This window comes from Protopterus annectens, chromosome 4.part0 (assembly GCF_019279795.1).
Source record: "Protopterus annectens isolate FY-2018-M chromosome 4.part0, PAN1.0, whole genome shotgun sequence".
NCBI lineage: Eukaryota > Metazoa > Chordata > Ceratodontiformes > Protopteridae > Protopterus > Protopterus annectens.
The window spans coordinates 1443667730-1443739818 of NC_056733.1; positions in this window are offsets into that span (position 1 = coordinate 1443667730).

A 72089-nucleotide genomic window follows, 5' to 3' on the forward strand; every position below is an offset into this window, starting at 1 on the left:
ACACTATATTCACACCACACCCCTATTTGAGCCACACCCACATACGGGCCACTCCCACAAACTCCACTTCAGTTCTTTCAAATTGGATTCTATCTCCTACAGGCTACTAAATGGTGATCTTTGTCTTGCTTACAGGGTAGTCAATGACCCGACCCTGATGGAAATTTTACACATTCACAAATCAAGCCACATGAGAGTGACTTGCTCCGGGAATATTAACTGAGGCACGGATATGAACAAATCATGCTGGAGAGAGATACCTCCCCCCTGAAACTACCCATTCTCTGGAACAAGCTTTCCATTCATGTGTGACAAAGCCCCTCACTGACCCTCTTCAAGCACAACTTACATCAATGGATGGGTAATCGCAAGTTCACTCCTGGGGTCATGTCCATTTTCTCATGGACATAGGCAGGCATTAGGCTCATACCTCCATGAACTTCACTCACTTATGTATTGCTAAATGGGTTAACTTGGGATTAACATGCCTACGCTTGTAAAGGTTCTTGGGTCATTAGCCTAGTAACCACCTATGAAACTATGACACAAAGATAGCATGGTTAATGGCTTACCATAAATGAGAAGGCTCTTCCCATATCATAAATTACAGCAGTATACCAGCATTAATTTAGGACAGAAGAAAAGCAAACATTAGTTCAAGCTGGGTAGCATGACACAATGGGAAAATAAATTGCTTTCGAATATGGTCTCTAAATCCTGAAATATGACTGGTTAAAACTAAAAAGTATCAACCTGATAATACAGCTCGAAGCCTAATTATAAGAGCAGACAAACCAGATGACCTACAATTAGAAAAATAATTCACAATTGTCAGTAGCCATCAAGTCTCAGGACAACTATGTAATGAAAACATCTCTCTTTTTTTTTTTTTTTACATTTTATTCAGCATCTTTCCTTATTTGTGTGACAGTCTTATTTCTGCTGCAGGCAACAGTGCTGCATGTGGGGCAGTTAGGTCCAGGATAATACCACCAGAGTCCCCCCTCCCCAGCCCAAGCTAATGAGAAAAAAAAAATACGTTCCAAGGCTGAGGACAAAAAAGATGATGAGTTGACAATACAAGAGCTGCCCCCCCCCCTCCATGCACACACACTTACACACACTTACTTCAGTCTTTGAAATAATTTAAACAGCTGCAGTATTACAATGAGGCTGCTTAAATAACTACAACCAGTAATCCCACTTCTGAATTGTAGGGAACAGTCAAGTACTTCTTCAACAGTGACCGATCATAACCCTCACCAGTTAGTACCCTGGGCAGCCAGTAATCCCCTCTGCTCTACTCTACCCTACCCAGATTCTGGAATTCCTCCTCTTTCTACTGAAACATTCATTTTCAAGATATTATAATCCCCCTCAGTTTACAGAAATTTCTTACAAATTTTATTGCAGAAAATAACTATCCTGGAGACCGTGTGCGTCAGGTCACAGCCATTAATCCGGATTTGGAAACTTTCGGAAATCCGGGGTCTGCTTATTTATGGCTGTGCAATCTATTAATAGTAGGATGGTGGCACATCACCACATACCTCTCAACCTCTTTCTAGACAAAGCCTAAAATAAAGGGAGGAGCAAAGGATGCTAGGTAACAGGAATGCATTAGCATGCATTTTTCTGAAGGTTATGAAGTCTGAAAATCGTGTCTATCATAATTTAGTGGTTTTATTCCTCAGTAATTTGCCAGAAAACCATAAATATTCTGAATAACAGACAGAATTTAGATATTCGATTCGGTGTATAGATATGCCGGTCCCAAGCCCGGATAAATGGAGAGGGTTGCATCTAGGGTTACCACCTGTCCCACTTTGCGAGGGACCGTCCCTCTTTGGGCAGTTGTGTCCTGCAAAAAAATTGTAAAAATGGCAAATGTCCTGAGATTTTAGGACAAAATTATTTCCTATATTTTATGTAATAGTTGCAGGGAGGAGCTGTTTGTCTGTGTGTGGCAGAGAGCCTGGGAACTAGGGGCTTGTGTCCTGGACTGGGGCAGCATTCACATGCACTCACAGAGCTGTGTTTGTGAGAAACTCGCTGGGATACCCTTGGGATTGCACTTGGAACATACTGACCTGGACTGCGGACAGCTGCGCCTGCACTTTCTTCTAGCATAATGTGCTTCTTTGCCCAGATGGATAAACCGAAAGGTACGATTTCATTTCTGAGAATAAGCGAACGCATATTAACATTTAAAATTGTACAGAAATTGTTAACAAATGCAGTGTTGCTGACTCTTGTGACAAGAGTCTTGTCTGTTGTTTACAGTTGTGATGTTGGTTAAAAACGAGGTTTTTGTTTATTAAAGGAAAACTTAGCTCTGTGATGACTTTGTGTTTTGGTGATGCTAATGTCTACGGTTCTTGGCTTCATGTAAACGGACCGGTATGGAGAGGGATTTAATTTGTTTTAGCATGAATGTAAAGGATACCACAGTACCTGCACATGTGTTAGTGAGGGTTTTTGTATCAGCAGACCTTCTGCAGGGTTTTGAACTGTGGTTAATTAAACCTTCTTAAGACATGTCTCTGATTTTGATTGCTGGTTTGATGGCATTAAGCGTATTTCCTGTTTAAAACAAACAAAACAAAAAAACTTGATTTCAGCAGACAAGTGCATAAGAGAACAAGGACACGCATGTTAATGTACATCTAGGAGCCCCGAACCAGCGTGTAACTAGATGGTGGTCCCGTCAGCATAACCCATCCAGCAGTGCATTTTTTACTGTTTTCCACTATTGCAATTGTATGTGGTTAACACACTTATCTATACAAACTATCATATTCCTTAAAATGACAGAAAGTTACTGTCGATTGGCAGTAGCCAGGGACATCACTAAAACGAAAGCATCACTGACTGGATGCTTTTAAGTAATGCTGGACAACAGCAGCCACTCTCATACATCACGCGGGGGGGGGGGGGGTGGAAGAACAATGTAGGGAGGGAGGCGTTCTATTGCTGTGTGCTCATGTTGTCAGTCGTGGGGGGAGGGCGCAATGCTACTGTGTAGAAACGGGCATCAGGCACAATGTTAAAAAGTGAAGAAAGTTTCACTTTTTAACTTTGTTTTTTTTTTGTGATTTTTGCGCCACTTATGAGGCCAGCCTGTACGGCGCCCTAGGCGGTTGCCTAGTTCGCCTATGCCTAAGGCCAGCCTTGCAAACAGCTTAAAACAGAGGCAAAAGGTCAGGTAAAAAAGCAACGCCAATTGGGAGTTCCTCAGGCACACAGGTGGCTTGAGGAAGCAAACCGCAGGGACCAAAAGATTAAAAATTCAAAAGCAATGTTTTTAGACAAGGAAGACAATAACCTAGTAATAGCATCGACCCCTCTGCCCCCTCCACTTCCCTTGCCAGAATATGAAGCGAGTGGACAAGCTGATCCACCACCGCTATATCTAACTGTCCCTGCGAAATCAAAACCATTTGTCAGAGATCCTGTTGAGACTAGGTCTCGTACGCACAACTTAAGAGGGGATATTGAATTGTATGAAATAAATAAAAATTCACAAGCTATGAGTGAAGAAGTCCACTCAAAGAAGTACCAAATCCACAGGCAGGACAGGACCCAACTCTTCTAGTATATAGACTGTGGACACCGGGAGACATCTGGAAAGCCACAGAGGGAATTCCCCATCCAAAAGTTAATTTTAGAAAATTCTTAGAAGACTTACAGGGCATGAGGTTAAGTTACCATTTAAATGGAGAGGAAGTAGAAAAAGTAGTCAGAAAAATCGTAGGTCCAGATTGGCACATGATCAGTGGCAACTGGAATCCCCGTGATGCAGAACATAGGCCACTCCCACATAGTAAAGCAGAACTGGATAACAGAGTAAAAGGTCTGACAGACCAAATCTCTGAGAAATGGAAGCCTACGGCTGAGTGGACTTGCATTAATCAATGCATCCAACATGAAGGTGAAACTGTTGATAGATATTATGCCAGATTATTAGAGTGTTTTAATAACCATTGTGGAATGCAGGTACCTGAAGACCAAACACACGATTCCCCATATGAGCAGCAACTAAAGAATGCATTTTTGAAAGGTAGTATTGCACCCATAAGTAGTTTTATTACAAAGCACATGGTAGATCATCGTACGAGTAGATTACAGTCATTACTTGAATATGCAAGACATGCTGAAAGGCATTTTAATAGCAAAAAGAAAAATAAAACTCAAGTATTTGCAGTAGAAGACGGAGCAGAAGTCTTCTTAGTACAGTCCGGGAAGAAGGGAAAGAAAAATGCCCAGGGAAACAAACAATCTGATAAGCGATCAGAGGAGTTTGAAGAGAGAAAGAAAAGGGGTGAAAGTTTTAAATGTGGGAAAAAGGGACATTTGGCAAGGGATTGCAGGCAAAATAAGAAGGTAACCACAGAAGACAAGGAGGGTGAGGACTGACTATATGATAGTCAAGAATCACTAGAAGGGAATAACCAAGAAAAGACAAATGCAAATGTGATAGAAGGAGTAGAGAATGTGACAGAAGAAATAGAGGAAGTACAAAAAATCACCGATGGTGAAGAAAATGAAATTTTAGACTTGGCATTATTGAGCCTAGAGCTCTACTTAGCAGACACAAAACCGGAAGTTACACTTCTGGTAGAGGGGAGGGAAGTTAAATTCCTGTGTGACTCAGGGGCTTCATGGACCCTGATACATCCTTCCAAACTACCAGAAAATTCAGAATCACTTGATTACATATTAGTGAAAGCAGCTAATGGACAGCTGTATCGGGAGCCACTCCCCAACAACATAGCGATAACTGAACCTGTTTCAGGGATGACCCAGAAAAGCAAAATCGTTGTTTCTGCAAAATGCCCAGTAAATCTTTTGGGCAGAGACCTTATGCAGATATTTGGCATAGCAGTAGTTGCAACCATGCAGGGTATGGAAGCACAGCGACAAATGGATACTTTTGTGGTGCGACCGGAGGGTGAAACATTTTATTGGTACAGCCAGGACTTGGTTACGACTGGTCCAGGGGCAGTAACCGAAGAACTGATGAATGTAGCCATCAGTAAATCCCCCTCCCTTGACACTGATAAACAACATTTGTTGCATTGTACTGTATATTACTGTAGCAAACCAGGACCTGATAAAGAATATGAGCAAGAACTGTTTAGAAACCATGCTAACAGATTAGTATTACGTAATCTGTACTGGGACACAGAAGGAAACAGTGTAGTTAGCTGTTCATTGCCCCAGGAATTTGTAGCACTTTACAAATCTAATCGATTACCACATGTCAGTTTGACTAAAGATAAGAATGTGAAATGGGCAGACCTAGGAGAAAAAGTCACAAGGTGGGAAAAACAGACAGAATTAGAACTTTCAGAACTGGGAGTACAAAAGCAGAAGTTGAATTGGATAACACAGACACACCCAGCTGTGCACTTGCAGGCAAGTGAGGATAGCTGAGTAGCACTCTTACTAGAGGAAGAGGAAAAAGCCTTCTGAGGCATACCAGAGACTCTCTGGTCAACAGGGAAATCAGATGTAGGACTTATTCGTACAGCAGGACCAGTCACTATCATGCCAAAGTCAGCATTTAGACCTCAGAAGAGACAGTATCCCTTAAGAAAGGATGCAGAAGTAGGAATTAAACCTATAATAGCAGCCTTACTTAAGGAAGGAGTATTGATAGAATCTCCCGATTCACCATGTAATACACCCTTATTTCCTGTTAGGAAAGCAAATGGAGAATAGCGTATGGTCCAAGATTTACAAGCTGTAAATGACGCAGTTATAACTAGAGCACCTACGGTGCCAGATCCACACACCTTATTAAAGGAGGTATGAGCCTAATGCCTGCCTATGTCCATGAGAATCATATTAAATGATTTGAAACCTCAGCAGAAGTATTTTTCTGTGGTAGATATTAGCAATGCATTTTTCTCAAAACTGATACACCCTGACAGCCAACATTGGTTTGCATTTACATTTCAGGGGAAAAGGTATATATACCCGTGACTACCACAGGGATATAGTGAGAGTCCAACAATATTCGCACAGGAAATGGCAAGTAACCTGGTGGGATTTATCCCACCGAAAGGCAGCCAGATTTTATTTTATGTAGACGGCATTCTGCTGGCAGCCCCCACACAGCAAGAATGCAGAGAAGATACCATAGCATTACTACAATTTCTAGCCACTCAAGTCACAAAGTCAACAAAAACAAACTGCAACTTTGGAAAAAAACAGGTTAAATACCTGGGATATGTAATATCCAAAAAAGGCAGAATATTAGATGAAGACAGAAAAACAGCAATATTTTAAGCACCCAAACTGACTATCAAGAAGGAAATTATGTCCTTCCTAGGTACGACTAATTTTTGTCGGAGTTGGATTCCAAACTATGCCTTTGAATCTGCTCCACTGACCAACTTAATATTCAAGAAGCCTATAAGGATGATGGGTACACCGAATGATGTTTGGCTCAACACTTCCCTTTATGGGGGGTAGTTGGTTGAAAATTTGGGGTAGAAGGGAGGGGGAACAACCTGGTCAGGTTGGTTGGTCTTCTGTTCCCTCTCTGGTGTTTGGGTTCATTTCTAGGATTTGGGGAAAGGAAAATGAGTAGCTGGAGGAAGTTTACTGAATAGATAAGCAAACTGAGGTAAGGATGCTGCTTATTTGGTGGAAGGTAATTCAATGAATGGTGTATGAAGTGAGATGGGACACTGCTTTATAAGTAAAGTAAGCGAGTGCAAGTATGGACACTGCTTACTGGATAAATGGGATATGAAGTGAGTCTTGGATGCTGCTTCATAAGTAAAGTAAGCAAGCATAGGTATGGACGTTGCTTACTGGGACAGGGTGAGCAGGTACGCTGCCCTGATTAACATTACAAGGATGTTCATGCTGTGTTTAGAACCAACTATATTGTTTTTAATTGTAATTAATAATTTTGGTGATCAAAGCTATGTTATGGATGTTTTAATAAGGTCGTCAAATGTCATTCGGTGTGATGTGTTTATTGAAGGGGACAGGGACAACTCAATGATTTATATGTGTTCTTTTTATCCAACAACTTATAACAATTTGTTTTATTTATTTTCAATGTATTCACCAATTCAATGCCAATAAAAATAAAATGAGCTGTTTTATGTTATAAAATATGTTTATACAAGGCACTGCAAACTCAGTGACATCTGGTGTCACTTATATGTAGTGAGATGGACTTCTTCTGAGTATGCTGAGCTTGCTCAGCATAAAGAGCCACATTTGTGTACCACAACTCAAATGGCAATAGAGAGGCAAAAGTAATAAACTCTAAAGCCATAAACCCAATTAGTACTGACTGAAAAAAGTGTTTAGTAAAACAGACATGATCATAAAAGGAACAGTGACTACAGGGGAAGCAACCAGGATTCACAGTAGTTTGAGCAAGGGATACATATTCAGGGTGACATTTCTTTAAAGAGAGATAACAACTCTCCTATATGTCTATCTGTATTTATAGGTAAAAGTTTCACCTACCACATTTGATACAACTTATCTGTAGTGATCATTTGGCAAAGTTATTTCAATAAGTCATTAAAAACCTAGGAACAGTGCCCAGCAAAGAATGATCTCCACTATTACCATACATCATCAAGTCAGTTCTTGTCATAACACTAGCCAAATTAGCCACACAAGTTAATGAATCCTTATCAAAACTTCACTAGATAAAAGTCTATCAAATTCTGTTTTTCTTGTAAAAAGTCATGTTCATAGGTTCATAGGTGTGTACTAGGCTAATGGCCTTGGAGCCTTTACAAGCCTAGCCCAGAGGATTACCCTGGCATCATGCCACCCGACCTTAGTTCCCAGTGCCTCTGTTGGGTAGAGCCACTGGAGTGATCCCTGGGGTGAATTTTCTATTTCCCATCCACTCATCAAGATTTGTCTTGAAGAGGGTCAGTGAGGTGCTCTGTTTGACATGTATGGGAAGTCTATTCCATAGCATGGGCAGTCTCTGGATTATGAACCTGTCCCTCCAGCACGGTCTGTTGATTGTGGTAATGAGGCTGAGGTCTCTGGAGTGTGTGGAGGGATTGTGATTTCTTTAGATGTAGCATTTCTAACAGAGCTGGGTCAGACATGGCTTTGTAAGTCAAGCAGAGATCACCTCTAAGTAGGCAATATGAGACAGAGAATAGTTGGAGTGTTTTGAGTCTGTCCATATAGGACAAATGTTTAAGGCCTAGGATCCTCTTTATGAGGTACTTTTGTGGCCTCTCCAGTTGTTGCAGGTGTCTAGTGAGGTACATACCAAATAGGGCATTGTACTCGATGATTGCCCTAATGAGGGAAGAGTAGAAGGAGACAATGACCTCTTTCTTCCTGGATGCAAAACCCTTAGTAATGAGATGTACCACATAAAAGGACTTTCTGACCACACTGACAATGTGGTGGTCAAAAGAGAGGTTACTGTCAACCTGTGTTACCAGATCTTTCATAACGCCTTCTGTGTTCAGTGGACTACCATAGATGTGGTAATTCATGGGAACCGGGTTTTTCCCAAAGGGGATGCTGACACATTTTTTGGCAATCAGCTTAAGGCCGTGGTTTTGACATCAGTCTTTGACCTCAGTTAAGCCTTTCTGCAGGACGTTAACATCACTTGGGGAGTTAATAATGGCACCCAACTTGCAATCATCTGCAAAGTTTGTCAGCCAGAGTCCCTTCGTGTTGGCCTGGACTTCTGAAAAGTAGATAAACAGGAGAGGACCCAGGACAGATTCCTGTGGGACTTCACTCGTGACTGGTTGGCAGTCTGACTTGGAGCCAGCAACTTTCACACAGTGAGTTCTATCTGTGAGCCAGTTTGCAAACCACTTAGTGATACAGTGGTTGATGCCCAGCTTAGTGAGGTTTTCTATGATTCCTGAGTGGGGAATGGTATCAAAGGCCTTAGCCAGATCAAGGTAGGCTGTATGAACCATCTTGCCTTCATCCACAGCTCTGGTGACTGACTCAAAGAAGTTGACCAAGTTGAGCAGGCATGATCTACCCTTCATAAAACCAAACTGTGTGGGATCCAGAGTTTGGAAATTCTCTATATTCTTGTTTATTAGGTCCATGATGATGCGTTCCATAGTTTTGCTTATCAGACTTGTCAGGTTAATGGAGCTGTGCTGCAGATACACTTGACTTATAAAAATTTGAAAAATGGTACATTATGTGTGTGTGTGTATATGTATGTGTGTTGGGGGTGACAACAAGTACCCAATAAATATCTGTTTCTATAAAAGGTTTACTATAATTCACTGTGGATATAGAACCTTCTAGCAACTTGTTAACATTAATATTCAGAAAATAAACAAAAAAAAAAAAAGAAAATATAAAACATAAACCAAGATAATTCTTAAGAAAAACATGCTTTAATTCATCAATAGACCCTTTCACAGCACCCAGTAGTTATACAAAAACAGCTCCCATGTGTCCATTTGCCTCCTCCAAAAAATTTACATTCCTATTATACCATCTGTTCCCCAAAAAATTAACATTCCTATCATAGCTGTATTCAATCTCAAAATACCCTTTAAATAAATCAGTATAAATAGGGACAAAATCAGAGCCCATGGCTGTGCCATTAATCTGATAACGTGTATTCCCTTTGTAATAAAAATTAATTTGCAAGACTAATTCCAAAAGTGAAATGATGAAATTGTTAAAATCAGGTGGAAAAAGACCTGAGCCTCCCAAATAATATCATAAAGCATTAACACCAGTATATGAGGAATGCTCTTATACAATCCATGAACATCCATCATAAACAAACAGGTCCTACCTTCAATAATAACATCATTCAATAGTTGTAAAAATGCAGATCATCCTTAAAATGTGCTGTAACAGATGGAAGTAGTGGTTTTAAAACCAGTGGTGGCTGGTGACTTCAAATCAAAGGGGGACTGCAGGAGACAGTTGAATGGGTGGGGTCAACAGGAATGGGTGTGACCAACTAGAAATAGGCGGAGCTATACTCAAAACCACAAAAACTGAGACTTTAATTAAATACACTGATTTGGGTGCCAAACCATCATTATGAGAGTCCAATCAAGACAAAATGAAGTGTAGAAGAAAAAAACATTTCAATGCATTGGCTACATGGCAGCTTACTTAATATATAGATGGAAACAAAAAGGTTGTGAGGCATAAAAAATAAATTACTTTTTAAATACATTACTTGAATGCCAATCAAAATCAAGTATAAAAAAAACAAGTAGCACAACCACTTCTCCTTGCACTGCAGTTCTAATTATAATTTGTATTCAGCTTTATAAAAGTACCAATTAACATGCTGAAAGTAGCAATCTCTGTGATACTTGTAAAAATGTTTCTTATCCAAAAAGGACCTGCTGCCTGACAACAACTTTCTACTTGTTTCATGGAGAAAACGTGATCAAAGTAAAAAATGAACAGCAAACAGGAAAAAAAACTCAAGAGATGACTACAAGTCACCAACAAACGTAATGAGCTTCTGAAAATACTGTAATACTGTCCTTTATTACAAATACTGTGATATGCATTTCGGTACGTAAGGCTTATATGTTATCTAGTTATGTAAATATTCTCTGCATGGCAACAACAAAAAGGCTTTCAATGTTGGTAAGTTTTTAACAATATGCTTATTAAAGCTTACTTGCATCTTACAATCTCAGACAAGCTTACCTGATGGTCATTAAAGCATTGTTACATAAACACCGAGCAACAGGGACTGCAACAACATGCATTTTCTGAATAATAAGAAGCATAAATCAACAGTATAAAAATATGACAAAAAAACAGAACATTCTGCAAAATCAAGGACAGATGAAAAGCCACTGTAGTACTTGTGTCTACGTTGGATGGGGGGGGGGCTACTCTGCACACTTACACTGCATAACTGCTCTTTGCCTTGCTTGGACATATCCAGAGTCAATACATGGGGGAGTGGGGTGCAACAAGTATGTCACAATTTGAAATGTCTCTGGCTGATGGTGATGGCCCTGACACATTTGTCATACCTCTCAACCTCAGACCAAGAAATCTGGACAAAGCCATAAATAGAAGTGGGACAAAGGCCCAAAAATAAGGACAATTTTTAAATATTGCACTTATAAACTTAGAAAGATAATAGAATAGTAGGTCTTGCATTAGTCTGAATTTTCTGAAGGGTATGAAATCTGAAACTCAAATGTCTGTCATTATTTTCTAACTTCAATCTTTAATGATTTGCCACTAATTTGCCAGAAAACCACAATTTTATGAAAAATGGACAAAATGTGATGCAAAAATATAAAATAGCCACACAATACAGCTGAGAACCTGTCAAAGAATGGACACTTTTTTAATATTAGTACTGTTAAGTTGAGCAGCTAACAAAAAAGAATCTACATGCATTTCTGAAATAAAAGTAATATATAACTGATCATTACAAATATTTATTAATTGTAAACCCTCCACATTTTCTTCCAAAATTGCCATTTTGCAAAGGGATTATTAGGGGGAGAGCAACATTTTGAGCCAAAGTCAGGGACAGTTGAGAGGTTTGGATATACCTAATTCTATAAAGCGATTAATTTTCATGTACCTGTCAACCCCGTAACACAGGAAATCTGGACAAGGCCAAATATATTGGGGGAACATGCAGACAGTACTAAAAAATTGCTCTTGTATAAACTTAGACAGTTGACAGAATATCAAGTCTTGCTTTAGCATGCATTTTTCTGAAGGGTATTAAGTCTGAAACTCAATGTCTGTCATTATTTAGTCACTCCATTCCTAAATTATTTGCCAGAAAACCACAACTTTTATGAGGAACAAACCAAAAATAAGAAGCAAGAATCTATTCATTCTGTGAAAATCTGAACAGTAGAAAGGTATAGTTCAGCTGGAGCTGTCTTTGAGTTTGCCACTCTCCCCCCTTCCCAAATTCATGGTCAAATTGGGCCTCCCCACTGCAGCCATTCCAATGTCCCATTAATTGGCTATTTCACCCTATTTACCATAAACACTGTAATATGCATACTGCTTTACTTCTACGTTAATTTGGACTGCATTTAAAAGTTTTATTTTACATTTTACAGCACAAACACTAACAGACATCTGCTAAACAAGCAATGCAGTCTCACAATGAAAATAGACTTAGCATTAAAACGTCTCTGCCCTTGAAACTCACATTCATTGAAACAGCATTGAAATCCACATTCAAAGAAAATACATCTAGCCAATGGAAGATAAAGATTAACTTTGGGCTGTTTTCAAATCATAGGCCCCATGCACAGGAAACATACATTGTATTATTTGATACACATTCCTGATTGTATTAAATTATATTCATTGTATAATACAGTACAGCTGTTAGAGGGTGTTTTACATGTATTTTTTTGAATATTTTTCCAGTAACCAATGAAACAAATTGCATGCACCAATAATGACAAAACTGCCCAATTCAGAACATTTCCATCATAAAAGTCTACTCGAACTTCTACAATCCACCAGTATCAGTAAATATGCACAATCTCTGCAGAAGTAAAAGTCATCTAAATAATTCCACATTAAAGAGATCTGTAGCTAATGAAGAGGTTGCTGCTAGCAAATATCTTTATATTTCATTGTTTCTTCTACAAATAAAGTGCCTATTGCCCTTGAGGAATAAATTACCCATGTTACATTAAAAAATAAGCTAGTAATATTGCAATAGGAAATGGATGGCAAACTGATAACAGGTTGTTAGTTACTAGGTATCTCTGCCAAAGAGGACATTCTCAGGACTGCAGCATCCACTTGCTTTAAAAGTACAACATAGTACAGTATAAGCAATGCATCTACATACTGTGGGAGTAGACCCACAGCCTTCTGCATCAAAAGCAAGTGCACTATGTATTGTGGTATTAACAATGCAAACAGGCTCAGCATAAGTACCACTAAATGCCTCTTCCCCTGAAGCTCTTAGCTCCTTGTAAGATCCACTTGATGTTCAACTGTATCTCTCAACTTTGCAGTACATGAGCACAAGAAATCTGTAAAAAAACAAAATTTATTGGATGGGACAAAAGCCCAAAAACCAGGGACACATTTTAAACACTGCTTGTATAACCTTGGAAGGTTGCTAGAATAAAATGCTGCACTATCACCATGCATTTCACTGGCAAGTCTTGAACCCAGGATCCTGTGCATTACAGCCAGAGCAACATACCACTGTGCCAAATCAGCTGTTTTTTGAAAGACAGGAAGACAGAAACTTAAATGGCTATTATTTAGTGAATTCAGTTCAAACCATAGCTCTCAATGTCTTAGCACAAAACACCTGGACAAAGTCAATAATGGGAGAATACAGCCCCCAAACATATTCAGTGAATTCAGTTCTCACCATAGCTCTCAACCTCTTAGCACAAAAAACCTGCACAAAGCCAATAATGGGGGAATACAGCCAAAAATAGGGACACATTTCAAATATTGATCTTATAAACTTAGAAAATTTCCAGAATAAAATGTTTCATGTTACCATCTACTTTCTGAAGAATATGAAGTCTGAAATTCAAATATCTGCCATTATTTAGTGAATTCAAAATCCAGAAAACCACAGAGGAACAGAACAAAAATATGAGGAAAAATCTGAATGCTTTTCACAAGTGGTGGTGGGTAGGGAATTCAGGCTCTTGCTACATGCACCAAAGGTTGATGGTTTGAGCCTGAGTTACTCTCTAGCTACCAGTTATAGTTAACACACACACACACACACACACACACACACACACACACACACACACACACACACACACACACACTGCGTGAGCTGATTTAATAATAAGTTGTTTCCCATCCACAGAATAAATAAGTACCTGAGCCAGAGTTCAAATAGTCCACAGAATAAATAACACACCGGATGAGCTGATTTAACTTACACAACACCACCTGAGCTGTGTTGACTTGATAAGTTGTTTCCCGTCCACATAAGTACTTTTAACTTACACAACACCACCTGAGCTGTGTTGACTTGATAAGTTGTTTCCCGTCCACATAAGTACTTGAGCCAGAGTTCAAACTAAGTTCCCGGGCAAGTTTCCTGAGTAGCCAGAGTTCAAAATAAGTTCCTGGACCAATTTTCTGAGTAGGCACTGGAATAAATAGTCTATAAGCCAAGTCATAGCCACTCTCCCATGCTCCTGTTTCTTGGTGCTGGACAGTTCTCCATTCAAATGTCTGCACTCACCCATGCATGCACTGGAATAAATAGTTCATAAGCCAAGCCATAGCCAGTTTCCCATCCTCCTGTTTCTCAGCACCGGAGAGTTCCCCATTCAAAAGTCTACTCTCTCACACACATGCATGCAGTGCCTCTGCTCATTCCGAGCATGCACAGACTACAGACCTTGCAGTCTGATGTCCTTCCAGTCTATTCGGTTGTAACCACATAGACCTCTGGGACACCTGTAGACTGCTGCCTTTTTTCTGAATCTGGACTCGTCAAACAGCAGTCCGGATTCAAGTTTACAGCTGGGGGGCTACAGTCTTGCAGTTCAATATCATGAGCCGACACTGTTTAAAACCTTCCCCAAATAGACAGACAATGGTTTAGAAAGATAGCCATGCTCTGATACAACTGGCTGACCAGGGGTGGGAGAAACCTGTTTGTGTATTTTTGTTAACAGATAAAAATTTTGTGATTCAAAGACTGTATAGTAAATTCACAGTTCAAATATATATTAATGCCCCCTCAAACAGGTATTCTAGAAAGAAATTATCAATTCACTTTTTAGAAAAGGTAACATGATCTAAATAAACTTGATGATAAAAAAAAATATTACTTAACTGATGATAGGCCTCAGAACAGTATTCCTCATGGCTGAAAATAATGACAGCCTCTCCTCTATCAGTACTGGTAATAATATCACAGGTTCATAGCTGTACACTAGGCTAATGACCAACAGGGCCTTTATAAACCTAACTATGCAATCCAACCTAATTTTGTCCCTGTGTATCTTGGGAATTTATTAGGAAGGGGTATGATAATTAGGAAGTCTCTAGGTTATATGGGGGTAATATGTTAGCATGGGTATTACTGTATACCTCTGTCTATCATAGACATGTGGGTCAGACCCAGGGTGAATTTCCAATTTTCCATCCATTGGACAAGGTTATGTTTAAATAGGGTCAGGACTGGACTCTGCTTCACATGCATGGAGAGCATGTTCCAGAACATGGGGATCCTCTGAGACATATCTGTCTTGTCAAAATGATGTATTTATGACACAAGCAAAATTTAAATTTTTGAATGTAATAGCTCTGATGCCATTCATTTTAAAAAGTCCATCAGAGCTGGATCTGGGGATGCTTTGTATGGCAGTCATAGATTAACTCTTATTAACCTGTAGGAGACCAAGTAAAGTGATAGGGTTTTAAGGCAATAGGACAATGTGTTTATACCATGGATTCTCCTGGTAAGGAGCCTTTGTGGATGTTTCAGCTGTTGCATATGTCTAGTCAGGTACATGCTGAAGGAAGCATTATATTTAATGATGGGCCTGATAAGGGCCAAAAACAAGTGGCACTATGACTTCCTTGGACATGGATGCCATGCCCTTACTTATAAGTTGGGTGACCTAGGATGATTTTCTTATTACCTTGGCCATATGTTGGTCCAAGGCCAGATTACTGCTGACATATGTTTAGCCTGGGTGGCTGTTTACCAAGAACTTGCTCCCTTACATTACTAAGTGCCCTTCTTTCATTAACATTAAAGTTGTGTGATTTTTTTTTAATCTATTTCCATTGTTTATGCAGGTCCAATAACACATTGTGTTTAAAATGCTTAACCACAGGATGATGGGGGAGTTGAAAATCAACAAAAATTTAATGGGAACCATATCTGTATTATCCACATCAGACAAAACGCAGTTACTATACTAATAGTGTCAATTTAGAGTTTTCAATTCAGTAGCACATTGTGCATGAGACACACACAACTGTAAACAAAACTCAGGTATTTACTCAATAGAGACTATTCGCTCTCAGAAAAAGAAAACAAAAACAGATAAGTTAACCATTAAATTAATATTAAAGGACCCATTTAGATCTAAAGAAGTGTTTTGAATCTGTCCATAATTTGATCATTTGACACAATGCTTCCTGCACCCACACTTTGCATCTAAAGAGTAAGGGAATAAAACTGAAATGCTTCATTCCTGGAGAAGGATCAGAAAAGTCTGCTTCAGTGTCTGTATTAAAAAGAAGTCAGTAGCAGAAGAATTAGAAGCTTTTAAAATTGATTTTCATTTAAGCATTAAAAAAACCTAAGACTTCCGACTCTGATATTTAGCAAATCTAACACTATGCTCTTGTTAATACCGAGTAAATGCAAAATTAGACTGGTAATGATTTAATTCTCCTTTCTTTTTAATACTGCATATTTTAAGGTCCTTATTGTCTGTATCAAGGGTCAATGATTACTGCATATTTCAAGGTCCTTATTGTATGTAGCAGGGGCAGTGACGCATCATGTTGTAAATCATCATAAGGAATGTGCCCTTAATATCCACCACCGAAGTCACTATTTCAACTGTTTTCTTGTCCAAAATTCATTCTTTTTAATATAATACTCAACCAATAGTTCTAAAAACAATTGAACATCAATAATTTGAATGGCACATCATTTAGCCAAATACTGCACATTATCTGTCTCAAGTCCCAGATGCAAACACACCTTCAGACCAAAAATGGAGCATCAGAGCTGGTGCTGTTTATACACTGGGTCTAAATGAGCATTTGTCATTGTTTGATGATTATTATACATCAGATTAAATATACCTTGTTCTTCAGTAGATTATTTATTTATCTTGTTTATGGTTTGAATATTTCCTTAATGTTTTCATTTTCTGATCATGTGATCTGGGTCTATTTAAATGTGCATCGACATCATAATGGTTTATTTAGCAGTGATGAGGCTGCTTAATGAGGAAAAGCAGTGGTCTGCTGTCTTTGGGTATAGAGTGCTTTATTGTGGAACAAATACCTTGAAAATATCTAGTAGTTTTTCTTTTCTTTGCTTTCGCTATTTACTTTGATCTATGCATCATTTATTTCCATGCAATCATTTTTATAGATATATATGTGTGTGTGTGTGTGTGTGTGTGTGTGTGTGTGTGTGTGTGTGTGTGTGTGTGTGTGTGTGTGTGTGTGTGTGTGTATGTACACACACACACACACACACACATATATATATATATATATATATATATATGTATATATATATATATATATATATATATATATATATATATATATATCGGGTCTCCTTCAAAGCACCGAAAGACCAGAACATCAAAAGTGTTTTGAAGGAGACCCAAACAACGAAACTGCAGAACACCGAAAAGCACGAAATTCAAAATCCTTGTGTTACGGGATTTTGATTTAGCGCTTTTGGTGTTCCGCTGTGGGAGAGTATGCATATGTAAGTGTATTTGTGAGGGGTAGTGCTGTGTGTAAGTGTGTGTTGTGACTGTGGTGTGTGTGTGTGTGTGTGTGTGTGTGTGTGTGTGTGTGTGTGTGTGTGTGTGTGTGTGTGTGTGTGTGTGTGTGAGAGGGACTGTAGTGTGTGGGTGTGAGTTTGCCTTGTGTGCTGTGTGATCTCAGAGTTAGAATATTAAAGTATGGGGGGTGTGGGGGGCACAGCCCCTGCCTATTTGTAGTGTAGGGTGGTGTGGTTGGCAGTTTGAGACAGTTATGTATGTATTTGTGTATGTTTTTTGTGTGTGTTATACTTACGTGGTTTTCAGTGTTGTGGGGATTCATTGTTTTGGTCTCGGTGTTTTGGTTTTCGGTGTTGTGAGGTTTCGTTGTTCTGAATTAGACCCATATATATCACATCACACACATATAGATAGAGAAATATATATATATATATATATATATATATATATATATATATATATATAAAACTAGACTGATAACTAGATATAGATATATAAATCACACACACAGATTTAATTTTATATAATGTAAGTAAGCAGAAGTGTGCAGGAAAATGAATGACTGAATGAAAAGGTGTTGGTTGTGAAGAAGTGCAACACTGTATTATAGCAGATGGTATAACTATGCAAGCATTTGAGGGTTAGGATTAGATTGAAGGTTAGGTAGGGGGATAGATTCAGTGCTAAGCATCTTTTATGTTGTATGCATTCTCTGTCCTTTTGTCTTGTGCAGTACTGTTAAAGAAAGTGTGTCTAGTAATATATTGTGTAAGGCTAGGGTTACAGTTAGGGTTAGCACACATTAATAAAATGATGCATGGGGGGGGGTGAAGAATATAGAGTAAATGAAGCAAAAACTATTGCTACTGTAATGAATTATGCCCAGCACATGACATGATCCAGGATTCCCCTGTTTGAAGGGTCCTGATAAGATGTTTGTGAAATGTATTTGAAATGTGGAGGCATGCTCTAAAGCCATACAACTTAGGATAATATAATTGATTCAGGACTAACTATATGCCCAGTTCAAAGCACAAGATAGGAGTAGTGCCTGAAGATGCAACTACAGGATCACGCACAGGTATATGGGCTCATTTAGGAAAGAAATATAAACAGCATTATGTACAGTCTTATATACATACAATTGCTAAGCATCTCTTTACTTTACAGGAAGCTAGACTGTGTAAAACAGAATGAAACCAAGAGGAAATGTTATAAAAAACAATAATAAAGACATGGGTGGTGAAAGCCAAACACACTCTGGCTAGGCTTATAAATGCCCTAGGGCAGATAGCCTAGTATGAACCTATGAGCCTATGAACCTGTGTACAGAGTGGTCCTAACCTATGAGATTTGAAATACTGCATCACCTGTTTGCAGACTGGTCCTAACATGAGAACCTATGGGACTTGAACCTGCATTCTCACAGATGATATAGTGTTTATGATCACAGTTGGGAACTGCTGATTGAGGGCTCAGTGTCTGTTATTCTAAAAGTGTATTAATTCTGGTTTAAGCACTTGGGCTTCAGGCCAGTTATTTTACATTAAGAGGGTTCATGGTCTGCACTCTTGTGGGAGGAGAGGCTGGACACTGCCCTTCTGAGCTGGGAATTTCTGGTTAAAGGCTTATAGTGCCTGCATATTTGAACTGCTTCTTACTGAAATTGGTAAACCTTGTTTGCTGTAGCATAGACTAGATCCAGGCCTGCTGAATCTAGCTTTGTTTGTATGCTTGTTTGTTTGCTTGTTATTTCTCTGAAATGCTAATTCCACCTAAAATGCGGCTTTTCAGTGCTTCTGTGGATCCCTAGTGATATCTGCATTGCTTACTGTACTTATTTCCTTGATTCACTTGAAAGAAAGTTACTATTTGTTGTTTTGCATTTAAGTTACCTGTAACACATTGCATTTAAGTTACCTGGCACTTGCTCACTAAAGCAATTATATAAGTCAGCACTAAAAAATTAAAAGCACTATACCCTCACAAACTCCCCTTGAGTACCTTGTTCCCCATTGGGCTTTTTTTCAATTATAAAGGAATTTCCAATACTATTCTAGCATGTCCAAAGGTCAGTTGTCATTCTCCTCACTGGTCCAGCTGGTGAATCTGGGAATCTTGAGGCAATGTTACAACTGCCTCATGTACACAGGCAACCTTCTCCTCCTCCCAACAAATTCCAACACATGTGAGAGATGCAACCATATAGCCAAACTGGAGGCTAAGCTCTCTCAACTCAGTAATGGCGTAACCAGTCTGGAGGAGAATGAAACCACACTCACTACAATTCCAGTCTCACATAGACCTACCACAACAGCAAACCAAACACATAAACATACAAAAACATACTCAGAGGCTCTAAATAAAAATCTGCCTAAGCAGCAGAGACCTCCAAAGCAGACACCCAAGCAACTGATACCCCAAAACAAAACACGAGCAACACATAGCTCACAAAGCCAGTGCCGAACAGTCACAGCCCTTAAGGCTAAACAACACACCTGATACACTTGTAATAGGTGCCTCTATCATCAGGCACACTGATGTCCCGCTCACCAGGCTGAACAAGGAGAAGGTCACGGTGAGCTGCCTGTTGGGTGCTAGGATCCGCCACATAACACAAGCACTCAGGTCACTCCAAGGCAAGTACAAATATGACTCGGTCATTGTCCATGCTGGTTTGAATGACCTGAGAAGTACCTCCCTGTACTACATGAAAAGAGACATAGAGGAGCTCTCTGAGCATGTAGCCCAGGCCGGTATGACCCCGACCTTGAGTAGCATCTTACCCTCACCAAGAATGATGCCACAATATGAAGACAAGATGATCAATTTCAACAATTGGCTTAAGTATTGGTGTCATTAAAAGGGGATCCAATGCCTGTGAGCCTGGGATGACATGCTTGACAAGCCACGATGCTTCGCTAGGGACGGCTTGCACCTGTCACCCCTGGGCTTTCGGATATTGGAAAAGGCTCTTGCTTCCCCCATTGTGCCTTTTTTAGGCAAGGCTCAAAAGACAAACCCACCTCCATAAGAATCACAAGGGATAAGAAACTAAGAGTAATGCTACTCAACACCAGAAGTCTAAACCTCAAGATGCATGCACTCAAAACTCTCCTTATCATGGAGGACATTGATATCTGTGCAATAACAGAAACCTGGTTCAAGGCTCCCGAGAGCACCACAGCACTACCAGGTTTATACCTCATACCATGCTTTTTGGCCCCCAAAACTAGGACCGAACCAAAAAAGGAGGGGGAGTATCAATATTCGTCAAAGATACCCACACCTCCAGGTTGGTGGCACAGCACGAAGCATCAGACTATCTATGTGCAACTAACAGTGGATAAAACTGCCTTCCAGTTTATAGCCTGCTACAGACCACCCTCCCAAACCCAGGAACCCCACTCGGCCATCATGAGAACAATGGAAAATATGATGGTCTCTCCAAACACCATTATATTGGGTGACTTCAACTACCCAAACATAGACTGGGAGCATTACTCTAGCTCCAACACCCTAGCCCAAAGGTTCTTAGAATTTATAAACTCAAATGCTATGGAACAACTTGTTACCACTCCCACAAGAGGGGAAAACATACTGGACCTGATCATCACCAACATGGGGACTCTATGCTCCAGACCAGAAGGGTATCCCTCACTGGTAAGATCAGACCATAAACTAATCTCACTGGATATTCACATCCCGACCCCACCCCCTGCCCAGAAAACCACAGCGAAAAACTCCTCTAAAGCAAATTTCACATTCCTCAAAACAGAGGTGGAATCCTTCAAAGCCCCCGAGCCTATGGAAAATACGGCCCAGACCGCAGAATCCTTTATAAACACATTCTACGAACACCTTCAGGAATGCATGGATCATGCAATCCCAAATAAAACCAAGACCCAATCCTCCAAAGGTAGACGTCCTGTCTGGTGGACCCCAGCCATAAACAAACTATACAATAGAAGGAGGAAGCTTCTACATGATAGAGCAAAATCCCAAAAAGGGAAGGCATCTCTGATCAGTATTAGCAAAAAAACTACGGGCACTCTTAAAATCAACTAAGGCCAGCTTTGAGAGAAAAATTGCACAGGACACTAATGATAATCACAAGGCTTTCTTTAGTTATGTTAGGAACCTGGGTGGGAATTCCCAGATATGCTCAGAATTACTCCAAAATGACAAAAAATACATCAAACCCACAGACATTGCCAACATCCTAGCTGACAGGTTCAGTGCAAACTTCTCCCCCCCTCCCCATTAAAAGGGCAAATATCTATCCCAGCAGAGTGCTGCCCCCTGACATCTCAGATGCTCAGGTAAGAGCCGCCCTCTCCAAAGCAAAAAACACAGCATCAATGGGACCAGACAGTGTCCTGGGCTGCATCCTAGATGAACTCCAAGAAGAGCTAAACTCAAACATAAAACTACTGTTCAATCTCAGCCTTGCTACAGGATATGTACCCAAGACGTGGCGTACAACAACAGTGGTCCCTCTCCACAAAGGTGGTACCTCAATGGATCCTGGAAACTATTGCCCCATAAGCCTGACTAGCTTGGTCTGCAAAGCTATGGAAAGGATCATCATGGACCTCATAAATAAAGATATTGGGGACCTACAGACACTGGATCCTACCCAGTTCGGCTTTGTTAAGGGCAGATCCTGCCTCTTAAACCTGGTTGATTTCTTTGAAACAGTCACCAAGGCCATTGACAAGCAGAAGGTGGTCCACACAGCCTACCTGGACCTCGCAAAAGCCTTCGATACAATACCCCACTCAGGCATTATAGATAAGCTCACCAGCTTAAATATAAACCCTTATGTCACTAGATGGGTTGCAAACTGGCTCAAGGACAGAACTCACATGGTTAGAATTGCTGGAGCCATGTCAGACTCCAAACCAGTTACAAGTGGCATCCCACAAGGCTCAGTCCTGGGACCTCTCTTGTTCGGTATATATTTCTCGGAGGTACAGGCCAACACGGAAGGACTGTGGCTGACCAAGTTCGCAGATGACTGCAAACTGGGCACCATAATCAACTCTCCATCCGACACAAGCATCCTCCAAAAGGGCCTCATAGAAACAGACAACTGGTGCCAGAGTCATGGCCTCAAGCTAAACACCAAAAAGTGTATAGTCATCCCCTTTGGCAAAAACAAAGTGTCCACAAATTACCACATAGTTGGTAATCCATTAAGTACAGAAGAAGTAACTAGGGACCTGGGGGTCCAAGTTGATAGCAATCTCTCATTTGACAACCACGTTGCCAAAGTGGTTAGAAAAACATTTTATATAGCCCACCTAATCATGAAGGGATTCACATCTAGATCAGGGGAGGTCATCGTGCCTCTTTACTCTTCCCTCATCAGGCCCATAATTGAGTACAATGCCCCTTTTGGGATGTACCTTACCAGACACCTGCAGCAACTGGAAAGACCCCAAAAGTACCTCACCAAGAGGATCAAAGGGCTCAAACAGATACCATATGCTGCCCGGTTAAAGAAACTCCAGCTCTACTCAGTGGCATACCGCCTGCTCAGAGGCGATCTGTGCCTGATGTATAAAGCCATGTCCAACCCAGAATTAATGGACATGCTGCACCTCAGAAAATCCAAATCCCATCGAGCTATGTGCTTGAGAGACTTGAACCTCAGCACTGAAATAAATAGGACATGCTGGAGAGACAGATTTATAACCCAGAGGCTCCATTCACTCGGGAATAAAATCCCAGTCCAGGTTAGGCAGAGTCCCTCACTGACTCTCTTCAAGAGGAATCTTGATGAGTGGATGGGAGATCATAGGTTTACCCCGGGTATCACTTCTGTGTCACTGTGAGACAGAGGCACAGTATACTAACCTCAAAAAAGGGCATAGCAAAATTAATTTAAAATGGGTGGCGAAAGCCAAACACACTCTGGCTAGGCTTATAAATGCCCTAGGGCAGATAGCCTAGTATGAACCTATGAACCTATAGAAGAAAATATAATGAACATCTGGAAAAGAAAGAGCAAGAACCAAGATTTTAGGAGCAGATTATTAAAGGGTATTAAAATGGAAAATGATCAGATAAGCTATCGGGTTGCTGAACACTGATCTAATGTTAGTGTTGAAGGAAGATATGAGGAGGTGGGATAATAAACCTGTTTATCCACAAATAGCAGGTTTTCTAACTGAGGGTAGAACAGAAATGGCAGACCAGAAAAGAGCGATAAGAAGAGCATATAATGCAAAATTAGATGTGAGAAGGGAACACAGTATAAAATCAAAGAAAATAACAAGAAGGGAATGATTAAATGGAAATATCATGAATCATCAATGGAGAGAATATTACAGATGATCAATGGAGAGAAATATGTCTTATTCCTAGATATACAAGTAAATAAAAAAATAAGCAAATAATCATTATGCATGGGAATGTTTGGACACACATTTAATGTTCCCACAGGGAAATGACATATACTGGAGCTGTAACGGTTTAAAACGAGGTTCCTGGATAAAATATTTTGTGAATGTATGGAATTCCTTCAGTACAAAAGTGAATTGAACAACATACTTACACTTGGATGAGAATTCTTGCTGAGTTAGTATAAATGAACGTGTAATAAAAGAGGTGAAAGCATTGCTATCTTTAGTGTTGATAATGGCTAAGAGCACCATAACTAGAAATAGAAAAACACATTCAAACCATCAATAAGAGAGGTAAAAGGGATAGTATAAAAGGATGATTAAAGAAAACAAAATATGAATATAAGCACTACTATAGAACAGAAATGATAGTCCCAGGTAGAAAAATCAGTGTCTGTGGGATTCTGTATTTGTTCAGCTGATTACAATCAAAGATGTGTACTGCCATACAAGTGACTGCAGTCAATTGTCATATCTGTGTGTGTGTGTGTGTGTGTGTGTGTGTGTGTGTGTGTGTGTGTGTGTGTGTGTGTGTGTGTGTATGTGCGTGTGTGCAAGTGTGTAAATCAGTGTGTAGATGCTCTGTTATCTGTGCTTTCAGAAAATTTCTGTGAGTTTTTTTTTTTCCTCTTATTTTGTTCTGTTCCTCATAAAGTTTGTTGAATTTTTGAATTTTTCAGGCAAATCAATATGGATTGCAATTACTAAATGACAACAATCAAGTTTCATACTTCGAGTTCAAAAAACTCATGTTCATAGAACAAGTATATAGAGGTAGTCACTGCTACTGATTTTGATTGTTATTCTGCCATTATTTTTTAGGTTTCTCCTTGAGTGCTAAGACGTTGAGACACATTTGGTGGGGAACAGTGCAGTGGTTGCTTTGTATTCTGAGCAGTGGACTGAGATGGTGATAAATTCCAGTGTAACAGTTATTTATGTATTTTCATTTATTTGATCACAGTCAAAGCAGCTGAAGTGTATAGTCACTGCCATACAAGTGGCTGTAATGGATGGTCACATCAGCATGTGTGGCGAGGGTGTTTAACATAAATTGCTGTGGCCATTTGTTGTTATTTTCATTTATTTCATTCTGATATCTGAGGTATATCCATTCAGTAAAGTTGGCTTTAATTGCTAGTTACAGGGGTTGTCTTTGTGTGAAATTATTGACATTGCAATTTGTTCAAGATAAACAGTTACTCTAACTTTGCAGAAGTAGTGTGCATATTTTTTTCACTTTTCAGCACAGTCAAACAAAGAGCATTATACTCAATTTTATGTGGTCATCTGGACAGGATGTGTGCAATAGCAGCTGATAGTTGGCTGAGTGTTTCATTGAGCAATATTGGCATCTAACAATGCTTGGTTCTCCTGCTGAGTTTTTGTCTGTTCGGTTCCTTCTGTATGGAATCTACATGTACTCCTTGTCTCTGTGTGGATTTTATATAGGCACTTTAGTTTATGTTGTATAACATATGCTGTATAACATGTCCCTGTATTTCTATATATTTATTCATCCCAGTCTAAATCAGAGTAGTTCATAGAACACACCTGGTTTATTTATTTTTTGGATGGTAGGAAGTTAGACACTCTTTCCAGGTAGGATTTATATATGCCAGCATTTATCTTCTCACTTTATTGGGGAACTACTACTTTCTTAGTTTTTAACATTAAGCTTTAAAATACCTTATTTTAATTTGAAAGAAAGCAATAAGACTAATTATCTTTCCTCACTCATGTTTCTCTTTTGAAGCCATCACTAAATGAAAAAGTTGTAAAAAAGCTCCAATATGCAGTTCAGAGCTCCTAGAACTCTCTCATGTCTGGGACTTAGCAGCCCCAGACCCCAGGCTTAATTCAATTCCTTCTGATGTCATTACAGTGGAATCTTGGTCAGTTAGTGCATGTTAAAAGCATGGGGGACACAACATTAGGCAAAGTGTGAAAACTCAAGAAAGAATTAATCTATGTGAATGATGTGGGCTAGGATGAGAGAAAAACTGGGGAGAGCACTGGGGAAGTGTATGGAGGACTAGTTGGCAATGTGGGGACCTATAGTATCTTTGTCTAGGATTCCATTTCATTTAATGCAGCCAGACTTCTACACACATGCATACATACAAGCATACAAATATTTCAAGCACAGGCATTAATGCCCTTGTAGCCTGACGATATAACAAAACACTTTTTTTCCATCATAAGTGTCCAGGCTGTTCTTAAAAATATCTAAACTAGCACTTGCTTTAAAGTAATTCAGTAGTCTGCTCCCATGCATCAGCTGCTCTGTCAGAGAACCAGTAGTACACTTCCCATTCTTATAGAATCTTTATTTATATAAATTTATATATAAATATATTTTTTCCTATAGAATCTTTTTTAATTTCTCCAAGTCTTTTGGGTTTCTAATACCATGACTGGAATTGACCCCAGTCCTAAGTCAAGGTATAATTAAAGTTCATGAAATTAGTATTGTTTCAATCTTTGATGTTAGCCAGAAGTGCTCTTCACAGTGCCCACAGTGTGCCCAGTAATGACTCCTGCAATTTGTATGGAGTTACTTGTATCGGTAACATATCTAAGTAAGATTGTATATTCTTTTTTTATAAGACCTATTGCTCCTACTACTACTGGAACTGCCTGGATATCCTTCTTCCACATTGTTCTTATTTCTACCTGAAAATCCTGGTTTCTTTATGACTTTGTGTCTCTCTGTATGCAAGACACTGTCATTACTGGGTGTAGCAATTTCAATAATCAAAACTACTTTTGTCTTCTTTTCACGTACTACTATATCTGGTTTTCTCGCACCTATTTTTTGAACTGCCGGTAATGGATGATCCCATGTGATATAAACTTCATTGTTTTCTATGATGATTTGTGGCTCATATTCCGCTGTTTTTAAGCTACTTCAATATGATAATGTTTGCACAATCCCCAATGCAACAATCTTGCTACTTTATTATCCCTTTCAGTATACAGTCCTTCTGCCATTAATATATCACAGCCAGCAACAAGATGTGCAACTGTTTCCAATTCTGTTCTACAAAACTTACATTTGTCTGTTTCATCCACATGTTCAATGGACTTTGTAAACCAGTATGTACTTAGTCACTATCTTGAGTCTCTGATATTAACTTTTTCTTCTTTTGGTTTAAATTCACCTCTCCTTAACCATTCCTGTGTTCGATCCTGATCAACATGAGGTTGTTTCAAGAGTTTCCTATACTTACAACTATATTTATGCCTTTTTCACATTTCTTGCCTTCTCATCTGATCCTTCACCTTATATTCTTTCTTTTGTGTTTGGCACATTCAGTTGCTGTCTGATTTTTAACTACTTCTGGTTTGATTTCCATTCACACGATGTCGAAAGGCTTCTGCTAAACTAAGCAGGGAAGTCAACTTAGATTTATTCTCCTTATGTTTCAAAACTTTCATTACATTTGGGTCTTGTGCAGTGAGCAGATATGTATGCAATCCCACTATCGCAGATCTATATATATGTAATCAATTTAGAGGAGGCCCATACCTCCTTCAGAAGGGGAAATATATAGCCTTGGTATGCATTGATTTTTATTTATCATTTGATAATCATGAAGCATCCTTCTTATTTTCCTGTACAAATAATCCAACACTTTTTGGGGCCAGTCAATCACTCCAAAACTGTAAGTTAGGACAGGAAGAACAAATTGGTTTATAGCCTGGACTTTGTTCCTATATGTCTGCTGTTTTAGTATTAATTTAAGCCTTCTAAAATATTCCTTCCTGAATTTTATTCGTATTTGTTCATGTTTTATTGTTGATCCTTCATCATTTCCCAAATATTTATACACTCCCTCTTGCTCACATTCTTTTATATCACATTCTTGTCCCAAACTGATGTTTTCTTGGTGCTGCAGCTTTCCTGCTTTAAAGGTTACTTTTGCACATTTATCAAGACCAAATGAGTCTTATATCATCTGAAAAAATGTTGACCACTTGCAATTTTTGCTTTCAGTTCCACATCTGATGAACTATACAATTTTAAATCACGTACAAAAAAGATGAGAAGTCTTTACACTTTGTTGTTTTCTGGAAACCAAATTATAGCCATGATGGAATCTGTTAACTAGACAACTTAATGGGTTAAGGGCAAGGCAAAACAGCACCAGTGATGGAGAGTCACCCTTGAATATCCCCCTTTGAATTTTTATCTCTGGAATAAAAAAAATGTTTTTTATTATGACTTAACTGCAGTGTGGTTTACCACTTTCACATGTTCAGTGTAATGTAATCAATCAGTGTAGGGTGTATGTTATACATTTTAAGCACTCTATTATCCATGAATGTAGGATACTCTCAAATGCTTTTTTATAGTCTATCCATGCCATAATTAGAGTCTTCCCCTTTTTACAGTTCTCCATTTAGAGTTTATCTAACATCAAATAATCCTTTATTCCACATGACTTTCTTTTATTACACTTTTGGTCTATTGCCATGATTGCATTTTCTTCTAAATGAGCATGAACTCTATCCGCATTGATTTCAGTGTATAGTTTATATGTCATTGGAAGTCAAGTTATTGGTGTACAGCTTTTTAGGATAGCTTGCAGGTTCACTCTTGAGTAGGAGTGTTGGTTTTCCTGTTAGCCTGGCTGGTGTTTGTTCAGGGTGTGCATATAAATAGTTCTTACTTATGGCTAAATCTTCATGTAAAGATGTTAATACTTTTAACCAGAACTTAGGTAATGCATCTGTGCCTGGCGTTTTCCAGTTAGGAGCTTTTCTTAAATTCGTTTCAATCTCTCTGGCTATTATGACATCCGATTGCATATCCTGTACATTTGAACTTCTTATTCTTTCTTTTACTTCTTCTATCCATTTAGCATCTTTGCTATGTTCGCCAGGGTCTTCATCAATATTTCTCCAAAAGTATCTATTTCTTCTTTTTTTGGTGGTATTTCAATTCCTTTTGCCTTGTTTCTTATTCTCTATAAAACTTTGTTGGGTCATCAGTAAAGTGCTTATTTTGTACTTTTCCTTCATATTTATCTGCATATCTTCTCATTTTCCCTGCCTGTGCTGATATTTTATTTATTATGTATTCTTATATTTGTTAACCAGTTTAGTCCAACTGGGCCCAGAGACCCCTTTTTCAGTGGAGACCTGAGGAGAAAAAACTCCAGGAAAGTAATTAAAAAAATAAGAAAAAAAAAATAACAATTCAAGTTGTGAGATACTTAACAGTACAAAAACAGTGAAACAGAAGAATACAACATGAATATTTACAAGGAAAACGTACAGTATTTTTAGATGCAGTAACAATATGTTTGAGAAATTTGGTTAGCATCAACTTCTATACATGGAATATAGCAACGCCTACAATAAAAAATATATAATATACAATTCAGAGTAACATCATGACTACAATAAGGATGTGTTTAATAGCATAGGTACTAACTGCAGAGGGTAATATGTGTAGACAGGTTAGATAGCAGATATGTTGATTAAGAGAAGAAGAAAGGTTTATTTCCTGACAAGTACAGATCCATGTATGTTGGAAATGAATTTTTAGTTGCTTTTTGAGTTCACCACATTTGGTTGTGGAGTGAACGAACAATGGGGATTTGTTCCATAAGTGTGCAATTGAATGACTGTAAAGTATTTTTCCAATATTTTTGTTTGGCTTGGTCACCTGAAGTATGTTTTGTTGTGTTCTTCTGAGGTCACGACTGGATGTGTAAGGTGTAATTATGGATGTAAAGGCAGGCAGGGGCTGGGGCTATTTAGGATGCTAGGTGCAATTTGTAGTTATTATCTCTGGCTTGGGCAATGTGTGTGAAAGATGGGAGGATAGTGGTAATACTGTGCGAGGGTCGGACGTAGTGCTGTTTGGGTGTAATTAGATTTGCCTGTAAGAGGTGGTTTAGTATTTGTCTATGTATGCAGTTTTCCAATATCTTGGATAAGGGCAATAATATGGCAATAGGCCTGTAATTTGAGAGTTCTGTAGAATTTCCTCCCTTGTGGACAGGTATTATGAATATTTTTTTCCAGATATCTGGTACTGTATATTCTTGGAGTGATCTGTTGATAAATATAGATGCAGGCTATGCTAGGGATCTGGCTGCATGTTTGAGAAATAATGGAGGGAGTTTGTCGACTTACGGGGAATAGGGTTTGAGTTTGTTAAGAAGTGATCTGATGAAGGAAATTGGAATGGGTGCTAGGGAGAATGAGGGAAGAGATGAGGTGGGAGGTGGACTCTTAATATCGAGTTTCTGGTTTAGTTAGCTTTTTTACTGTTTTGATGAAAAAGTTAAGTAAAGTTGCAGTTTTCCTAGAAGGTCTGTTAGGCATGGGGTTTAGTGAAAAGGGGTCCCAGGATACTGAATGCTAGAATTTCCTTGGGTTGGAATGTGGGTTGCTCAGAGATTTTTGATATAATTTTTTTTTTTGTCCAGTAGGACCTGCTTTTTTGTTTGGTTGCAAAGCTGTTTATATAAGTTTAGGTGGAAAGTTGAGTTGTTATATTTTTCTCGTCTCTCCAGGCACTGTCTCTGTTGTTCATAAGTGATCAAGTTGCCTGGTTTAGCCATGGTGCATAATTGCATTTTAGCCTAATTTTTCTACTGGGACCCAGGGGGTGTTTAGGGTTTCCTAGGAATATATTGTTAAAGCTTTGGACAGCCTCATTAAGGGGTAATGTGTGTAGGGCTGACCAGTTTACAGTGGACATTAATTTGTTTAGGGTGACAGGGTTGTCATTTTTAAGGTTAAGAGAGTCTGTATTGATGGATCTTGTTAATATTGGAAGAGTGTCTTACTGCTCAGGAAGGGTGGTGGTCACTAAGTTAGGTAGAGTGGAAGGGTTATGATAGCACTGGGGGTTGGATACTAATATCCAGTCGATGACCAAGCCATTCTTTGAATTTTTTTGCTGGTGCATGGGCGAGGTGATCAGCTGGGAAAAGCCATAAAGGTTTATAGAGTAGCTAGGGGGTGGCAGTATTAACAAGGTTTCAGTCAATACTCATATCCCCAAAGATGATGGTTTCATAGGGAATGGATGTATAAACCCAAGAAAGAAACTGCTCAAGTACGGGAATGTTTTACCTGGGGTATATAGATCATTGCAATGGTAAGTTTTCTGTGTTGATTTAGGTTACAAATTGCTATAGGTATTTTGGCTGGGCAAAAATCAGCGATAGGTATTGAAAGGAGGGAGAGAGAGAGCTGGTCAGAGTAGAGAATAGCTCCTTCACTCTTTTTTTTTTACTTCTATCCAGTTAAAGAATATTATAACCAGGGGAGAAAATTGTGCACTTTGTAATATGAGGTTTTAGCCATGTCTCAGGGCAAATATATCTAGGTTGTATTAAGAAATCCAGGAGTGAAGGAGGGTCTTTTATTGACAATGCTTTGTATATTCATTAACAAAAAAGACAAATTTTTGAGGCTTGTGATTGTAATGAGTTATTTGTGAGGCAGTTGGAAGGGGCGGTGCTGTGTAAATATGGTTACAGTACTGTTAGCAAGGGCCTGGGTTGGGGTGAATATCATCAGATAACAGTAGTACTGAGCTTTGAAGTATTTGTAGGAAGAAATATTTGCAAAGCACCTGATGTTTTGTTTTGATGAGAGGTTGGACATTCAGTATGTAAATACTTTGAATTTGTGAAATGATATAGTGGTATGGTTAAAGAGAGAGGGGGCAATAGGGGTAGAGTAGTTATTTGTATGGTGGGTAGTGGGATAAGAGAATGTGGGAGATGGGGATGGTAAGCAGGTGAAGACTAAGGTAAGTGTTTAGAGATGAGAAAAGAATTAAAAAAGGAGTGAGAAAAATAGAGTTTTGAAAGGTATAATCATGATTTAGTTTCAGGTCAGAAAGAATTAAAGGGCAAAGAATTTTTTTAAGGTTAGTAAAAAAAAATCATGATTGACTGAAGGAGCTTTATTAAGTGAGTGACTGAAAGAGTTCATAACAGGTAACACTCAAGAGGGAAGGGGAATGGGTGTTACAGTTAATGGTGATGCAGGGTATGAGTAGAGGAGTGGGGATGTCTACTAGCTAGTGCAAAGGCAGGGCGAAGCAGGTTTAGCGATAAAGGAAATGATGTCAGTAGTGGGTGGGAATGTGCTAGGGTAGAGGAGTGGAGTGTGCCCGAATGTAGTGCGGCCTAACAGAGCGGGATGGGCCAGAAAACCAGACCAAGCTGGCTTCCAAGAAAACCAACTCAGTCAATTCCAGGTCAGTGTATTACAGTATCTTCCTAATAATGAGAAAACGTGTGCTACTATTCTAGTACAGTGGGGTGACAAGGACAACCACTCCTATAGGGAAAAACATTACAAGTATAGGCTGCAGGTACATAGATAAACCCTTTCCACGAAGAAGAAAATAGTTTTAAGTAAGTGGCCTAGGAGTACAATAGGAAGAGAAATTGGTGGGGGGACAGTAGTTTGCACACAAAGTAAAAAGCTATAGCAAAAATGTTTTCAGTTTAGAAGACAGATTAGTCACAACCTTAACATACATTAGTTTAGCTGAAAGCACAGATAAAACTTTTGCTGAGGAGAATGGATCTAAAAAAGGAAAAGTAGGTAAATATTATGTCTGAAGTTATAAAACACTCTGATTACCAAGTACTAAGAAGACAGAGGATGCACAGGAGGGGAAGCATGCATTGTAAAAAACAACATAATTCTTTGAGCAACACAAATACAAGGAAAGCAGAGAAAAACAAAAGGTAACTGCAGTCGATACCAAGCTATTATAGCATACACTACAGTGTTTTGCATTGTTATAAGGGTATGAAAACAAACAGTAACTACTAAGATGCTACACACAAATTTTCATTCTCCACTAAAAGTCAGGAATAACAACAGTGGTATTATACAGAAACACAAGAGCCGTTTGTATCCTCAGAGGTTACAGTAAGTTCTAGTCTAATTGCCAAACAGGTTACTGATCTAAAAGTACAGACAGCAGGTGAAAATATTCACTTTAGTGAAAAAAGCAGCATTGTACTTGTTATTTAAAGCCACAATATGCTATGAATATAACTCTGTACTGGCATATCAAAAACCCACATATACAGGGCAAGTAGAGTAAAGCAGAAACAAAAATGCTTTGAAATATAGGTCCAGAAAAATAAGTGACCATATAGAGCTGTTATCAATTAAAAATATGCATGAAAAAAAAGACCATGTGCGAAACTTCACAAAAATAGAAATAAGGATTGCAAACAAAAACAATATCAAGTAGTACTTACATGAGAGCACACTACTGGGCATTCTTATGAAGCAAGGGCAGGAAAGTTAATTCAAAGATGGTGCCTTTCTACTCCAGGTTCTTTGATACCTCTGTAATGGCGCAGGAGTGGGAGGGAGGAGAGCAGGTCATGGTGGGGGACAGAGATAGACAAAAAGTAATATGTGTGTGAGACAAAAAAAAAATGGACCAGGCTGGCTTCCAAGAAAACAATCAGGAAAACCAAGCTCAGTCAGTTCCAGGTCAGTGTATCACGGTATCTTCCTAATAACTAGAAATCCTGTGCTACTACTCTAGTACAGTGTGGTGACAAGGACCGCCACTTCTATAGGGAAAAACATTACAAATATGGGCTGCAGGTACATAGGTAAACATTTTCCAAGAGGAAGGAAGTAGTTTTAAGTAACTGACCTAGGAGTACAATAGAAAGAGAAATGGGGAGGGGGGGGGGGCAGTAGTGTGCACACTTAAAGTCAAAGGCTATAGGAAAAATGTCTTCAGTTTAGAGGAGATTAAATACATTTCTAACATCAGTAGTTTTGCTGAAAGCACTTTAGCGTTCCACTGACAGAGGGTGCAGGGCAATGGCCAGCCTTTGGTTTATTGGAGGATGGCCAAGACAGAGATAAAACTTTTTCTGAAGGGAACTAGATTAGTTGAAAGCACTTTAGCATTCCACCGACACAGGGTCTCACAGTGCAGGGCAACGAGACAGCCTTTAGTTTATTGGAGGTTAGCTAAGATACAAATAAAACGTTTCCTAAGGGGAACTTGTTTATCTGAAAGCACTTTAGCGCTCCACTGACACAAGATCTCAGAGCATGGCAACTGGACAGCCTTTGGTTTATTGGAGGTTGGCCAGGACACAGATAAAACTTTTGCTGAGGGGAATGCAAGCACACTACTGGGGATTCCTAAGAAGCAAGGCAGGAAAGCTAAGTCAAAGTATTTGAAATTAAGCAAACATATTTGCGATAGTAAATGATAGATCCTGATCTGTTCTGATACTGTGCATTGTGTCTATCTTTCTGAGTATTTTTGTTGATTTGTTCCCTCTTCCCTACTCTTTTAACTGACACTTCTTGTCTTAATTACTTTATAGTTTTCTATATTTGATACTTCCATGATGGCATTCAATTTCTCCTCTTCTTTTCCCTTACTGCCCTGTGTTTTTCTGGTAAGACTTTATCTGTTATTAATTTAGCTGCACAGTAATGTATCCTATTTACTTCTTTTATATTGCACAAATCTGTGTGGACAGTGTAATTACTGTGTTCATTTGTTTTATCAAACTTCTAACTTTTTCGGTTTTATTGACTTTCTGTAATCTGATTTTTTCACTGATGTTATGTCTGTCCATCTCTATTACATCAAGCAACTCTTCTCCAAGGTCATTTTCCTCTAAACTGGGGGTATATTAGGATCATAGGAGGTTACTAGGCTAATGACTCAAGGACACATAGAAGCATAGCCAAGTTTTACCCTTAATTCCAATAGGGACATAGGTGGAACCCCTGGGATGAATTTACGGTTACCCATCTAATTGTCCAGATTGAGTTGAAGATGACCAATGTGGTGCTCTGCTTTTCATGAAGCGGGAGTTTGTTCCAAAGGTATAGTAATGTCTGGGAGACAAATCTGTCCCTCTAGCAGGTTGTATTAATGTCACATACCAGGTTAAGGCCATTAGAGCGAGTAACCCGTGTACCATTTGACTTACCAATATGCACCATTTCCAATAAAGCAGGGTCAAAGATTGCCTTATATGCAAGACAAGGATCAGCTGTGAGCAGCCTGCATGAAACAGTGATTTCAGATGATCATGATAGGACAGATGCTAAAGAAATTTTTTCTTGTGAGGAACTTTTGTGGTCTTCCCAATTACTGTAGGTGCTTGGAAAGGTACAAACCAAAAAGGGAATTGTACTCAGTTACTGGCCTGATGAGGGAAGAGTACAGGGAGGTTATAACTTCTTTTTTTTTCCTGGAGGCAATGCATTTACATATGAGAAGAGCAATATAGAATGCCCTTCTTAGTACTGTGGAGACAGGGTGGTTAAAGGTATGGTAGCTGTCAACCTATGTCCACAGGTCTCTCACCAAGTGCATACTTAGGGTGCTGTTATTGATGTGGTAGTTGGCAGGAACATCACTCTTACTGAAAGGAATCATAATACATTTTTTGCACTGAGTTTAAGGCCATGACTTTGGCACCAGTCATTTGTTTGTGTAAGACCATCTTGTAGGATGTGGACATCATTTGGAGATTCTATGACTATTCTCAGTTTGCAGTTATCAAACTTTGTCAGCCACAGACCTTTAGTTTTAGCTTGCCCTTCTGAGAAATAAATTCCAAACATAGAGGATCCAGGACTGATCCCTGTGGAACATCACTGGTTACATGTCTGCTGTTGGAGGTGTTTATACATTGTTGGAAGTCAAGTTATTGGTGTATAGTTTTTTAGGATAGCTTGCAGGTTCAGTCTTAAGTAGGAGTATTGCTTTTCCTGTTGTTAGCCAGGTTGGTGTCTGTTTTGGGTGCACATATAAATAGTTCTTACTCATGGCTAAATCTTCATGCAAAGATGTTGATACTTTTAACCAAAAGTTAGTTACTGTATCTGGGCATGGGGTTTTCTAATTTGAGGCTTTTCTTAAGTTTGTTTCAGCCTCTCTGGCTGTTACTTTATCCCATTTCATATCCTGTACCTTTAACCTTCTTATTCTTTCTTTTACTTCTATCCATTTAGCATCTTTGTTATGTTCCACAGGATCATCATAGATAATTCTCCAAAGTGTATCTATTTCTTCTTGTTTTGGTGGTCTTTCATTTCCTTTTAACTTGTTTCCAAATTCTCTATAAAACTTTTTTGGGCTATCAATAAATAGCTTATTTTGTACTTTTCTTTTTTATTTATCTGCGTATCTTCTAAGTTTTTCACCTGAGCTGAGATTTTTAGTTTTTTATTAACAATAGTGCATGATGGATCCTGATCTGTTCTAATACTGTGCATTGCTTTTATCATGTCCATCTTTCTAAGTATTTTTGTTGATCTGTTCCCTCTTCTATACTCTTTTAACAGTGACACTTCTTGTCTTAGTTGCTTTATAACTTTCTCTATTCAATACTTCAATGATGGTATTTGATTTCTCCCCTTTCACTCCCTCACTACCCTGCATTCTTGTCGTAGAACTTTATCAGTTGTTAATTTAGCTGCACAGCTTTATCTGTGACACGTAATCAGTTTGCCCAATTTCAGGTCATCTGCATAAAGACTATAGAGCACCTCAGATGAAAAAGTTAGGTCCGAAAGATACACCCCCGGATTTATGAAGCTTGGCGCAAGTCCGGGGTAAGGCTTGCGCTGGCCGTGCAGCGTAGATGTGGAGTAGACACGCCATATGCATATTAATGAAGGCGCGCAGCTGCCACAGCCACATGCATAGGACACGTGCGCGAGTGCAAGGGGCATATCAAAGTTGCACAGGGAGGCGTGTCAATGTCGGATTTCGAGGAGCAACATAAACTGCTGAATATTATATTCCGCCAGCAATAGTAATCGTACCTATCAGTGTCCATGGAGACTGAAACGTATGCAAAGCAGAGTCCCTGTGAACAGAAAATGAAGAGTCAAACACAAATGCATGGTAGGGAATAACGTGTCCCTACCCATGAACAAATGACAGGAAAACCGTGTGCCTGTAGTCCAACGTAGTGTTGATAGCTATACCATGTGGAAGTGAAACGTATCAGATGTTAGCACGCCGCCAGTAGGTACGTCCAGTCCAATGGAGAGGGTCACCAGCCGACCCATAATTTGAGGGAGGGAACATAGCTGTGCAGATGTGTCCATAACAAAATACACGAGGAGAAATGCAGATATAGTTAGTGACCGTATGTCTGAATCATATCCCACAAGCCATGTAATAGTCACATACAAAAGGTATGTCCGTATTTCACATACCAAATGTGATAGGAAATAGCATACGCATGTAAAAGAAACAGAAGGAGCATATAAACGAGCCATAATAACACGGACACATGTAGGCCGAAAGGAACAGTATGATCCATACTGTCGACCAAGATTACCACCTGTCCCACTTTGCGAGCGACAGTCCCTCTGTTTGCAGATGTGTCCTGACACAAACATGTAAAACTGGCAAATGTCCAGAGAATATAGGACATAATTCCTCCATAGATTTCATGCAATAGTTGCATTAAACATATTTCACTGGACGTATAATACATAAATGTCATAACAAACAGAATAAGATACCATAATTCTACAAGAATAAGCTTAGATATAGGCAAGAATTGTAAGTTCTATCTGCTGAACTGACCTTGGGTATGTGTCGGCCTGTAAAATATGCTGTGTTCACCGCAACTGTCACAGTAGGGTTGCCCCTTACAAATGGCCAAAGTGGGACATGTTTGGTACAGACATCAGACTGTACAGGCCGACACATACCCACAGCCTGTACAAAGGACAGAACGTAACTGTATTGCCTACAGAAAAGCGTATTCCTGTAGCATTTTAGTTGTTTATTCTGTTTCTCATAACAGTCAGGTATTTCAGATACAGAATTAACTGTTTAATGCAAACATCACATAAAATATAAGAAATATGTTTGTCCTAAAATCTCAGGACATTTGTCATGTTGACAATTACATGTCAGGACACAACTGCCCAAAGAGGGACTGTCCCTCGCAAAGTGGGACAGGTGGTAACCCTATGTCACACTGTGGCCAATTGAAAAGGTGGAAACACAACCGTTGACTGTGGGGAGGCAATGTCCACAACGGTCAGACATGTGTAAGGAATAGCTTGGACATAGGAAAAGGTGCCATCCTATCAATGAGTAGAACAGGCTGGCAAAATCCGGAAGTCAGCTGTATAATCCGAACGTGTATGTGACACAGTCAAACGGGAAGTACCCGGATACACCAACCAAGTAATGAAAGTGAAGTAAGGGCGTGTACCTATGTGCGTGAGGTATAGCATATGGAAAGCAAACATGGCAGGGTAGTCCACACAACCATAAAGGTACCCAACACATGTAAGGTAGTCAATGTGTAACTCTGGCTGTGTCATGGGCCAACAACCAAAGTAGTGCTCTATGGGGTGTGAGTAATACTCATGTGAGGGGTGTGTGTTTAATGGTAAATTTCTCAAAGGCGATACATGTGTCGTATGCAGAAAAGGTGAACCGGAGGTGTATGAGGGGGCAGTGGGTAAAGTGGAAAGAAACACAACCTCATGTAGAAACAGCTGCAAGACAAGCAGACAGGCCATAGTGTAGAACACAATCTCACAAACATATGAATATGGAAATATGCGAGACAAATGTATAGATACGGCACCGTCACATACCCACAGATGGGTCCTGATGGAACTGGCCATAACATACGCAACAAACCTGGATGCATAATAGCCTACCCAGCATACCCTCCACAATACACAACCTGCCACCATACCAGAACATCCACCAAATCCAGCTATACTTGGTCCACTAGTTTGTTGCAGAAACAGCTACACACAGTGACCCCTACACATATGTAGTAGGTATTGTCACCCTAGACAGTGTCAGGATTGCAAACCATGTATCCCCTGCAGGTAAAACCACCTGCACGTTTTCGTACAGCCACAAAAATCTTCGTTGTCTAACTTGTTTTGGTTTTGACCAATTTTTGGGATATCCCTCACGGGATGACCAACTTGTGTAAATAGTAGAATGGGTATGACGACATGATGTCCAATCCAGTAGATATCTGGACACAAGTCAGAACGTGCAGTGGAGGTCCATGACACTGTCCAGCCCTAAGTGGGCATGCATAACCTACCACCCAGGATAAAATACCTTCCCGTGACGCACATGTCCAGACATGAATAGGAGGGAGAATATAATGTACACATTTGCAAAGTGGAAAACGGCATGAGGGCGAGGAAGACACTATGTAAACAGGTCAACCCTGATCAAGTGTGAGGGACACTGACTGTGTGCAGTCGTGACTGACCATACCTGTCAACCTGTGTGAGCAAGATATCTGGACAGAGCCATGAATATAAGTGAGACAAAGGTCCAAAATCAGGGGCAATCTGTAAACATATCTCTTAGAAACATAGAATTTGATAGAATAACAGTTTGCACATTGGCATTAATGTCTGGAGTATAAAGTCTGAAACCCAACTGTCTGTCAGCATGTTCTGACTGCAGTCTTTAATGCTGAGCTACTGCTGTGCCAGAACACAACAGCATATTACAGAGGTCTGTGCCATACCTCTCAACTGTCCGGATATTCGCAGAATGACTAGGGTCACCACCTGTCCCACTTTGCGAGTAACAATCCTTCTGTAGGCAGTTGTGTCCTGTGAAAAAAATCAACACATAGCAAATGTCCTGAGAGTTTATTTCCTAATTTACTTTAATAGTCGCATAAAATGGTTATTTTATATATGAATCCTCAATATGTTATGTGAAGTAGCATAAGCAATTCAAATGTTACTATAATAAGCTATTATATGTACAAAAAAGGTTAAAGTTCAGTACTATGCATGGCTGTAGGTATGTTTTGTCCTGGACAATCTGACATCTCTACAGAACATGTCCCACTTTGGGCAACACTAAGAATGACCACAGGTTCACCCCATAGTGTTGGTGTGTGCCTCTGACAATCTGCACCAGTGTGGTAAATAGCTGAGGATTGACGTCACTAAATAATGAGAAATATCCCAAGTATTAGACTCCACAACCTGCAGAAAAGTCATGCTAATGCAAAACCTAGCATTCTATCAACATTCTAAGCTTGTAAGAGCAATCGTTAAAATGTGTCCCTAATTGTCCCCCTATCGTGTAGGTTTTGTGCAGGTTCGTTGCTCTAAGAGGTTGAGAGGTATGTTCTGTACATATTTACAGGAACAGCCCTTCACACTTGTGTAATGCACAACTGCATACCTGTAGTCACTTCATGTCCAAAAAATAATAATCCCCATATGACTGTATACAGGTAATAGTCAAATGTGAATGGGAACACCGCTCATCATGGAGTATGGACTATAACAACCCCACCCATAATATGTAATGCCAACAGAATAAGCTGCTGACAGGTGCCCAAACACCTGTGTCTATAAACACACGTAAAACTTCAAAATAGGGAGATAATCCCTGTCCATATGCTTCGTCTGACATTTGACCTCAGCCAGGGAAGTACCATTCACCAGGTGGACAAGCCTAAACCCAGATCATTACATGAACACCCTGACAATCAAAGACCTGTATGTGGCTGGACTATATGCCTTGGTGTTCTGCATATCCTCGGAGTGATTAAGAATGCAGCTGGAGTCCACAGCAGTAGGCAATAGGGAATGTGTAATATGTAGTACCGCCTTTTTCCCAGCAGGATAATGGATGCCTGTGTCGTAGGTGAAGCGGTGAGGCGTATGTTGATGTAGCTAAGTACTATGGGTATGCATATCAATGAGGGAGAACACCAATAGAATAATGGTTCCGGTATCCGGCCAACGTGAATGAAGTCGCGGTTGACCTATGACCACTGCACATATAACCTGAAAGTGTAATGAAAGTGTTCGTGCAGTACACACATTTAAATATGTAAAGGTGAACGTGTGTTTCGCAGTAGTCCGTAAACTGGAATACAGATATGTAACTGTTACGGACAGAATTATGAAAGTTCACGGAAGCACAATTATCTATGAAACACATGTAACCCACAATAAGGATATGCAAGTGCATCTGTGCGTGTGTAATCCGCTCACAGAATAGAAAATGAATGGTGTTTTCCCCACGTTCTATGTACATGGCTCATACCTGTTAAACCTGTAAAGTACAAAACCAGACAAAGCCATGACAACAACTGGTACAAGTAGGGACAGTCCCCAGATATTGCCCTAACAAACATAGAAAGTGGATAGAATAACAGGTGTGTCACTAGCATGGATTCTCTGAAGGTTATGAAGTCGTAACCTGAAATGTTTGTCATTATTTACCAATGTCAGTCTTTAATGATATGCCACTAACTTGCCAGATAGACACAAGGTTATGAAAAATGGACCAAAGATAAGAGGCAAACAGTTGTACATGCAGCAGAAATCTGTACAGTTGAAAGGTATGATATGGAGATATATATACACATATATCCACAGACATAATCCAAAGCAAATTACGAGATGTTGGAATGTACGGACATATGTATATATGTACATATATAAATCTATACACACATGATACATGAATAGATATATACACAACAAACATATGTCCCTGTACGTATAACACATGTATATAAATAGGTCACGGTATAGCTAATATGGATAGACAGACAGACATGCATGAAAGGAGAATACACCGATGGTTTCCAAACCATTGCCCAGAAAGTACCAGTGTGACAGGGCCTGCAAGTTCTACACGTTAAACATGAATATAGGTGTCCTTTGCAGGACCCCAAAAATTGATCCTGTACAAAGTGCCAACCGTCATTGATGCAAAAGAAGTCACACCTGCAACTACGATATAGGTGTACATGCAACAGTAGCAGGTGCAAGGGTAATAACACATGGGTCAATTTAATGTATGACATACGAGCTGATATCCTCAGAGTGGGGAGTGCTCAGACGTGTCCTCACACTTTATTATCGCTCACATTAAACATGTTTAATGAGTACTGTGGAGGTGTGTCAGGTATGGGAATCATGGGTATGCAGAATTGGGCTAAGGTGTTGGTTGGCACAGATCTATTAGGTACGCCCCATGGCAGTGATCAACATACCTATGTGGGTATAGCACACGCCTACATTCTCCAAAAAGGTGCAACCCATCTACTGGATATTGTGTAAACTATTGGGGGGAAGACGTAGGGACCTATATCAGTGTCATGTAGGCAATTATCATGGATGGACACGCGTACGACCAAGATGGTAACCATACCTGCCAGAATGTCAGAATAAGACAGCTGGACTAAGGCATAGTACACGACAGACAAATAGGGACTATATTAAATATACCTCAGACAAAGTCAGACCATTGATAGAATAATTGCGTAGTCAGGAATACGAATGTTATGAGAGATAGAAATGTCAGTCATGATTACCTAATCGCACAGTCCGCCATGGCTTGCCAGCAATCTACCAGAAAGGCACATTATCATGACAAATGTAACAGAATCATAGGTCAAACCCCAGGGCATATACCCATAATGTGTACAGGTGAGAGGTATGAAGGTAACCCGTCCTAATGAAACGTACAGAACTAGTGATACTAGGTGGACAGGTGAGAAGAAAGACGGACTCAGGACAAATGACAAAACATGTACAAGTCATAAGCATGTTTGTCCACAAATATGAATTACAATGTATGGCCTGTGAAAGTCAATGTGCAAGGTTAATAGACTCAAAAGACATGTGTCCCTCAGGGTGTCATGCAGTGTCACCGATACAGTGTCCAGTCCCCCATACTCATACGTGAGCTCTGCCACTGACAGAAAGCGCAAATACCGGAGTACACATAAGGTACATGATGGAATAATTAGTGTGGATAAGCACCTGTTGGCCTGTGTGAGGAATATAACCCAGTGGGTGGGTGTGTCCTGCAATAGGAATGTAATGGTAACCGGCCTGTGATGGCACCATGTATTGTGTGTATTGGCGTAAGGAAATTGATGTCCAGTATCAGAAACATACCTCGCAACCGTACGAATGTGCAGATGTATGCCTCATATGTGTGATGCATTCCTCTCACAATCTGTACCTGTCTGCCAAATACCTGAGAACTGACGTCATTAAATAATGATAAACATATGTGTTTAAGACCCCAAATCCCTCAGAAAGGTCATACTAATGCAAAACCTATAATACTGTCAACTATCTACGTTTGTAAGAGCAATATGTAGAATCTGCCCCTATCTGTCCCCCCATCATGTTAGGCTTTGTACAGATGTTTTGCACTAGGAGGTTGATAGGTATGATCTGAAACAGATACATGTCTGAGGAAACAGCATTATCGACTGCAAGATAACTCAGAAGATATGAAAAGCGCTGCAGTAGGAAGTTCATCCGCAGGTATGTGCTGACATGTCAAATGACACAACAGTCTACAGGAAGTACCTATAGGGTGTCACCTTTACCAATGATGACAGTGGGACATACCCACAGCCATGCATACACCACAAATAGACATAGCACACAGCAAAGCCTAGGCCATGATACACGAAGCCTCCGGCGTGTATGGATTGAGTGAGAGTACAGCAAGGAAAGATGACTGCCAGGCTATTCAGCAAACACCTGCTGGGGCGTGCAAGACTGCCCGTAACACGAACATTGCACGGACAATGTTGGGATTTGCAACATACCCCATTTGTATGTGTAAGCTATGCAAATGATGTAATGATAGGGTTGCCACCTTTCCAAATGCCCAAAGTGGGACATTTGTGCTACAAACATCAGATTTTGCAGGGCAAAACATACCCATGGCCAGTACAAAGGACAGAACTTCAGTTTTTTGCCTGAATAAAAGTCTATTCTTGTAGCATTTTAGTTCCTTATTCTGTTTCTTATAACATTTAGGTGTTTCAGATACAGAATAACTGTTTTATGCAACTATGACATAAAATATAGAAAATAATTTTGTCCTAAAATCTCAGGACATTTGCCATTTTTCCACATTTTTTGCAGGACACAACTGCCCAAAGAGGGACTGTCCCTCGCAAAGTGGGACAGGTGGTAACCCTCGGTAATTACGCAATACATGAAACAGTAAGCTGTCCGTGCAAGAGCAGAGTTATGTGCAGAAATGTACCCGGATGTTATGCAACTAATGTTGTGCACATTGCTAAATGGAGCAATGACAGCTGCAAATACAGTATGAATACAGTCAAAGAAGCATGCCAATGTCCAAGTCCAAGGCCAGTGGAAGCTTTGTCTATTGGATATCAATGAACCAGTAGTTGTCCTCCCCCGATCCCTGGTGTGGAAGCATAGCACAGTGCCACGAGAACGCGCTGCGCTTCAAAACAAGACATATGGATAATATACATACAAAATCTAGGTTTAGTTAGATGTTAGTATGCCATGCAGATGAATGGCAAGCTGGAGACAACATGGCTACTGCATACTGGTACTTATGTGTGGAAGCGCTCTGTAAGATATATAACGAAGCATTTGTAGGCAGTGTGAGGCAAGTGAGGCTGAGGATAGTGAATCACAACATGTCATGCCATATGGGCCAAGCCTCTACCATGTAGTGTAGGTTAAGGGGACTATTAGAGTAGAAGATAGGTGACAACATGAGTGTGTATGTACAAAACACTGTAACCTCACCGGAGCAGTGTCACATGTGTGCTGTCAGTACTCAGTGGAAGAGACATGTCAAGAGCTATCCTAGAGAACGTCAGGAGACTGACAGAGTACGCCATGGATACCACCGATGTGACCATAGAACCTGCCCACAGTGTGTCTGCACCCATGCGCACCAGTAAGCCCGAGTAAGTATGTGTGCGCGCGTGTTAGCCTGTGTGCGAGTGTGGAAGAACGAGTAAGTTAGTGTATGAATGGTGAAGCCCGTGTAATGTTGTGTATGCGTTTGTAAGCATGTATACATGTGTACTACACACATCACACACATACTGCACACACAGACACACATGCTGCCAATACTACATATATCAGTGAAATGGCACATGGATGGAGACAACATCATCAGAAGTAACAAAGCTGTAAACTATGCTACAGTGATGGTCATAGCTGCAATGCATCATGCCTGCGGAAGTACACCTGGAAGTAACACATTGTGTGTTAACAGCATGCTAACATCAATACAGTGGAATAAAGCCACCGTGTGCAGCAGCACCAGGTTAGTCAGATCCAGCATCAATGTTACACATCACAGGTGGTGGCACAGGTGACATCATATGCACAGGGTGTCATGTTAACATGTCCAGAGCTGTCATAGAGCCATCCAATGTACACGTAGGTGTGTGTGTGTGTTTAAGGGACAACGGTTATTGCATGGCCCAATGGTGGTGCAATGGGTGTGTGTATGTGATAGCAGTAGCTGTTTGTGGTAAGTGTGTGTGTCTCTGCATATACACAGGTACAGCATGTGTCAGCCATATACAGGAGGTTGTGGGACAGTCACAGACCGTACCTGCCAGGCTGTAGAGATCCCCATTACTGGCCATGGATACCCCTCCATGCATCCAACACAACTCAGTCCTGCACCTGATAATGTGTACACATACAGTCCTGTGATCTCTACCACAACCTGTGGATAAACGTGTGTCTGTGATGTTAACCTGAGGTGCATAGAATTGACAGTTACTACAGACGGATATGAGCCATACTCACACTCCAATGTAATAACCACTGCTGACTGTTGCCGAGATCTGCATACGACCAGTCAAAGGTGCTGCACTAACATTGTTACCAATGCCTGTGTAATACCCAGCAACACAATAATCGGACTCTACACATGTATAACCCATGATCACTACAGCACACAGTATGTGCACTATCACAGAGCCATAGCAGATGTACATACATCCATGGTGCTCATGTACAGACAATGCAGCAGAGTCAAGAGTGATAATCCCAACATACATATCTATATACAATATACATTATATATATATATATATATATATATATATATATATATATATATAGCCATATACATATATATATATGTAGATAGATACACACACACACACACACACACACACACACACACACACACACACACACACACACACACACACACACACACAAACACACACACCATAGTGGATAGTACATCGGACACAGACATCCTTCAGAGGGGTCTCACGGAAACTGATAGCTGGTGCCAGAGCCATGGCCTGAAGTTAAGCATAAAAAGTGTATAGTCATACCCTTTGGGAAAAACAAGGTAACCCCAAGCTACCATATAGGTGGCAACCCACTAAGCACAGAAGAGGTTATCAGGGACCTGGGTACCCAGGTTGACAGTGGCCTCTTGTTTGACACTCACTTTGCTAAAGTGGTTCGAAAGACCTTCTACATTGCCCATCTGATCATGAAGGGATTCACATCCAGATCAAGTGAGGTCATTGTTCCCCTGTACTCTTCACTTATCAGACCAATGATCGAGTACAATGCCCCATTCGGGATGTATCTCACCCGACACCTGCAGCAATTGGAGAGACCCCAAAAGTTCCTCACCAAAAGGATAAAGGACTCCAAAACCTGTCATATACTGCCAGACTGAAGAAACTCCAACTCTATTCAGTTGCATACCATCTGCTCAGAGGTGACCTGTGCCTGACATACAAGGCCATGACCAACCCAGAATTAATGGACATGCTCCACCTCAAAAAATCCAAATCCACCAGAACCACTAGAGCAAGTGACTTAAACCTTAGCACGGATATAAATAGGATGTGCTGGAGGGATAGATTTATCACCCAGAGACTCCCCATGCTGTGGAATAAAATCCCGGTCCATGTGAGGCAGAGCACTTCGCTGGCTCTGTTCAAGAGAAATCTTGACCGGTGGATGGGAGAACGTAGGTTTACCCCGGGAATCATCTCTGTGTCACTGCTGGACAGAGGCACAACAAACTAATGGGCACATTATTTCTAACATAAGGGGTGGCATAAGCCACATAACTTTGGGCTAGGCTTATAAATGCCTTAGGGCAGATAGCCTAGTATAAACCTATGAACCTATGAACCTATGAACTTGGCAGGGCTGGGAGTCGAACATGCACCTAACTACCCTAACACACTACAGCATGACGCATTTACAGAATGCGCTAGCGAGATTACTGAACACAGCACTCCCAGAGGCATACTTCTAGGTGGGTGACATCATCTGCAATGGCAAAGACACCGATAGGGAATGTATGTGGTGTGAGGCATCTAAAAGCATTACTGTGTCCCCAGGCAGCTGCAAAAACACACACACAAACACACACACACACTTGGCAGGGCTGGGAGTTGAACATACATCTAACTACCCTAACACACTACAGCATGACGCATTTACAGAATGCGCTACCAAGATTACTAAGCGCAGCAGTCCCAGAGGCAGTCATCTAGCTGCGTGTCATCATCCGCAAAGGCAAAGACATCGGTAGCAAACTGCTGTGGTGTGCGGCATCTAAAAGCAAGACTGCATCCCCAGGCAGACGGGAGCATGCGCGCCAACACACACACACACACACACACACACACACACACACACACACACACACACACACACACACACACACACACACACACACTTGGCAGGGCTGGGAGTTGAACATAAACCTAACTACCTTAACACACTACAGCATGACGCATTTACAGAACACGCTACCAAGATTATTAAGCACAGCACTCCCAGAGGCAGTCATCTAGGTGTGTGTCATCTTTCGCAAAGGCAAAGACATTGGTAGCAAGCTGCTGTTGTGTGCGGCGTCTAAAAGCAAGACTGTGTCCCCAGGCAGACAGGAGCATGCGCACAAACACACACACACACACACACACTTGGCAGGGCTGGGAGTCGAACATACACCTAACTACCCTAACACACTACAGCATGACGCATTTACAGAACACGCTACCGAGATTACTAAGCACAGCAGTCCCAGAGGCAGTCATCTAGGTGCGTGTCATCATCCGCAAAGGCAAAGATGTCGGTAGCAAACTGCTGTGGTGTGCAGCGTCTAAAAGCAAGACTGCATCCCCAGGCGGATGGGAGCATGCGCGCAAACACACACACACACACACACACACACACACACACACACACACACACACACACACACACACACACACACACACACTTGGCAGGGCTGGGAGTCGAACATACACCTAACTACCCTAACACACTACAGCATGACGCATTTACAGAACGCGCTACCAAGATTACTAAGCACAGCAGTCCCAGAGGCAGTCATCTAGGTGTGTGTCATCATCCGCAAAGGCAAAGACGTCGGTAGCAAACTGCTGTGGTGTGCGGCGTCTAAAAGCAAGACTGTGTCCCCAGGCGGATGGGAGCATGCACGCAAACACACACACACACTTGGCAGGGCTGGGAGTTGAACATACACCTAACTACCCTAACACACTACAGCATGACGCATTTACAGAACACGGTACCGAGATTACTAAGCACAGCAGTCCCAGAGGCAGTCATCTAGGTGTGTGTCATCATCCGCAAAGGCAAAGACATTGGTATCAAACTGCTGTGGTGTGCGGCATCTAAAAGCAAGACTGCATCCCCAGGTGGACAGGAGCATGCGCACAAACACACACATGCACACACACACACACGCACACACACACACACACACACACACACACACACACACACACACACACACACACACACACACACACACACACTTGGCAGGGCTGGGAGTCGAACATACACCTACCTACCCTAACACACTACAGCATGACGCATTTACAGAATGCGCTACCAAGATTACTGAACACAGCAGTCCCAGAGGCATACTTCTAGGTGGGTGACATCATCTGCAAAGGCAAAGACGCCGATAGGGAATGTATGTGGTGTGAGGCATCTAAAAGCAGCTGGAAACACACACACACACACACATACATACACACACACACACACACACACACACACACACACACACACACACACACTTGACAGGGCTGGGAGTCAAACATACACCTAACTACCTTATCACACTACAGCATTATGCATTTACAGAACGCGCTACCGAGATTACTGAGCACAGCACTCCCAGAGGCATACATCTAGGTGGGTGACATCATCCGCAAAGGCAAGGACACCGATAGGGAATGTATAGAGAGTGAGCAGTCAGAAAGCATATTGCTGTCTCAAGGTAGACATAGACAAACACATGGCAGTGGTGTGATCGGGGCAACCAAATATCTACGGAGCACTACAACAACACTACATAGATACGGGACGCGCCACAGACAGTACACCCTTCAAGACAGCAACCAGTGTGTTCAATGTAGGCATCCATCGTGACATTGAAAATAGACATTTGTTGCCTGGATGACCACCATCACTATACAGGATGTCAATGGCCATACCCACACGCTTAGTATCACACGTCTGTTTGGAATGCACTGTGTGTCCATCTACACAATGGTGTACTGGGCATGCTCACACACTTAGCAGTTGCAAAGGGCCATCTTGCATGCACATAGATTCTAACGGAAGGGCGCAGTTTGGAATGTACTGTGTGTCCATCTACACAACGGCGTACTGGGCATGCTCACACACTTAGCAGTTGCAAAGGGCCATCTTGCATGCACACGGATTCTAAACACAGAAGGGCATAGTATGGTATTACTGTCCCCACATACATGAAGGCCACTCACATGTATTGACCAGTGCACACTCAGGAGCTATCACAGTTGTCTCAGGTATAGATCACAGAGGTACACACCACAATCTACAATGTAGCTGTCACACATCACCATGTCATTGGACCAGCAATACACAGCCATACATTAACACAACACCATGTGACTCATGATCAGTGGACTGTACGTAGGTCTACAGCAACTGTGCAGACTACACATGTACCGACAGGGTTCCATCATGTGTTATGCATTGCAATGATACCACTGTACATAACCAGGTCGACTCTACACATACCAGGGGCCCTGGGTCTTACACAGCTGTGACAGATGACTGTCACTGTACACCAACGAACACACATGTTTGGCTATGTCATACATGTAATTGCAGTGGATATGTGCATGGACCAAACACACACCACATATGTACATAGCATAGCTTTTGCTGTCCTCTGTGCAGACAAGTGGCTATAGCAATCATACACACAAAAATGGAAGGTGGATCCATGGCTGTTGAATGCTAACAGTACATGAGGTAGCAATGTTGACCGAGGACACATTCCCTCTGTACTTGTTACCCATGACACCCTTCATATCATACAACAGTCCATGTGTTTTGTATGTCAACACACATGTCCACTAATTGCAATACATACAAACATGGCTACATGACAGGCATGTAGGACCAACACATATGTACAATCTGTAGTGTGCAGGCAGCTACCATGCATGTATAGTAGCTGATGTAAGTAACTCATCTGTGCCTAACTACAACATGCAGCTGCAATGCAGCCCCATAATTGACACTTGTATATGGTGACATACTGACAGTACGGTAGGATGTACAGCAGGTATGGATGGATGTGTGTACATAAAGTGGTGATGCACCTGTGTAGATGGATGTTTGCCAGGGATGGCTCACAGGTGTGTCACACACCATCCAACCATGACATGTGCAAACAGTACGCTATGTTACCTTTACTTGACGGTGGAGACATAACACCTACACAGCGGTCAGGTGTTACCGACAGTACGTCACTTGACACCTGTAACACCTACATCCTCCCATGTGCATATAGCAGCACAATTGCCGAAGGTAGCGTTGGTACACATAATGCGGCCAATACTGCTGCATGTCTGTCAGACGTATCATCAAATAGCAGGTGTATCATTCACAATACTGCCATGTGTGTTTGCTTGTGTGACCATATATGCCACATATGGTGTGGAATACAACCCAATTGTCACACACCCCTGTACACTGTTGTAGAGATCTTTACATACTGCAGTGTGGAAAGCATGACGTAGGCAGGTGTGGTGTGTGTATCACACACATCAGCTATCCAAATGTGTACGACATTTGTGGTCTCGACAGTGTGTGTGTGTGTGTGTGTGTGTGTGTGTGTGTGTGTGTGTGTGTGTGTGTGTGTGTGTGTGTATGTATGGCTGTCTGATGCAGGGAGTGAGGGTGTATGCTACCATAGAGAACACACAGGATCCCTAACCCCTCATGGTGATGCAGTCCACTACCCTGTTGATGCCATCGGTCTCAGCCACTCTGGCTACCTGTACATGTTTTTTCTCTGTGTCACATTGTGTGGGTGCACAGTACTGTGAGGGTGATGACCACATAGGCAAGGGTATCCTCATCTCAACACTATGGGGTGTGCGTTATAGTGTTGTTGACCCCATTAGTGTGAGCATGTTCCTGTAATGTGACAGGGTATTACTGCTACACAGTGAGACCTCATGCTATCAAGTGGCCTCTAACATTATCATTGGCCAGACCACTGTGTACAACCCCTGCACCATGTCAACATACCTGTGATGTGACCTGGTGTGGATGTCATGTCTATAGCCACTGTAGCCTATTAAACTGCCCACATGCTTCTGGATCAGTATATGTGTTGACATCTGTGGTATGTTAGACTTTCAGACAGTCAGGCTGAGGCTACGTTTAGCATGCTGATATTGCCATATGTGCCCTTGAGTACTCCACAGTTACACATGGGAGACTGCAAACAGTGCTACCTGTAGGCACATGCAAGTAGACCATAAGGAGGGAACCAGGGCATCATTACCAACATACTGTTACTGTTGTTACCATGACACATACTGTGAACATATAACAATGCATGCTAAACCTGTACTACATGGTATGTCTGGTGCGTGTCAACAGTACACAACTAATGTAATATACACATCTCTCACTATTCCCACACAACTATTGTAATATACACTTCTCTCACTATTCTTACACAACTAATATAAATTACACTTCTCACTATTCTGTTCACCTTGTGCATCAGACCATTTGAGCATGTCCCTGCACTGATGGTGTGGATGACAGGGATGCGGCACAGGCTTCATCATATGCACAGGGTGATAATGTTTGCCAGGGGCATAGGCTGCACCAATGGATGACATCATGTGTGTGGGTAAAGGCCAGTGATATGATTGGACATGTCTGTTCAGTATGCATGTGGTTGTTGTTGTGCCCTACAGATGTCTTTGCTGTGTGCGTGTATGTGTGCACACAGTTCTGCCTTTTGTGAGGCCTACACGGGGTATTATTGACAGTTCCAGATTGTACAGACCAGGTTGTACAGCTCACTGTGTCCAGCCATGGCCACGTGACCTGTGCCTGCCAGGGGTTGCATGGGAACTACGAGGTGGAGGTACAGATTGGCTACTGTCCGATGACACATGTCCACTGGAACCGTGTCCCCACAGGGAACGTCCAGGGCCACATTCACGTGGCCTGCTGTGTCATGGTGTGGACAGCGCAGCACCAGCTGCACTGCTACTGTTACTGGCACTATGGGAGTGGGCATGTGAGGTGGCACGCTCACGTTGACCTGCACTAGGTGGCGTGGCTGGCCTACATCCACATGGCCTACGCCTCACTCCTACCAGATGTTCCAGCACAGACAGCTCACGCTCGTGGATTGCCATGCCACGGTCAAGGATTCCGACCATGTCACACAATCGCCTGTCAATAACATCAGCAACCTGCTGTTGAGCATTTGCCAATGCCTGAATGTTGTTATTTAGGGTACGGATAGCAGCCCTCTGCAGCCTCTGCCCTTCCCTGGTGTGCCGTTCAGCACGTGCCAGTGCTGCCATTACAGTCTGGAACATGCGTCTGGTGATATCAGCTGCTGCGCTCTGTCCTGCAGGTGCATGTCTGCCAGAGGTCCTCCTACAAGCAGCACCGGCCACATGTCTGTGTGGCACATCTGCAGTCATTACACTGACACCATGGTGTGTAGACACACCTTCTGTAGCCACCACACATTCCTGTTCAATGCTAACAGATGCAGACTGTCCTTCATCTATGGCCACTGGTGATGCGGTATGTGTTGGCAGTCGAACTGTGTGCGGGGAAGAGGGGGACATAGCTGGGATGGCAACCGTTGGCACAGATTCAGCCCCTGACAACCCTGCCTGTACCTCATGCATATGTTCATCACTGCTAGTATCTGTGGGGACACTAACATCAGATGGACCGCAGGAGGGTAACGCACCTACATCACCTGTGAATGGAAAGAAAGACTCTAAATTACAATAGACACACACACACACACACACACACACACACACACACACACACACACACACACACACACACACACACACACACACAGACACACACACACACACACACAGACACACACACACACAGACACACAATGAATGTGATTTGACAGATGGCATGCAGCATGCCTGTGGTACAGCAGAGGGCATGCAGCTCGGACATTAATAGTGTTAGTAAGCATACCTCCCTGGGGTGCACACTACAGCAAGCAGGTGTCATATCAGTAGCCATGCAGTTCACATAATCATGGTAGTATGCATGCATCCTCGTGATACACCATGTGGACCAGAACAGGATCACAGTACACATGGCTGATGTGACCTTGACATGTACTCTGCTGATGTGTGCATTAACATGCATACATGTCTGACACAATGGTGTCCTGACACATGTACAGCATCGTAATGGGCATCACATTGTGGTGTTGTCTGTATGCCCTTCAGATAGAATGCATGTTTAGCAAATGTGCATGAGCATGGAAGGGTAGTGTGAGCCGTCTACATTGCTATACAGTGTGAAGTACAGACACTGTGCCATTGCATGGCATCTTGAGGCATCTATATTGCTGTGCAATGCATCATATGTACACATTGCATAGCCATAACTGCATGCATACCCATGACATAACTGTGGATGGTGACCCACGATGCTGAGGTGTATACACACCAAACCATGCTGTGTCAAGTGAAAGGTCACTGGAGGCCTACAGCTGACACCCCTGCACAACAACTACAGGGTCTTAGCTGCCTGGCAACCATGTCCACACATAGCGGACATGTCATTTCACCATTTCCCACATGACATTGATGTACCACACACACACGAGGTGCACAGCTAATGGTGATATCCTACAGCAGCAAGGGAAATGTACAGTATCTGTGGCATGATGTGGTGTCAATGTCTGTGGAAGCTGTACAGGTGACTACTGTCATGCTATGATACAGTCGTGATGTGCAACTGATCTTATATGGTAGACTTCAGTGACACCTCCACTAGCTGTGCACAGGCTGTTAGGATGTCCAGTTTACCACATCAACTGTATAATCAGTCAACTAAGGCTATAAGTGGACCATGTGTGGACAATGTGCAACAGGGTGCATACACATCACATCTACTGTGTGGCGACATGTCTCTGGCCATCCCCCATGGCCATGTGTGCACATGTGTTGGCCAAATGTGTGTGATGGCCATCTATCTCACATGTCTGTGTTGTCCCATATGACATACACCCATAGATGTCAGATATGTCACCATCCACAGGGCTATGCAGACAACGGGTTGTATGTTTGGTATGTGGGGTATGGGTCATGGGATAGTGTGACAATATTGCAGCCTGAACACTACATGTCTGAGACATGTCAGATGGCACATCACAATGTGTGCACCCAATGCAGGGGCATACAACACAATGGTGACACCTGTGGGCTGCCCATATCACAGCTCACTGTGTGGTACTGTTTGCGTACCACACATGTTGTTCCAGTGCATACTACATATGCTTCCATTGTAGAACACCTCCACCATTGTATGCACAGCTGACCACACATGTAGCAATGACAAATACTGTGGTTTCAAGTTGGTGTATCATTGTGTTTGTATATATTGCACATGGGTGGCCTGTGTAAATGATGGGTGCTGCGACCTGTATATCATGACTGGAACGAACATCAAGTGTGCAAGTGTTAACTGGCCACATGGCAAATAGATCTATGCTTTAACATGCCTGATACTGATGACAGTCTTACCTGTAATGGACACATGTCTGTGCGGCATGCCAGAGGTACCTGTATAGGGGTGACACAGCAGTATGAACATTATCATGACTGTATGACAGCCACAGGGTGCACTGTGCATGTTAACACATTTGCCTGTATAATAGCATATAGTATGCACATGTGTGCATACACAGGGTAGCATACTGTAGTATGCAGATTGTTTGTCCACATACCTTGCTTATGTTGTTACTTTACATAATGTACAGTGACACATGCAACTAAATGGGATATAATAGCCATATGTGCAGTACTGACTTACCAGGCAACTCCAGGTTCATTGGTTGGGAGACACCCACCTCCACGATGGCAGCTAGAGTTTCTGGATGCTGTTCTGAGGGTGTCCCCAGACTGGCCAGTAGCTCCTCGGTGTGTGTGAGTGGGGGCTGGGTTGGTGGCCCATCACCTGTTCTACCTTGTCCCTGGCAATTGCAGTGGCATAGGTTCATAGGTTCATAGGTTTATACTAGGCTATCTGCCCTAAGGCATTTATAAGCCTAGCCCAAATTATTGTGGCTTACGCCACCCCTTATATGAAAAAATACTGTGCCCATTAGTTTGTTGTGCCTCTGTCCAGCAGTGACCCAGAGATGATTCCCCGGGTAAACCTACGATCTCCCATCCACAGGTCTAGATTTCTCTTGAACAGAGTCAGCGAGGTGCTCTGCCTCACATGGACCGGGATTTTATTCCACAGCATAGGGAGTCTCTGAGTGATAAATCTATCCCTCCAGCACGTCCTATTTATATCCGTGCTAAGGTTTAAGTCGCTTGCTCTAGTGGTTTTGGTGGATTTGGATTTTTTGAGGTGGAGCATGTCCATTAATTCGGGTTGGACATGGCCTTGTATGTCAGGCACATGTCACCTCTGAGCAGACGGTATGCGACTGAATAGAGCTGGAGTTTCTTCAATCTGGCAGCATATGACAGATTTTGGAGTCCTTTATCCTTTTGGTGAGGAACTTTTGGGGTCTCTCCAATTGCTGCAGATGTCGGGTGAGATACATCCCGAATGGGGCATTGTACTCGATCATTGGTCTGATAAGTGAAGAGTACAGGGGAACAATGACCTCACTAGATCTGGATGTGAATCCCTTCATGATCAGGTGGGCAATGTAGAAGGTCTTTCTAACCACTTTAGCAATGTGAGTGTCAAAAGAAAGGCCACTGTCAACCTGGGTCCCCAGGTCCCTGATAACCTCTTCTGTGCTTAGTGGATTGCCACCTATATGGTAGCTTGGGGTTACCTTGTTTTTCCCGAAGGGTATGACTATACATTTTTGGCGTTTAACTTCAGGCCATGGCTCTGGCACCAGCTATCTGTTTCAGTGAGTCCCTTCTGAAGGATATCCGTGTCCGATGCACTTTCCACTATGGCGCCCAGTTTGCAGTCATCTGCAAACTTTGTCAGCCAAAGTCCTCCCATGTTGGCCTGTACTTCTGAGAAGTAGATGCCAAACAATAGGGGCCAAGGACCGAGCCTGTGGGACACCACTTGTGACCGCTTGGAGTCTGACACAGCGCCAGCAACTCTAACCCTGTGGGTTCTGTCCTTAAGCCAGTTTGCAACCCATCTTGTGACATATGGGTTTACATTTAAGCTGGTAGTTTTTCTACAATACCCGAGTGGGGTATTGTGTCGAAGCCTTTGCAAGGTCAAGGTAGGCTGTATGGACTGCCTTTCCTCATCAATGGCCTTGGTGACTATTTCAAAGAAGTCAACCAAGTTCAAAAGGCATGATCTTCCCTTGACAAAGCCAAACTGGGTCGGGTCCAATGTCTGCAAGTCCCCTATATCTTTGTTTATGAGCTCCATTATGATCCTCTCCATAGCTTTGCAGACTAGACTTGTTAAGCTTATGGGGCTAATTACCAGGGTCCGTGAGAGGCCACCTTTGTGGAGTGGGACCACAGTTGCCGACGCCACTCCTTGGGCACGTATCCTGTGGTAAGGCTGAGATTAAACAGCTGCCTTATGTGCGGTTTAATTCCTCATTTAGCTCGTGTAGCACACAGCCGGGGACACCATCCGTCCCATTGATGCTGTGTTTTTAGCTTTAGAGAGCAGCTTTCACCTGCATTTGAGATGTCCGGGAGGCTACACTCGGCTGGGATAGTTATCTCTCCTTTAGGGGAGAGGGTGAAGTTTGCACTGAACCTGTCTGCCAGTATGTTGGCAATGTCTGTGGGTTCAGTGATTTTGTATCATTTTGGACTAATTCTGAGCATATCTGTGAGTTTCCACCCAGGTTCCTAACATAGCTGAAAAAGGCCTTATGATTGTCCTTTGAATCCATGGCAATTTTTCTCTCAAAATTGGCCTTAGTTGATTTTATGAGTGCTCGTATTTTTTACTAATAATGATCAGGGTGACTTCCCTTTTATGGATTTTGTTCTATCATGTAATAGCTTTCTCCTCTTATTGTAAAGTTTGTTAATGGCTGGGGTCCACCAGACTGGACGCTTGCCCTTTGTGGAAAGAGTCTTGGTTTTATTTGGGATTGCCTGATCCATGCAGTCCTGGAGGTGTTCATAGAAGGCATTTGTAAGGGCTTCAGAGCTTGGGTTGTGGTTTCCTCTGACTCAGGGGCCTTGAAGGATACCACACCAGTCTTGAGTAGTGTGAAGTTTGCTTTAGAGAAGTTCTTCACTATGGTCTTTTTTGTTTGGGGTGGGGGCGGGATGTGGATTTCCAGTGAGATTAGTTTATGATCAGATCTCACCAATGAGGGATATACTTCCGGTGTGGAGCATTTTGTCCCCATGTTTGTGACAATGAGATCTAGTATATTTTCTCCTCTCGTGGGAACTGTGACTAGCTGTTCCATGGCATTTGAATTTATGAATTCCAGGAACCATTGGGCTAGAAAGTTAGGGCTTGAGTAATGTTCCCAGTCTATATTCGGGTAGTTGAAGTCACCCAATATGATGGTGTTTGGAGATACATTTATACCCTCCAGTGTCTTCAGGAAGGCTGTGTGGGGTTCCTGAGTTTGAGAGGGTGGCCTGTAGCATGCTACAATTTGTAGAGCAGTTTTGCCTATAGTTAGTTGCACCTGGATGGTTTCCGAAGCTTCATGCGTTGCCACCAACCTGGAGGTGTGAGTATCCTTTATGAATATGGATACACCCCCTCCTTTTGTGGAGTGGTCCGGGTTTTGGGGCCGGAACGCATGATATGAGGTAAAACCTAATAGTGCCGGGGTGCTCTCAGGAGCCTTGAACCAGGTTTCAGTTACAGCACAGACATCGATGTTCTCCATACTGAGAAGGGCCTCGAAAGTGTGCATTTTGAGATTTAGACTTCTGGCATTGAGCAGCATTACCCTCAATTTCTTCCCATTTTGTTTTCTAGGGTGGTAGGTTTAGAATTTGAGCCTTGCCTAAAAAGGCACTATGGGGTGGCAAGAGCCTTAGCCAATATCCAGAATCCCAGGGTGACAGGTGCAAGCCGTCCCTTGCGAAGCAGCGTGGCTTGTCAAGCATGTCATCCCAGGCAGACAGACACTGGATCCCTTTGAATGACACCAGACATTAAGCCAATTGTTAAAGCTGATCATCTTGTCTCTATATTGTGGCATCATTCTTGGTGAAGGAAGGATACTGCTCAGGGTTAGGGTCATACCTGCCTGGGCTACATAATCAGAGAGCTCCTCTATGTCTCTTTTCATGCAGTCCAGGGTGGTACGTCTCAGGTCGCTCACACCAGCATGGACAATGACTGTGTCATATTTGTACTTGCTGTGGAGTGACCCGTGTGCTTGTGTTATGTGGCGCATTCTAGCCCGATAGGCAGCTTACTGTGACCCTCTCCTTGTTCAGCCTGGTGAGTGGGACGCCAGTGTGTCTGACTATGGAGTCACCTATGACAAGTATGTTTGGTGTTGTATTTGGCCTTAAGGGCTGTGACTGCTTTGCACACTGCTTTTGTGGTTTATGTGTTGCTTGTGGGGTGTCTTGAGGTAGCAGTTGTTTGGGTGTCTGCTTTGGAGGCCTCTGCTGTTTAGGTAAATTTTACTCAGAGCCTCCGAGTATGTCTTTGTGTGTTTATGTGTTTGATTCAGTGGAGTGGTAGCATTATGTGAGGCTGGTTTTGTGGTGTGTGTAGTTGCCTTCTCCTCCTGTCTGGTCTTGCCAGTCCTGAGTTGAGAGAGCTCAGCCTCCAGTTTGGCTAAATAGCTGCATCTCTCGCAAGTATTTGTGTTATGTGGGATGAGGAGAGGGTTGTCTGTGTACATGAGGCAGTTATAACATTGCCTCAAGATTCCCAGATTCACCAGCTGGACCGGAGAGGAGATTGACAACTGACCTTTGGACATGCTAGAATAATATTGGGAAATCCTTAATTGAAAACAAGGGCCAGTGGGGAGTGAGGGTGTAGTGCTTTTAATTTTAGTGCTGACTTATATAATTGCTTTAGTGAGCAAGTGCCAGGTAACTTGAGTGCAATGTGTTACAAGTAACTAAATGCAAAAACGACAAACAGTAACTTTCTTTCAAGTGAAACAAGGAAATAAGTACAGTAAGCAATGCAGATATCACTAGTGATCCACAGAAGCGCTGAGAAGTTGCGTATTAGGTGAATTAGCTTCCAGGGAAATAACAAGCAAACAAACAACAAGCATATAAACAAAGCTAGATTCAGTAGGCCTGGATCTAGTCTATGCTAGAGCAAACAAGGTGAACCAATTTCAGTAAGATACAGTTCAAATATTCAGGCACTATAAACCTGTTTTGCATGTCGTATCAAGTCCATGCAGTGTCTGCGCACCTGCTGGTAGGTACGGTTATGGCCACCCACATTGTTCACCCTCCTGCGAAGATCCTGCCACAGGTCGTCCCGCTGCTGGCCATGCTATGGAACATGGCTGAACAACACCTCATAGTTCTCATGGAGGTACGGGATGAGGACATCATCCTCCTGGTGGCTGTACGCCGGAAGGCGTGTACGAGGCATTATCTGTAAGACATAATGATGGTGACAGGTCACAGTTTCAGAGATGTACAGAGATACTGCTGCACATACATTTCTATGACATCTAGTACATCTGCACAGTTATCTTTGCAAATCATTATGACACGGACACGACTGACATGTTTGTATCACACACATGTAACACCCGTTGTGCATTGGATATCATCAACATATATGTGTGTCACCTCATTACAGTGTTCATACTCCATGTGAATGCTGTCTTGATGTGAGCATGTCTATTTGCCTGCACTGGTGTTCTTACCTACCTGCACATGCCTGGATGTGTCCACGGTAATGCTGTTGACCTTGATGCTGTGTATATGTCACATATCAACACAGATACAGCCTTGATGGACTTGAGCAGTGACAATGCACACATACGCATGGAAATCTGTACATGCATGTGTTTTGCCATATACATCTACACAGCACTGTACAGCTGTTCAACATCCTGCCACGGATCGCCTGTGTTGCACATGTGATAGACATGGGACAATGGTTAGTCGGACGTCATTCGCAGGGATGCTTATGAACCATTGCATGTATGGGCAAGGTTTCCTAGCTGTAACAGACAGCCATTATGTTACCGTGAGGTGCATCAGTGCCACATTACTAATCCAGACAGTTGATACTACATCTACCATGTGGCCATCACACCATGTATGACTGGGATGCCATGTGCAGCTTTGATGGACAGGGTTGCATGGTTTGGCGGGAGTATGTCACATGTATGGCACAGGGATCTGTCCAGCATGTGGTGATCCTAGTATTCGGACAGTGGATGTCCATGACGTATATCTTACAGATCAGGATATGGACATGTAGCATGTCCATCATCATGGTGTAGCAGATGTCTTTATGCAAGGTAGACAGCATGCTGCATAGTGGAGGTGAGGATTGTGAAGGCTGGTATCGCCCATACACGCATGGCCATTACCCCTTAATGGTGATATGTGATCCAATATTGGTCACCCCAGTGCTGTATATGCCTGTCCAATGATCTCCATGCTCATGGATGGCACCCTGTCATGACATGGGTACCTCATATGACTATCTAAGGGGCCTGGAGATGTCACCAAGTCAGGGAGGTGTACTGCACAGCACCATCCCTTACACAGTGTCCATAATGATGACCACAGCCTAGGTGGTAGTCAATGGGTATAGGGATGTTCACCTAGTGGTGACAATGCTGATATCATCCATCAGAATGTGCACATGTGTCACACACCTCACCCACACAGCCCATTCCGTATGTTGTTCACAACACTGACACAGCTATTCCTCATAGGTCATGGCCATTCACATCCTTACATACACAGATGCCTAACATTTGTCTGTGTGGTATGGGCTACAATGAGGGTGGAGTACAACACATTAACCCTGTTCTACTGTAGCTGGCACTGGTGTGATATGCACATGTCACTCTGGCAACAATTGTAGTTGTGAGTCTGTCAACAGGCCACTGGTAGAACACTCTTGTGACATACAAAGGTATTTGTAATCAAACATCCGTACTGTCTTGTACATCTGTACTGCTAACATCTACAGTGATAATGGTTCATGGACATGCACACCATACTCAGCAGGGTTATAGTGTGGTGCCACACATTATGACTGTTGTCACCACTTGTGGGTTGATATTATCCAACACCCTATCTGTATTTTATGGTCATGCTGGGCACTTGTACAGAACTTGTGAGCATGTCATGAGCTACTGATTAATATAGCACCCATTCCACAGCATTTCCCACAGATACACTGGCTGTGCTAAGATTTCCAGCTTGCTTATGGTACAACAACTGTTGTACACACGTAACTCACATATTCTGTGAGACATGGTTGTATATACAGGCATGTCCAACTGTCATGTACCAGTGCTATTGCCTGTCTATAAGATGGATATGTCGTACATGTGGAAATAGAGCAATTGTCTCATGTACATATTCAATGCTCACCTCCCGACATACGACACTACAGCCTGTGGGGGATGCACTTATGCAGCCCTGCTGGGGGAAATGCTGTCACCAACCCTGACTGCACCTGACAGTCATGTGGGGATGTGTAACATTCGCAACACACCCCACTCATCACATAGTCTCACATGATCTCCACCACAGGGCACACATACAAGGACAACGTGTGCAGTACCTCTCCATACTCTGTGTAGGCACCAGAGGAAGCCCCCATATGGAACACAACATCACCAACTTATAGCCCACAGACTCCTGTGTGCCCATCACATACAGCCAATAGTGTGTTATAACATACACAACACACCAGTCATAGGTGACTCTGTAGGCGGTCACACTGCAGTCCCACACAGCAGGCTACACAAGGTGATAGTCGCTTACATCTTGCTGTCAGGTAACTGGTTCTGCAACATAACCTATGCACCCATGCCATACCTCACCAGGTACACTGTGACTTGTCATTCTCCATGTTAGTGTGACTGCCCTGAGATGCCACTTCACAGACTACGTGTGCAGGGACATGCAATAGCTCACCAGTCTTGTAGCCCTGAAGGTGTGGACCAAGCCTTGGGGAGCATTATGCATTCATCCAGACCCAATACCACTGTACAACGACTGACTCTGTCAATTCAACAGTTGCCTATGCTTCTGCTGTCATTCCACAGGCATCTGGTATCTGTCCGCGTTGACTGACCTGGTCAAACACAATGCTTTGGCACAGATGACCTGCACCTGTCAGCCCTGGGAGAACAGCTCACATGTAAGGCTCTTGCTGCTTCTATACTGCCTGTCTTTCACAGTTTCCAATAACAGCCACTGGCAGAATGGGAACTGGCAAGCAAGACATGGGGTCATGTGACACAATGCTTGCATCTTCCTCTGTGATGCACGCAGGCAAGGCACACCTTAGAATGCACCACTCCAATATCTCTGCAGTGACTGGGACCTGCCTCTCGGCTCTGCAGAGCACACCTGCAATGACAGGTTATAGACAGACCATACCTTTCAGGCACATACCTGGACTGGCACACCCACAGCTGAGGTGTTCCCACATCCCACTATGTTGTACACACATCCTGGCTAGTTATTTAGCACAATGCATCAGAGGTGCTCCACATGCAACTAACTGTGTCTGGAACCACTATACACAGTGTAACAAGCTACAGATTCCACTACATACCCCATGGTTACCAGACCTCATTTGTTGGTGTACTGGACAGTAGGGCTCAGACAGCTACTACTGATGTGTGACTGACACTAACCCACACTTAACTGGGATAGCCACTCATGTACTGACACATCCATGAGTCATAACCTCCACTCGGCTGGATAAACCCATACACACCACCTCCAAGACCAACATTAACCTTGACATGAACACTACCAACATGTGACTGGTGTTCCACACCTTTGGTCATCCCCTCATTGGTGGATTCCGAACATATGCTAATCAACCTTGTTAGCCACATCCCGGCACCACACCCTTCACGGCATACACAGTACGAGTGCTACAACACCTACTACAGACGTCTTATGACAGCGGTTGTTAATGTCATGACACCCGTGCAGATGGACATTGCACATACAAATGCTGCAACACACCCCAGTGCACTTCAGTAGCACGTATATGACTACATGGATCATGTTATGCCACACAGAGCCATGATGGTACACACCAGATAACAGACGCCACTCTGGTGGTCAAGTTCCATGGACATAATGTACAACAACAGGTGGAGGCTTTTGCACAGCGGTGTACAATCCCATGGGTGGGGTAGCTCACTGGTCAGCCTCAGTAGGGCCACGGGATCCCTCATCATATACTCCATGACTAGCTACGTAAACATTACTATGACACATTCTGGAGTGTACCACAAGGTATTATGGTGGTATGTCAGTAGTCACTGGCAATACCCACATCTGCTCTCACATACAAAAGTCACTCAGGAACATTACAGACCCAGGTGATGTTGGCAACATGCGGGTGGATGGATTCAATGCTAACATTACAACCTCTCACTCAGTACAGGGCCACAATCCATGCAGGAACATTGTGGTGCCCCTGCGGTCACACCTACACAGCACTATCCTGCACTCTATATGTCCTGGGACACTGGCCCCATGTCACCTTCCAAAGTCACAGGCCGTGATGTCCACAAACCTCTGAATGACATGTCTCCCCACTAGGCCACCATATTCAGTAATAGCCTTGTATCAGACATTGTGGCCCCTGAATGGCACGCAGCATCATTCATCACACTCCACACAGGTGGCACCACAATGCATGAGTGGGACTATAGTCCTACACACCTGACTGGACTGTTCTGCACAGCTATGGGGCACATCATCAAGGACGTCATTCACAGAGACATTGTTGGGCTCCGGTCCTTTGATGCCACCTGGTTTGAACTTGTTAGGGCCAGAGCATGGCCCCTACACCTGGTGGACTCCTTTCATACAGTTACCAGGGTAGCTGATGATGGTACGGGAGTCCACACATCCTACATTATCTTCTCATTGCCTCTCAGCACCGTTCTCCATTCTGGTATTGACAACATACACATCCACCTGCACATCGTACCCTATGTCACAGGATGTTATGCAACGTGGCTCATGGACAGGACACACAATGAGGGTAGCATCCCATAGTACCTACTGCATTTCAGTTACATTTGGCATACCACAGTCCTCAGTCATAGGGCCCCTCATGTTCAGTATATGCTTTGCTGAGGTACAGGCTAGCACAGAGGGACTTTCCCTGCCTAGCTTTACAAACCCCTGCATACAAAGCACCATGATTGATCCACCAGCTGATACTGACTCCATCCATATGGGTGTCACTGTGACAGATACCTGATATGAATATCATGGCCTCAAGCTGCATGACACAAGGTCCATGGACATCACCTTTGCATTACACCATTCACCCACTATCACATATGTGGAAGTCCCCTACATACGTGTCACATTGTACATGTTTGTAGTACACACGTATGTCGCACCCACTCCTGTGATTACAGTATTGCCACTGTGGCATGGATATCCTTCTACATGGCCACACCTATCTGTACTGGGTGTGTAGCTGCTACATAGGCACCCATTGTACCTCTGAACTCAAGACCTCTACACACGTTCAAGGGTACACCACCCCATTTAGGGTGTACCTTACACAACAGCTACAGCTTTAGATACCACAACATTAACACGCCATGATGTTTATTGAGCTCTGACAGCTAAGGTATGCGGCTGATGTACAGACACCACATCTGTACACATTTGCATACTACATACTCAGGGGTGACCTCTGCTGAACAGACAGGGCCCACATCCACAACAATATTAATGGATATACTCCACATATGTGACATACACAGATGCCACTGTGAGCAACATGCTCATGGATATGTGCACATGTGCAACAATGAGTGGGAAGTGCTTGAGGGTTACATTCCCAAACCGGACACTCACCATGCTTTGGAACATGATTCCTATGTACATTATGCAGGGACACTCAGTAGCACTGTTCATGTGATACCTCCCTTGGTGCTTCGGACATACATTTATGCCAGGGATCACTGCAGTGGCTGTACTGTGCAGGGGTGCAGGTAACACATGGTTCTGCTGATCACAGGACACTACCCTAGAGAGGTGCCACTGGTGTAAACACTGTGGTTGTGCTTACACATAGACTTGCCAGACTGCATAGTGCCCCACTGTGAACCTGTGAAGCTATTACATGTCCTTTGTGCATGGTTACTTGGTAGCCCTTCCATTTAGATTAGCTATCATGCTATTACAATGTCCCATGCCTACAACCATATGTATCCTGTTATTGTACATGCCAATAGATGATACCTGTGGTATGCATGATATGCCTGTTATGCTGTGTAGAATATCTGACATATCTACCTACAATACTATACATTACACATATTTTACATAGTATCCCATAATGCAAAGCATACTTGCACAGCGGGACCACCTTAGACATGTCATTGTCGTTATATGCCCATACACATGCCTACTGTGACAGTATATCAACATATACTATCCCCGGCTATGGCACGTACTTGTTGGACATACCCTACCACTGATGGCGGGTTGTATGTAATTGTTCTGTTTAAAGCCCTCATGTAGCATCCCTTTTGGTGTCTGTGATGTGTACCTTGTGGCCCACAGCTGGATGCACAGTTTCTACAAGATTAAGTATGCTCAGCAAGACATCACTACATAAATACCTTTTCCCACTTTATGCATTGCGGACACTTTTAATTAATGCAAAATGAGCTATACATACAGTAAATAATTAATACAAAACATGCTATACATATACTTACATACCGAGTGTTCTACATACCTTGTTATCGTTACATACTTTCGTCTCTATCTCTCTCACACTGCTTTCATGGGTATTTTGTATGAGCACACAGTTTGAATGTCTGGCAAGTCTTCCTTATATATGTTGATACCTGTAACATGTGGTTTCCTGACGCCTATTGGTGATTCTGAGTGACTAATTACTTGCATATCAGCTTTCCAACTACTACATTCGCCAATTACGTGGCAACAGTGGGGTATAACTGACTTCTCCACTTGGGCATTGGCCATTTGCCCTACATTCGGGGAGACAGCCTGTATTGCATTTTGTTATGTGTAATTGCAACTGCTATGCATAGAGACAAGTATACTTTGGATTCATGTCCCCCGTGGATTGTGTGTGACAGCTAGAGTATGTGGTTCAACATGTGTGTGTACCTGTCATCCCAACGTCTGTTAACGGACTATTGCAAACAAAACCTGTAACATCGCCGTTTGTTCCATTATACAATGGCTGCAATTTTGCATGGCACCTTTAATTGTGTCTCTCACAAGGTATGTCGACGGTTCTGCAGTTGTAATTGACTGACTGGATGTTTGTGCTGTTATTACAGTCTGTATTGCCATAGTTTCTAGTGTGGGAGATGTTGCGTGGTGTACGTACCATATGCAGGTTTGTGGGGCTTGCATTTCTACATATTCCATATATATGTGTGTGGGCTCCATCCCTTATTAAAGAGCTATCAGTTAGTAGACTTATGTTACGGGATTGTACATTGGGCCATTGTTAATTGGTTTCTATATAGTATGCAGGTGAGGTTGATACTTCCATACCTCCAGAATTGCAGCGATATGTAAAGGGATATGTCTACATGACAGCTATCCCATGTATTTCTGTCCCAGATATTTGCAGTCATTGCGGTTGTGTTGGTAACAGAACCTCTTTGCCATGATTTGACACCTTTTCATATGGCCATTGTTGGACACTTCCGAGACACACAGAAGTGTTTACAGGCCAACACATAGACACGGTCAGTACACAGGATAGCACATACTTTTATCCTCAATACATACCTATTGTTGTTGGACTTTGGCTACTTATCATATTGCATGTAACATTCACGTTTCTTACATACAGGCATAACTATTTAATGCAACTATTACATTATGTATGGGACATATTAATGTCCTATGATCTCGGACATTTGCCCTTTGTAATGTTTTATGTCAGGACACACCTGCCCAGGGAGGGGCTGTCCCTCCTAATGTGGGACAGGTGGTGACCATATGCCTACGGCTAGCTATACCCACACCTACCGTAATCATCTACCTCCAAGTTGGCACTAGCAGACACATGATGCGAACAGACACACACATTACAGTCGCACGGGGACGCACATGGCACCCTCAACACACACATACACAGACTACGGCACTCACACACACAGTTGAACACAGTACCTACGTGGACTGCAACACCGGCAGTGGTAACGAATTATCCATTCATATCATTATACTATTACTCGCGGTTGTACTGTTCTCTTTCAGTCTTTCAGCCTCGTGGTTATGCATGTCGGTATGTTACACATTCCATAGTTGGTGGTATCCTAAGTATTTGTACCTCCAAGGTATTATGAATGTCGTTGACCTATCTATTTATATTTGCAGATATCGCTGAATCCGTATATATCAACATATATCACTCTATCGCCCTTTTTATCTGTATTATATATATATATGTATATATGTGTACACACATGTATATATATATATATATATATATATATCTGACAGGGAAAGTGACAGGCAAGCTACACCTTTCATTGTGTACTTGTTGGTGTATACTGTTTCCTGGACTCTGCACGTTTGTGTCTGTACCTGTCACAGTACACACCTGCCATAGGTTAGGGTTTCCAGTTGTCCCACTCTGCGAGGGACTGTCCCTCTTTGGGCAGTTGTGTCCTGCAAAATATTTGTAAACATGGCAAATGTCCTGTGCTTTTTAGAGCATACTTATTTCCTATAGTTTATGTAATAATCACATAAAACAGTTATTCTGTATCTGAACCAACAAACAGAATAAGTAAGTAAACATTACAAGAATGAGCTTTTATCTAGGCAAAACAGTGCAGTTCTGCTTTCCATACTGGCCGGGTGTATGTGTCGGCCTGCAGACATCTGACGTATGTCCCACATTAGTAATTTGAAGAGGTGGCAACCCTACCATAGGTACATCTTGCCTAGCAATAGTGTTAGGTGATTCTATACATGATTGCGTGTTCTACACCTGGCAGTGGTTGTTTTACCCTCCAGAGCAGGCACTATTAGTACAGGGGTAAATAATGCTGGTTTCACCTGTTCTGGACATCATTCACCGTGACCTGCGCAATATTCTGAGTAGCTTATCCCTGTTTTGCGCATATCCATATAGTCATATTTAAACGTTGCTTACCAGCAGTGGGCAATGCATATTCCTGGTAACATGTGCTAAACATATGATCTGATGACCTGCATCCGACATGCATTACTCGTGCCTTCGGGATTACGTTACATCTCTTGCAGGACGTCGGACCAGGAACATGCATGACGGTCACTGTATTTAACATATGGCCATCTGGGATTTGTACACGTGTTATGTCGTTTTGTACGTGGAGTACACTACAGCTGTTACTCCATACCGCAGTCACATGGGTAACTCAGTTAGTTTGCATATTGATGAGTCCAGTTAATGGTATGTCCATGTGATGTTTACTGTATGTGCTCCGGCATTGGGTATGTATATCACAGTGAGCCACACACGATACTGTGCTACACCTTCAAATGACCATGGTTGGAGCATGCTGGGGTGACGAATACCTGTCATGGGTACACCCCATGCCTTGACACAACATCCATGATTATATTATGTGGAGCCCCTCATTAATGCAGCAGGGTCTCCGTGCTGAGTGTCTGCAGAACAGTGCTTAAACACATGTGCTCCCACAATTGCCTCTGCTCCGCTACACGACATTTGGTTACTCGATGTTGTGGCGACAGCGGACACTGTTTGCCCCGTTTGGTGTATGGCCTCTGACAATCGGCCATGTACCTACCGATGTACCTGGGAACCTATACACACAGCACCAACATATGCTGATAGGCGCATGTACTGTTCATGTGTTGACATTCCGTGTTCCAATAGCTGTTGTGTGTACAATGTTTGAGGGCTGCCTATGTAGGATTCACACAGTGGGCCACCTATACATTACAATTTACAGGTGGTCGTGCTTGTGTGCCATCCATTTTACTGTGTGTGCAGGTGGAGAGGTGTGCCAGTCCATAGGGGCCTACACTGTTAGTGTATGTGCTATACATTCCCTCTTTGCCAAGGCATAGGCATATTGGCTATGCCTCCGTCTGCCTACTGGGGCTGGCACAGTGTGTTCATGGTCTGAATCCCTCTGTGCCTGTGATGGCCTTGGTAAATGCGGTGGACTATGAGGGCCTTCACCATTTTGTCCCTGCTGTAGCTGTTTCCGCAGGATCATATTATGTAGCATGGCACATACTATGACGATGTGGGCACACATGCCTGTTGAGTACTGCAAGATGTGTCCAAGCACCGGAACCATGATTTCAGCATCCCAAACACACGCTCTATGATGATTCTGGTTTGTGCGTGTGCCTCATTATGGGGTTCTTGCATGGGTGTGTGTGCATTTCTGATGGGAGTCATCATCCACGGCTCCAGTGCATAGCCATCATCTCCCACAAGGTGGCCATGTGGGATGTCCCCACTGAGAAATACCTGATACAGCTGTGAGGCATGCCAGATATGGGAGTCATGGTAGCTTCCAGGGCTGCCAGCGCACACATCCATGATTATGCCCTGGGCATTGCACATGACCTGGCAGTTGATGGAGTGGAATCCCTTGCGGTTTATGTAGTGCCTACCATGCTCACCGTGTGGTAACTTGATTTGTATGTGCGTGCAGTCTATCGCACCCAGTACCTCCGGGTAGTGTGCCACATGGTGGAAGTGACGCATATTGCTGGCCAACTCCTCCTGAGTTCGGGGGAAGTATATATGCTCATTGGCATGTGGTAACATGGCATCCAGGAACTGGTGTAGTACCCTGGATGCTGATGCCTGTGAGATCCCCATTATATCTCCAGTTGGCCTTTGAAAGGTACCTGTGGCTAGTATTCGCATGCTTACACATACCTTCTTGTCCACTGGGATGGTTTCCCCTCTGTTATTTCTGGTTCTCAGGCATGGCCAGCACAGCTCCACTATTTTCTGTAAGATGTCCCTGTCTACCCTGTAATGCTCTACTATATCCAGATCATGTAGCCCCTGGTAGTTTACCCTTGGTCTGAACACTCTTCTCCTCCTCCGGGGCCTGCGGTGGTTGTCAGCATCATCCTCCACAACACTGTCAGTCTCTAACACATGCTGATGAATCACAGCTATGGCAGCTTCCAACATGTACATTTTAAAAGTTCCCCATGTGTTTACACCTATGGTGCAGTGTTTTGGAATTCACAGGTGTGTGTAGGGTGCTTTCACACTTTATACTATTGTGCTGTGAACACCGATGATGTCATAGGGTGTGTATGTACGATCATAGCTACAGGATATCTTATGTGTTTTACTACTGGAACTACTATTGTGGTGCCTTTGGTGTTGAATTACATTTGGCTGCCGTGGATTACCTCTTGACTTTCCCTTTACATTTCTGCATGTTCCACCTATCATTTTCTGGCATGCATACGGCAGCCTGCTTTAATTTGTACTTTCCTAGACCTGGCGTATCTTGCATAATGTGTGCTATTGCCGGTTTACTGTCGGTTTGCTTTGCTCTGCTATGACAGATCTCCTATCTTTGCAATCCAATGCCTCTCCTCCTTTCTTTGCATTCCAATGCCTCCCCTATCCCATTTTGCAGGTTTCTGCGAGCAGACTTAACAGCTGCCGTCGATTGGCCGCCGTGAGTTGATTGGTGTTGATTGCTCATTAGTATGCCAATTACCCTATTTCGGCATTTCCTTCTTTTCTTCCCCTGACCTTCCTGTTTGTGCTATTGTTCGTGCTGCTTGCATCCGCTTACTGGGTTTCAGGCACGTTTTTATCCCTGTACACATGCGCTTTTGGGCACCATGTGTGCTCTCAACTAAATGATTCTATACCTTCCTCCCCACCCCTGTCCTGCAGCTTTGCTTAGCAACGGCCAGGCCAGATTTGCATTGCTCCAATGTGCTTACTGCTATGGTGGCACACCCCTCTGCTGATGTCATGTATCTCCTCTGAGCCACTCCTTGGTGTTATAGCGCTGCGCCATATGATTCAACCTTCATCCTGCGGGACATTTGCGATTCAGTATTATCTGCCTCATTTGCATGGCATTGACTACTAATTCATAGTTACCGCGCCAAACACTGTCACAGGTCCTTAGCAACCCTTGCACCCTAGTTGTGGTGTTTCATGCCTACCATTGTGTATTATGGTGTACACCTGATTTGTATTACATTGCGATTTTATGACATTTTTATATATATTCTTTATGTTCCAGTTTGCGCACACATGCCCTGCGGTTGTACTTTGCATTACTGTGGACATGACATTAAAGTTGTTTTTTAGGTGTTGTGCATCCTTTCTTATGCCATTGGCTGTGTATTTAGCCATTGGCATATGTTAACTTTGTAATACATGAGTCTGGTCCGCTTCCATAGCTCAGATGTTCTGTTTGGGAAAATGTAAACCGTGTTTTTTGGTTTACATTTCCGTGGCCTTACGCTACACCTGCACCACTTCATAACACTGCGCATGGGGTGATTAGCATACCTATGCCGAGGGCTGTGCAGTTCTGGTGTACGCCGGTAGTGCACGTGGTATTGGATCGTACCTGAATTGCTCGGTGGCCATATTTGGCATTATTCCGCCTACGCTACGCCTGCGCCTGTCGCAAGCTTCTTGAATCCCGGGGACAATCTAAACAAGTAATGGCCTAGGA